At 38.6% G+C, this 72,089-nt stretch overlaps 5 protein-coding genes and 1 pseudogene across 5 annotated transcripts in view; all 6 read right to left on the minus strand.

Moving 5' to 3' along the window:
• Positions 1–265: 265 nt before the first annotated feature.
• Positions 266–22,075, minus strand: LOC116410967 (G-protein coupled receptor family C group 6 member A-like). The gene is made up of 6 exons (XM_031902706.1): positions 21,909–22,075; positions 11,157–11,454; positions 9,378–10,235; positions 8,818–9,030; positions 4,394–4,511; positions 266–1,773 (listed from the first exon to the last, which is right to left on the minus strand). The coding sequence occupies exons 1-6, from the start codon at positions 22,073–22,075 to the stop codon at positions 734–736; spliced, it is 2,694 nt and encodes an 897-aa protein (XP_031758566.1). The 3' UTR covers positions 266–733.
• A 2,737-nt stretch (positions 22,076–24,812) lies between these two features.
• LOC101733742 (G-protein coupled receptor family C group 6 member A) lies at positions 24,813–34,595 on the minus strand. Its single transcript, XM_031902984.1, has 6 exons — positions 34,156–34,595; positions 33,073–33,373; positions 30,250–31,125; positions 28,232–28,444; positions 26,829–26,943; positions 24,813–26,005 (listed from the first exon to the last, which is right to left on the minus strand). Exons 1-6 carry the CDS (start codon positions 34,338–34,340, stop codon positions 25,020–25,022), a joined length of 2,676 nt encoding a protein of 891 aa, XP_031758844.1. The 5' UTR covers positions 34,341–34,595; the 3' UTR covers positions 24,813–25,019.
• Positions 34,596–46,667: 12,072 nt separating this feature from the next.
• Positions 46,668–49,869, minus strand: LOC101733686 (G-protein coupled receptor family C group 6 member A-like). The gene is made up of 2 exons (XM_004914864.4): positions 49,641–49,869; positions 46,668–47,735 (listed from the first exon to the last, which is right to left on the minus strand). The coding sequence occupies exon 2, from the start codon at positions 47,731–47,733 to the stop codon at positions 46,750–46,752; it is 984 nt and encodes a 327-aa protein (XP_004914921.1). The 5' UTR covers positions 47,734–47,735; positions 49,641–49,869; the 3' UTR covers positions 46,668–46,749.
• Positions 49,870–49,983: 114 nt separating this feature from the next.
• On the minus strand, positions 49,984–52,292 carry LOC101733632 (G-protein coupled receptor family C group 6 member A). Its single transcript, XM_031902707.1, has 2 exons — positions 51,213–52,292; positions 49,984–50,220 (listed from the first exon to the last, which is right to left on the minus strand). Exons 1-2 carry the CDS (start codon positions 51,741–51,743, stop codon positions 49,984–49,986), a joined length of 768 nt encoding a protein of 255 aa, XP_031758567.1. The 5' UTR covers positions 51,744–52,292.
• Positions 52,293–60,915: 8,623 nt separating this feature from the next.
• Positions 60,916–62,647, minus strand: LOC116410968 (annotated as a pseudogene).
• Positions 62,648–65,263: 2,616 nt separating this feature from the next.
• The window catches only part of gprc6a (G protein-coupled receptor class C group 6 member A), a 14,093-nt gene continuing 7,267 nt past the window's right edge, over positions 65,264–72,089 (minus strand). The window contains exons 5-7 of the mRNA XM_031902709.1: positions 72,013–72,089; positions 67,939–68,056; positions 65,264–66,603 (exon numbers count right to left, since the gene is read on the minus strand). The exon at positions 72,013–72,089 is cut by the window's right edge and continues 192 nt beyond it. Coding sequence (XP_031758569.1) covers positions 65,594–66,603; positions 67,939–68,056; positions 72,013–72,089 — 1,205 coding nt within the window. The 3' untranslated portion in view covers positions 65,264–65,593. The remainder of the gene's footprint in view (positions 66,604–67,938; positions 68,057–72,012) is intronic.

Raw genomic sequence — 72,089 nt, forward strand, 5'->3', positions numbered from 1 at the left:
TACAGTTATTACATTTTCCTAAACTGTTAAGTTTATCTTTGCTACAAAAGTGTGTGTGATTATTTCCTAGAGGAATTTCCCTGAGGTGTGCTCCACAGTGTTCACTAGGTGGAGGCACTACGTTGTAAATCCCAGTTCCCCAGTATCTTTCATATGCAAAGAGAAATCAGCTTTCTGAAATAAGCACAGCCCAGAGTAAGTGTAATCAAATTTCTGAAGAAAAAATGAGCAAACTGCCAGGTTAAGTAAAGGACCACAGCTTTAATAAAAAACTTTAATAATGATTGTTACCAAAACATAATTATACAAAATGAAGTTACAGAGATTTTTCAGTAACATCAACATTGTAAACAAACCTTTTGTATAAGAGCACCTTTTTTCATTAGAAAGCCTGTCATTCAACATAGATTGGCTTGGTAGAGTCTCTCTACCAAGCCAACTACCTTCTTCAAGCAAATAAAAGGACTGTAAAGTGCACCCATATAATGGATGGGTGATAATGGTAGGTGATAACACTAATGCCTTCTAGCTTACATATGAAAATGCTACTTCTCTTAGCCCAAAACTACCTGATCAACTACAGTTTTCTCCTTCTGTAACCAGTCAAGGCTCCTCACTTTACTTCCTGCTAGTGGGAGCACAAAGCTGTGAGTGCATCAGACTGCCCTTAGGAATCAAGCCACATTTTCAGAATGAAGGCAAAGCTAGCCAAGGGGGGATAGAATAACACCACCTAATAGCTCTTGTGTCTCCTTCTAACTGTTTGCTTTGTGCTTCTGAAATTGATTTTGCTTTGTGGTAAAGAACTGTTATGTCTGGAATACTGTTGAGAAATATCTGGTGAAAATGCCTCATTTTTTATTTGTAGTGACAGCTCAGATATCTTCAATAGATTGCTTGTGTTCCCTGTACTTCTAATCTTTCTTCTTTTAAACAGAATAATATATGATGTTGGTAGAATTTGGCAGGCTATAACTGCATAGATTGATGCTAGCATGGCAATAACTTGCACTGCAGACTGATACACGTCGCTGGTATTTATGTAGATAGGAATAAATATGGTCCATACAAACATGAATATGAGTATATTAAATTTGATACACCAAGCCTCATTGTATCTGCTTTGTAGCTTCTTACCATGAAACACAAGAAAAAAACTTGTTAATGCAAGAATGCCCGTGTAGCCCAACATCATGCCAAATGCCACGTAGGATCCCTCATCACACTGAAGAATAAGTATTTCAGGCTTGGTGTAGATTTCTCTGACAAAAGGAGATTTCAGAATATTCCATAACAAACAAAGACAGAATTGGAAACCAGTTAAACCACTAAGAAGTGCTGCTGGCTGATATATCAAATTAACACTGTTGCCTCCTTTGGTTGAGTGAATGGCAACAAAAATATTTAAAGATTTTATTATAATACAAGATAGACATATGGTGAAGCCAATCCCATAGAGAGGTTGCCTGACCTTGCAAATAATATTGCTTGGCTGGCCAATGAAAAATCCAGTGCTCCCCAAGCTTAGTAATAGGGATGCAAAGAGAAGGTAAATATAATTATGTCCTGCTTCTTTTATTACTGATGTATCCCTGTACTTAATAAACAGAACTCCTATCATTAGCACCAGCAAAAAGCCAAATGCTGCAAAACTCATTAAAGTAATAGCAAGTGGGTTACTTCTTTGGAAATATTCAACTGTTCTGTTTTCACAGTGGGAGCTTCCATTGTTTGACCACTGATGGACCGGACACTTAGTGCATTCACTCATATCTATAGGAAAACAAAATTGAAGTTAGAATATTAAAAAGAACTGTATTTCTAGTTTCTAATTAGCAATGAAAAATATTTTTGTTATGATTTAATGTAATTTGTAATGTTTTTTTTAAATATCTATTTCTGAGAAATTGTAATTAAGCCATATATATTTGTAGACAGGTATTTTTGTAATTATATTTTACAAGCAGTTTCTTATTTCATATCACCGTATACCTTATATATAATTACACATAATTACACACTTTAAAGGAGAAAGAAAGGTAAAAACTAAATAAGCTTTATCAGAAAGGTCTATGTAAATACAGCCATAAGCACAGAAACGCTGCACTGACTTCTCTGTCAAAAGATTTGTTGTGTCTGTTTTCCTCTGCCAGAGACACGCAGCTCTTTCCTCTCTCCCCTCTCCTGCTCCCCCCTCCCTAAAGAATGCTAAGAACTTCCTCCCCCCCTTGGGAATGTGGATCTGAGCCAATCAGCAGGAAGCTTCCTCATAGTCTAACTAACTGAGCATGTTCACTTGGTCTGGGTGTCTGTGCAGGTGTGAGGCATTATGGGAACTTTCTTTACACAGCTCAGCGGTTTGTTCTTCCTGTTTGGCTTCTGATCATCTGAACAGGTGAAATATGGAGCGTTTAGTTCTCCTTTAAAGGGGTTGTTCACTTTCAAATGAACTATTAATATGATGTAGACGTTAATATTCTGAGACAATTTGCAATTGGTCTTACTTTTTTGCAATTGGCATTAATTTTTTTTGGTTTTCAGTTACTAGCTCTGAAGTTTGGTATTTCAGCAGCTATATGGGTGCTAAGGCCTTATTTTACCTAGCAGTCAGGCAATGGTTTGAACAAGAAACAGTAATATGAATATAAAAGGGCCTTCACAGGTCAATAGTTTTTTGCTGCCGGGGTCAGCAACCCCCATTTGAAGTCTGAAAAGAGTCAGAAGAGGATGGCAAATAATAAAAAAGTGTTTTTTTTTTTTAGCAAACTACAATTTAACCTAGCTCCCAGGCAGTAGTTTGAATGAAAGCCTAGAATATGAGAGAACCTGAATAAAAATATAAGTAATAACAATAAATTGTAGCCTCACAGAACACTAAGCTGTAATCAGGAGAATTAAATGACAATTCAAAAACAATTAAAAATACAGATTCATTTAAAAGTTAATATTCCGTAAAACACTAATGGGATTATGTGATAGAAGACACTACATTTATCAACATTCGGATTTTTGTGGTTTTAGAGATTTTTAACACCACATTTAAACTAATTTCCATGAATGTCAGTCATTTATCAAACAAATCGAATTGAAAAAGCACAAATAAAAAAAGGCATGGAAAAACACCCCTTTTTTGTATCGTTGCACAAAAAAATTGACTTTTTTTGTATTCTAGTAAAAAAACTATGAAGCAAAGAAAGATTTTCCAGTTGTAAAAGGGACATCTACCATTGACTTCTACATGATTTTTGACAGGTTTTACATGGCATTTTACAGTTTTGTCACATAATAAATCACCACAAATTGTTGAGCATAAGTAATGCCCCTCTTATTCTTGTCAGCCTTATGTGCCCATATGTTTCAATATTTCTTGATATGACTGGATAAGGCAATATGGCCTCACCTACATGGAGGACTACATGGTTCAGCCCAAAGGTAGAGCTGGTAAACTGCCCTCAAAATAACCAGGCAGCATAGAAACAAAATATTAAAATGTAAATTTTGTTTAGAAATGTTGACATTGTGCATACTAAGGCAAACACAAAAGCACTTTTGGACAAAATTCTGTCACCAGGGCAAAAAACCCAAACAGGCACACATGCTAAAAGTCATGTTGTGAAGTGAATTTTTGCCCACATTTCACGAAAACAATCTGGCAATGGTGAAACATGGACAAAAAATTCGCTCATCACTAATGCCACCAGCTTCTATACAAAATGCCTAATATTGTGCCCTGGTGACTGAAATAGTTATCCAAGCTTTATAAGATTTTGATCTAAATGTTTATTAACTGCCCTAAATATTACTGGAACTAAGCAGACTAACTATTAAATTAATCTTTCTACACATCTGTAACCTGAAAGGGCACCACATGAAAGAATACACACAGAACTAATGTAGGCTGACAACAACCTTTCTCTATATTTGTAACCTAGTGGGGCTCTTGCTGTCACCCAAGTCAGTTTGGGAGCCTTTGGGGAAGATTTTTTTTATTCACTGCTCTAAATATGCCTGGAATTGTAGCAGGGCAACTTACAGCAATATTTCTATATATCTGTAACTGAGAGGTAAGGCAATGCAATATGAAGGGGAGACTTGGATTGGATACTACAACAGTAAAACTATTATTTGATGACTGTTCTGTGGTTCAGGAATGACATGTATAAAAGAAATGCAGCCTAAGATTTCAATCCTGGGTACTGATGGTGGCCTGATAAAGGATTTAAGAAAGAAGTCAAAGTGTATTACAATGACACTGACTTATAAGTAAGTTAATATTACTGTGACGCTCCAGATCATTGAGGTAGGAGAATTTTATGAGAGTGAGCATTTGCTCGGTCAGTCATTATTTCTCTGTATTTCACATGCCTGGTACCGTTTTAATACAACTATTTACCTGTTTCTGAAGAGAATTGGTCTTCTGGACAAGGAATACATTGGTAACAACAACTAATCAGGGAGTGTCTTTTAAAATATCCTGGGGGACAAGGCTTGGCACAGTCAGAAAAAGGAATCTGCAAAGAAAAAATCAAAATGTAAATCTCTTTTACTAAAATAGTACTGGTATTCATTTAAAGCAACCAACCAGAAAGTAGCTTTTGAACAGTCTACTGCAAGTTGGAAAATTATAGTTAATTAATTCCAGTGTTAGAAAACAATTGAACTCTTTACTAAAATACCCTTTTACTGGTTACTCTGTTGGGAACAAGGAAATAGCAGTCGTACTACATGTAGTGTAACTCATAGGGGCACATTTACTAATCCACAAACGTCCGAAAGCGTTCAAATGCGTTTTTTTTAGTAATGATCGGTATTTTTGCGGGTTTTTTTTCGTCGCCATCGCAATTGTTTCTTATTTTGCTCGAATTTTTTAAATCACCTACTAGTTTGGGAATATCCTATACTGGCACAGGAAGTCCCAGAATTATTAACCCATGCCCAAGAGAGAAATGCTTTCCCTATTGGCCTAGGCATGTAATGACCATTTCCTCTCCTAATAAAATGGGTTCTTCCTTTTTGGATTCTACCTACTGTGCAAGGTGGATGCCACTGGAGAGGCTGGAACACAAGGTCCCAGTGAAACGGGTATATATGCAGTGGTAGAAATAGCACCTGCAACTAGTGATGAGCATAACTGAACAAATTCTTTTGTTTAATAGTTAAAAGTCACTGGTGTCCAATTCCAAATTTTCAGCATCTTTGGTGCAGGTAAGCAACACCATCCCTTCCTTCACACAACATTGTGAGAGCCCAGCTAAGAAAGAAGGCCATAGTGCAACTGTGCTCTGCTTTATAGAAGCTAAAACCCTTAGTTTTGGGTCAAGAAAGGGTTACATAAATGTTTGACCCAGACCTTTATTTCTATTTGTTAAAATAAGGACTATTAGATTAACTGCCCATAGGACTGTACACTTATAATACACTCTTTATTTACTGTTTTCCTGACTTGTATATCTTACAACCTAAGTTTTTTGGTGGGAAAAAAAAATCTAAGTATTACAATTCACACGAGCAAAAAAACGCCTTTTTTTTTTTACCCAAAATGGGAATAGAAATGGGCTCCCTACAGTATATCTAAGTGTTACCTGTATCTTTCATAGAAGGAAATTATTAATTTATGTTAATCTAAGGCCCATCTAAGTATTAGATCTTTGTGTGTGTATTCTGTTTGTATTTATAATATGAGTCTAAAATATGCCTAATGAATGCAGCAAAATGTTGAGTGAGAAAGTGAACTTTTGCTTTCCCCCAGTTTTATTACTGTGTGTATTTAATGAAAAGAACATAAAGAAAGTTACTCCTCCAAAATCTTTACCCTGTTCCAAAAATAAATGGGAGCCCACCCTGAATAACCTGTAGTGAATCTGCTTAATTGTGACTTTCAATATCCTTTTATGTACAATCTGTGTGGATAAAATTGGATAAACCTGTGCCAGTACTCAGACCTGCTACCCAATCTGACCAGCATCTTCATACACAACCTGTCCACAGCTACACACAGGCCTCCATGTACTGGAAGTAGCGTCACCCAAAATCTCAGTAGGTAAAAAAGTTAAAAGCAAATAGTAAAAATTATTTTGAGACCCATAGGACAGTGAACCTGCACTCATGCCTACATTTCTAACCCATCTAGTATCTGTATTTTGCAGGTACCCATAGGCAGACAACCCACTGCTTGACTCTAACGCCATGTCCATTTGCTCATCTAGTCTGTGGAAATTGCTGTCTGGTTTTAGGCTTCCATATAACATATGTTATAAATGGGGATGCAATTTTTCTATTACATAACCCTAAGGGGCACATTTACTTACTCGAACGGGCCGAATGCGTCCGATTGCGTTTTTTTCGTAATGATCGGTATTTGGCGATTTTTCGGAAAATTATCGCGACTTTTTCATTGCCATTCCGAATGTTGCGCAAAATCTGGCGATTTTTTCGTAGCGTTAAAACTTGCGTGAAAAGTTGCGCCTTTTTCGTAGCCATTCCGAAAGTTGCGCAAAATGTTGCGATTTTTTCGTAGCGTTCGGATTCATTCAAGCTTCAGTATGGTGACTTTTCTTGGGCCAGGTTGGAGCTGCAGGGTGCCATTGAGTCCTATGGGAGGCTTCCAAAATCATTCTAAGTCTGAAAGTTTCGCCTGCCGATTACGAGCGCGCAATACGAAAAAGTTGTGACAAGATACGAGCGAATCGTAATGGCTACGAAAAACTCGTGTTTTTTCGCGCAAATCGTATTGGTAATGAAAAAGTCGCAACAATTTCCAAAAAGTCGTAAAGGCGCCGAAAAAATCACAAAAAATACGAAAAAGTCGCAAAATGTTCGTTTTCCAATCGGAATTTTTCCAATTCGGATTCGAATTCGTGTCTTAGTAAATCAGCCCCTAAGTCTTGTTTTAAATACTTGTTAAGGTGTAGGGTGTGGTTGCCTTGAGAAAGGTCCCAGGGAGGACCTTTTTTTTTGATTTGCACAGAAATCCCAGTGTTGCTGGTCTTTTTTGTATGATGTGTTATATTTTTACAGTGAACCTGGGTATATAATTAAAGCGGTGTGCCACCCTTCTGGTAATATATATATATATATATATATGTACACATATTTTTTTCTGATTTCATTTTAAAAGTGTCAAATTCACAACACACACAAGAATGTTAACCTTTCCATAATGTTCTTGGTAAATGCTAATTTTGATGCATTCTATGATATTCTGTAGCAGTACATTTCTGAAGGGTTATAATGAACCTAATATATTTATATAATGCCAAACAATTTAAGTGATATGAATAACCAAATGATTTCCTATGTCTGTTCTTAATATTAGTGTCATAACTTAATTTTAGTGTTATAAGACCAGTGTAGGGGGGTAAATCAAGGGTTCCCTGTCACCTCCCTCCACACCAAAAATTGCAGAAGAGCAGTGGGAGCCCAGACCTTTTGTTCCACAGGGTAGGGCTGGGCCCAATGTTACAACTTAATATTTAAAGGAGAAGGAAAGGTACAATCACTGGGGGGTACCAAAATGTTAGGCAACCCCCCAGTAAATGTAATAACTTACCTTATACCCCGGCCTGGTGCTCCCTTCTTATATCTTTATGCCGCTTGCATATGTGTAGTGGATAAAAAGCCAAACCTTATAAAAAAAAAGATGGCCTTTTTACTCTGCTGCGCATTCGCCAGCCCCCAGGATTCCAAAGATAGATGAGAGAAGGAAGAGGATCACTTGTTCGCAGCTACTGTCGGCTGGTGCGGTTTCCTCTAACAGGAGCACCAAACTGGTGTATAAGATAAGCAATAACAATCACTGGGGGTGCCTAACATTTTGGCACCCCCCCAGCGATTTTACCTTTCCTTCTCGTTTAAGTCAAAAACTACCTAATAACACTATGATAACCTTAATAACACTAGCTATTCAGTGAGAAAGATGGATGATGTTAGCCTAAAAAAAAAAGAAAAAGACAAGTATGACTCCAACTGCATGGTGTTTGTTCTATCTATACATCACATTTTATAAGAAAACTGGGTACTAAAGTGGCATATTGGTATGATTGTATAGGAAATAATATATTCCCATTGAAACATATTGGGAGTCACAAACATGTTCCAAAACCATATGGATTACAGGTCCACTGATTTTATGCATGGAGATTCAAATAGATAGCTTATATATTTATATCATTCCTGTAAGGGCCCCAGGTCAAAATCAATCATTGAATCACAATCTCCTGATAACATTCCAGGCTTGTGAGGCTGGTTCTGCTTCAGTGTGGGTAAAAAAACCTTAAAGATGTACAAAACCCTGAGTGACTCCAACCACACCACTGGGGGCTTGCAAAACAGCAGTAATTGTTTTTCCTTGCTAAAATATGTAGGTTTGCACTGTGGTGTAGGCAAACACCAGCCACTTTGGATTCTTTTTACTGAAATATTGTCACTGGAACATGCACAATCAAGGTTGCCACCTTTCCTATAAAAAAATAAATTCTGCTACTGAGTTCCCACTTCAGAAGTTTTACACTGTGTACAGGAATTATTTTTTCTGCTTTTGCTGATTTAATGGTGGAATTTTCTATCAATAGCAATACTGTAGCATATAAGAATGGAGATTTATTTAGGAAAGTAATATTCTACAAAGCATCTTTCAGACCCAACAACCCCCAATAGCACCCAGTTAGTGAGTCATGTGAAAAAAGTGATTAACTAAGTGACTAACTAAGCACTATTTATAACACCATTTACACAGTTATTAATTAAAGCACAGCTTGTAATAATAATATTTATATTCATGAGTTATTCTTGTCTTCTGTGCATTATGCAAATACTTACGACATTGCCTTTAGTGTTCCAAAAGAGTAGGGTTTCATCTATCCTTATTTCAGATGTTACCATGTTATACAGTCCAACAGCTCTGTATACTGGTGGTTGTAAGGATGTGTGCCAGTTGATTATGTCATATCCACTAAAGAAATCTCCATTTTCATCAAAGGTATATGGGTCAGAATTATAGAAAAACTGGACTTTTCGGATTTCCTTCAGTATCTGCAAAGCATCATTTTTAATGAACAATTAAGTATTTTTCAAAAAATATCTATTTTGTAAGGGGGGTGGGGAATGCTTGATAGGTGTGCAAGTTCTGAAAGGGTAAAACATATATTTTAAAATATGTGAATTTATGTTTTTTTTACCCCACAATCTTCAGGGTGAGGGTTCTATGGCAACAGAAAGGTTCAGCTACAATCTAAAAAAAGTTAAATAACTAATTCTAAATTAGTTTTTCAGTTCACTGGCTCCTAATTTGGGTTCCCTGAGAATAACATTATGAAACCCTGCTTAAATAAATAAAAATGTATCTTTAATGATCTTTAACCTAACATCCTGTTTCTTACCTCAGCTGGTGACAAATCCATATTCTTTATGCATGTTCCATTTCTGCACAGAATATTGTGTAAAGACTGCCCTATGGCTGCAACTGCTAATGATACTCTGTATGGTGTACTCCATTCTATATTTTCCACCAGATAGTCATCATTTGCAAGAGATACATTCTCTACTTTGCATGCCAGGGGAGATTTCATCTTTACAGAATCAGATACAGAACAGTTTTTTGATAATGAATTGATGCATTCTAAGTGCTTTCTATATTCCTTGGTACAGCCAAAACGAATATTTTTATATTCTTCCAAAAAATTGTTTGTAGCTCCATTCGGTGGAGGCTTGAGATTCTGCAGATATGCTGTAAATCCTTCAACAAGTTTAGCCTGGAACATCAATCCAAATACAGCACCAACTTTATCAATATCTTTCATGTTCAGTACTTCTCTCGAAGTTGACCAGATATCAGTTGCGATCCATGTTCTAGATATGTTCAGTCTTATAGCTTCCTGAAATAATTTGATGACAATGGTTCCCTTTGCAATTACTATAACTGCGTTTGCAGTGCTAATATTAAGTTCGGAGATTACATTATCAATGTATTCTTGCATAGAAGGATGGTCTACATACGAGGGAACAGTCTTGGAAAATGCAGTGCATATCATTTCTTTTTCAAAGTAAGATTTCAGCAATTCAGCAGCAGAACGTCCATAATCATCATCACTTGCAATTATTCCAACCCAGTTCCATCCAAAAGTGCTAATGAGCTTGGTAATGGCCTGTGTTTGGTGTTTGTCACTTGGAATGGTTCTAAGGAAGGAAGGGAACCTTAATTTGTCACTAAGGCTTGGAGCAGATGATGCAGTACTTATCTGTAGGAAGCAAATTGTCCAAAAGCATAATATTAATGATCTTAAGAAGTCAATATATTCTTAAACAATGTTATTAATCAGTACATAATTCATTTTAGTTGCTAGCTTCTTGCTTTATATTTGCAGTTTTTGTAAAATTGCTAAAGCTTTAAAGTTGCTCAGAATTATGTATTCTTTTATTAGGCAAAAAAAATAATTTTTGGGTTGGCATGCCTTTAAAAATGTTTTCAGTAAAGTAAAATAATTGTCATGTGGATGTAATTTTTATGTAGTAGAATGTTACTAAAATCCTATTATTAAAGAAGCATTTTAACATTATGGATGGGTTGGTAAAATATTCATGGCTTCATATATGATTCTATAATTTTAAGATTTCACTAGGTCTGACTGGTGCACAAATTTTGTTTACATCTGACTTGAAAATATGCCAAACACAAAAATTAAAAAAAATGAAAAATCATATTGTATACAAAAATCTTTACTAAAAGCATACAAGCCCCTCAAAATGCCACATATTGGTTTGGTTGAACTTTCTATCCAAATCCTCTGATGATATTTAACCAGCTTTTGCAGAATGAATATGTTATGTAGAAGAGACTGTGGAAGCACACTGCTTTAGATGAGTTGGAAGAGTAAATTTCAGACTGGCATGCCCCCCTGAAAAAAATTTGGAGCCAGGGGTAAAAATACTAGGAAGCCACAGCACCCCTTGGCTCCAGTGTTAATGCCTTGTAGTGCAATCACCTTCAGTTGTAACTTGCAAAACTGTAGCATGTAGTTTATCTCTTGTTTTTATATCTTGGCCTATTTTTTTGTTTGTGTGGCTATTTCGTGTTCTAACTTTAGTGCAGCATGTAGAGTCTACCTTTATTACAAGCCAAATACAGCATGTAGATTTTTTTAAGAGCATAGGCTATTTACCTGGGGAATAGAATAAAGGCTTAGAATCCTGGAAATGGCCACTGACAGTTCTGAAAATGATTCTCCTATAACAACTTTTACCGTAGGAGTTAATTGTGTGTTATTGCAGAATGGGAGGCTGATCCATGAATCAAGCTCAGGAAAGAGTTTAATTGTTGATTGCACAGCTTTGGAAACATCAGCACACGAATCATATATTTCATAGCCCAGTTTTATTCCTGGTAATAGGGTCGAATTGTTAATTCTTTCTATTGCATATATCATTGATAGAGCTTTAACAATGTATCTTAGCTGCAACCTGGGGGAAAAAAAATAATTGTTACAAGGATAAAAAGTTATGACAAAGACATTATTGAAGATATCCTAAAAGCTCCAATACCCAAAACCAATACATTATTCTTATGCATATTAAGGATGTTATCAAAGCAGTAAAAGATGATTAAGATGTTTAACAGCTTAACAAAAAGGTCTCCAAAACCTCCAAATCCCTACAAAAAATTGTGGAATGACTTCATTAAATATAAATATAAATTGTTTGTTAAACAGCTTGCTGTGTCTACTCAGTAAGCTTAAATAACATAGTATCCTTGATACTGTCTTTCTTCTTACTTTTCCATTCCATATCCTTACTTTATTATATATGTTACTGTATCAACCTTTATTGTTAAAATCAGAAAAATATAAACAAAAAAATAATAATCAGATTCTAATGACTTTTAAAAACAATAAATGAATACTTAGAAATACATCTGTCATTGTTACGCTGGCTGTTTCTAGTACAGAAGTTTTATTATGTCATGTTAGTGCTGTCAGTGGAAACCAAACCATGCTAATTACATGGAATTTCAATATACAGATTTGCAGGAATCCTCAAAGGATGTATCAGAAGACATTTTTGATACAAATTGTGATTTCATGAACTGGATAGAAAGTTTGACAATATGAACACAACTGGTTTGTTTTCAGTAATGAAAAATGCCTGCTCTCTGGGGACACAGTGGAGCAATAGTCAGCACAGTTGCTGACCTTGCTACCACAAAGCCCAAGTGATCCCAACTGTACAACCCTCCTGAATGGCACTTGAGTGTCAAATATATACCAGGGTGGCTACAGAACCCATGTGAAAACCAGACTGTCCAGTTCAAAGCTGGACAAATGATAATTGTAGGCAGTGGCTAGCCTATGCTTCAAGGAGCTCAAGGCAAGGGCTTACCCCCCTACGACACCCCCATGCATGCATGCTTGCACATTGGAACGGCACATTCAGATGGCCTGAAACCAGAGATGATAGGCAGAAAAGGTACGTGCTCATTGTCCCTCAACAATTGCACCCTACACGCATGGCCCTGAGTGTAGGTGGCAAAATAGCAAAGCTCTGCCACTATGATACTTGAATTGGGCCAAAATCCACCAGCCATATAACTTCCCGGCCTATGAATGTCATCACCCATCCCTAAACATTATTACCCCCACCCCCTGACATCATCTGCCCAGCCCAAGAAAAAGTGATTAACTGTATACTGACTGGTTTTATTGGTCTTGGTGACCATAGGAAATACATGCATACTAAAGTTCTGGGATTGTAGACACGGTTAGTGAAATAGATATACTTGGCCATATCTGCTTGTTTAGCACATGCAGTTTTTTTACCAGTTAGTGTAGCATATGCAGTTTTGTTACCAGTTATGTTACCAGTTTTGTTACCAGCAGGTCATTAAAACATAAGAAAATACACCATTTGGGAGTGCACCACAACATGAAAACTAAAAGAGCTAGGTGAAGTTATTGTCTGGGGGAGGACAATAGTGGATGCCTTTCCATTAAAAAACATAGTTATATTTAGTTATTTTGACACATTGTGGGGCACATTTATCAAAATACGATTGAGTCCAAATACAAAAAATTTGTATTTTTTCTGATTTATAGAACTGTGCATATTTTCTATGATTTTCTCGTTAATTTGCATGACTTTTTGTACTTTGCGAAAATTTGCGCAACAAAATCGTATTTGTGGCAACGAGTACGAAAGTTTCGGATTCATTCAAGCTTCAGTATCGTGACTTTCCTTGGGCCAGGTTGGAGCTGCAGAGTGCCCTTGAGCCCTATGGGAGACTTTCCTTGGGCCAGGTTGGAGCTGCAGAGTGCCATTGAGCCCTATGGGAGACTTTCCTTGGGCCGGGTAGGAGCTGCAGAGCGCCATTGAGTCCTATGGGAGGCTTCCAAAATCATGCACTGAAGGTTCAACGTCAGAAATGTTTTCCCGCTGTTTACGATCGTTCGGATACAAAAAATTTGTGACTATCGGATGGTACCATGATATTTTCGTAAAACCACAATACGAAATTTTCGTACTATAAGCACACATCAGAAAAAATAGGATTTAATACGAATTTTTTGTATCGTGCTTTTTAAGGTTCGAAAATCATAATTTGATAAATCTGCCCGTGTGTGATGGAAACAACTTGGTGCTTGGACAATGATGATGGAATTCTGGAAAATAGATACATTTTAGGAAAAAAAACCATTGTAATCTGTGTATTAAAATTGTACATTGAATACTGCACTTCTTCATAAATGAGGATTATAATCTATTGTTTCATTAATACGTCAATTGTCATTAAGTAAGAACTGTCAGACTTACCCGGTACAAATAAAATCATCAGTCGGGGTGCGCTGCAATAAATTAGAAACTCCTGCATGAATAGGAAAGATCCCTCCAATCATAATATCCCCGGGCTGCCACGCTGCTGCATACTTGTGAAGGTCACATGACGATGTCAATCCCCAGAAGGAACATGAACACAGAATATAAAATAACACCTTAAGTAACATGATTACCCTAAAATCTTCAGATAAAATACAGTGTGAGCATTTGGCAGGAAATTACTAGTTCTGAAACACAGCGTAGGAGAGTCTTGAGCTGCATGGCATGTCTCTGATCTAGAATTTACATAGGTCATGTAGGATAATAATTCATGGAAACTCCCAGTAATAATTATCATCATAATAAAGGCCGGAATATCGGGACACAGACAATGTGTATTGCTTCCAATCTAAACAAGGATTAAAGGGTAACTTACCTCTGTTAAAATGCCACTTCAATTTAGTATGCATAGGGCATGAGCTTGTGGTGGCACTTTATATGGCTAACAGAATTGTACAACTTAAAAGTGTCAATAAAATGCCACTATCCATGCCACATGGCCACCATCCTGTCACTGTCTTTCTTTTGAAGTTCTTTCTGCGCAGTGGAGGAAGCAGACTCCGAGGGCGCTGTGGGTCCTGGACTGCAGGGTCTGCTAACTATATAATATAGAAATCCCCCCTGCCCAGCTGCTCTCCTACCTAAGAACAGATGGGGACATGGGGACAGAAACGGACAGGAGGGTGGGGGCTGGCCTAGTGAGTCTGGTTAGGGTTGGCTTTGTGTGCCAGGAGACTCCATAGATTTTTTTGATTGAGGGGTCCTTTGCCACATAATTATGCTGCTGCTTCTACTCACCCCTGCTGACCCCTGCACATACTACAACCCAAGCCCATGCCCAAATCCTAAAAAGTTAGAATAGGATGATAGAATAATCTTTGGAACAAGATGCTTTATCTTTATCTTGAGCTACGAAGAAAAGTTTTGAATGGAAAAAGGTATTTAGCTGTTTTAAAGTGCCCATTAGGTTGGAAAATTCAATTGAGGACTTTCATTTACGTAGGTCATGTAGGATAATAATTCATGGAAACTCCCAGTAATAATGATCATAATAATAAAGGCCAGAGGACTTTCATTGTTAAAAAACTCATTGGCTGAGTAACAAAAAGCATAAAGATAATATATATGGAACATAGGCTAATTCAGTTTTTATTTATATAATTTTAGATGGTCTATATATTAAAGTGCCCATATACTTACCCTAGCAACTAATCAACAATTCCTTTTAACTTTTTAACTACTGTGCAGGAGAATAAAAAAAAGCAAAGCTCTAGTTTGTTGGAATAGGTAACTGCACTGATGCCTTTTAGAAGGAATTTCCCAAAAATTCCAGTGTCATAGCAGTTGACTGCTTTAGTATGTGTATAATTAGATGCAGTCATAGGTGCAGATCACAAAGAAAACCCTGGAAGCAACATGATCTCAGGGCAGGTGTTAATGCAGGTATTGGGTCATGTACTTTTTTCCTTGTGTGCAGTCCACAAAACCAGGCTGATTGGTACATCAGTGTACATTGCAATAGGCATGTAAAAGTATAAGTACCTTTGTCATTCACGTTTAACATACATTCTACATGTTGTATTAGCGTTTGCTTCTATAAATATGTGTTCTGTTGGTTTCATACCTTGCAAGGAACTTAATGTGTCACAGAAACAGATAACAAAAGAGAAAAGGCTTGGTTTGGTTTTTATGAGAATTACTTCCTATATTTAAATGCAATCATTTTGTAATATGCAAAGTATGTTACACCTTGTAATATCCAGGAAGCCTGGGAGTATCCCTGAAATCATCTGACTCATAACATGATGAATATTTGAGTGGGTGCCACAAAACTCATCGTACATTAAGGTCTTTTCACAGTTTCACTGGTGAATCAGCTTTCCAGATGATATTGTATAATCCATGGTAATCCCTGGTAACAGGGCACCATTACTTATCCTTTCAGATATATTTATAGCACAGAATAGACTCAAACTATGCACTTTTTTTTCCGACAGGGGGTAGGTAAGTATCAACACATGAAATGTGGTTTAAAGGATAGTTTGAAAAATAAAAACAAAAGATTATGTGTGCATTTTTAAACTGAGGGAGTTGTGGGGTCAAACCTTTTACCATCTCCGTTCTTCTTCTCTTTGCAGGGTAATGTTGGAGTAATTCAAAATAAATGTTGCTGCGGTCTGTGGAGATTGATCACCCCAATATTGCATTAGGGCATGTCATGGTAAATGATTTTGGGATCATCTGTAAAGCAAAATCATATATGGTGGTACATACAACATCAGTGATCCCCAACCAGTGGCTTGTGAACATGTTGCTCACCAACTCCTTTAATGTTGCTCCCAGTGGCCTCAAAGCATGTGCCTATTTTTGAATTTCTGACTTGGAGGCAAGTTTTGGAGGCATAAAGACCGTGTATACTAACAGATGTAAGGACTGAAATACAGATGTATACATTGATTTAAAAGCAGATACATATACAGTATACGTGGAGGGGGAATTTGCAGTAGACAGTTCCAAATTGCAGGATGACCATCACCCTTAGACTCCATTTTAATCAAATAATTCAAATTTGTATGTAGGCAAACATCCTCCTTCCCCAGCCCTTTGTCTTTTGTCCTGGATCATTGGAAGACCAATCTCCCACCCATGCTTTTCCTCATGCTATTTTTTTTTTTAAACATATTAACAAAACAAATCCGCTAATGCCCTCCTAACCCCATCATGCCCTGCTTCCCTACACTACGCTCTGGGTCATTGGGCCCCTTGGCTATACCAATCCCCAGAAGGAACACAAAATATAAAATAACATGATTACCTGGGGATTTGCATTGGGGATATATAGAAAGAATATAGAATAACACTCTTGGTAACAGGATTAGCCCAAAATCTACAAAAAAGAAATAAGCATTTTGTAGTTAAATATTAATTCTGAAATAGTTAAATATGTGCAGACATAATCAACAAGGTATTGATCTGAGTCATGGATTTAGGTCAAGTAAGATAATAATACAATTAATATTACCATAACAACTGCAGAAATTTTATATAACAGACACCTAATATTGAAGGTAATTCAAGTCACTTAAAGGAGAAGGAAAGACTAAGTCACTTGGGGATGCGAAAATGTTAGGCACCCCCAAGTGACTTTAATCGCCTACCTTGTACCCCGGGCTGGTGCCACTGTTAGGAGAGAACCACACCAGCCCTGGGTACCTGCAGTGAGCTCTTCCTGCTTTGCGCTTGCGCATGCACAGTAGAGTGAAAAGCCCCGGGCTGGTGCAGTTTTGTCCTAACAGGGGCACCAGCCCAGGGTACAAGGTAAGTGATTAAAGTCACTTGGGGGCGCCTAACATTTTCGCATCCCCAAGCGACTTAGTCTTTCCTTCTCCTTTAAAGGATAATAAAAGTCCTCATATTAAATTTCTTCATTCTGGATTTAAACAAATAAATACCTTATTACCCAGCATCTCTGACTTTAAAACCTTCCCTGCAACTGCACCAGGCAATATTACTTATGCTTCATTTAAAGGGGAATCTAAACCCAAAAAATGAAGTGATGTAAACTTGCTAAGAGTTCTTCCATGAGCAATTTTGCAGTTTACATTCATTGTATTTTTAGCTCTTGTAACTGAGATATTTGCATTTTTAGGCTGCTAGCACCAGGCTTTTGTCTCAACTGAGAGTCAGCAACCAGAGGGTTCACTGACACTCTGGGCCTTCAAAGAGCGCTGTTGAGCTGAAAGCCTGCTTAGCAGTATAAAGCTGCTAATATCACAGAAACCACTAAAAATAGAAAAGTAATGTAAGTTGCAGGGCAGCTGAGAGGTTTTGATACATTTTAACTTCTCCTTGACAAGAAGCAGAGTTTCTCTTTAGTGATAATGGAGTTGCATCATAACTGATACTTCCCACTACCCACTCTCCCCACAGCAAATAGGAGCAAAATAGCAGGGATGCACCGAATGCAGGATTCAGTTCAGGATTCAGCCAAGATTCTGCCTTTTACGGCAGGATTTGGATTTGGCTGAATGCACGCTCTTGGTCGAACCAAATCCAAATCCTGAAAATCATGTGACTTTTTGTCACGTAAACAAGGAGGTTGACAATTTTTCGGCCTGCACTGCCCACATGGCATCATTTCACCCTACTGAAACCTAATTAGCATTTACAAATTAGGATTCAGTTCAGTATTCGCCGAATTCTTTACAAAGAATTCGGGGTTCAGGCAAATCTGAAAAAGTGGATTCGGTGCCTCCCTACAAAATAGTCTCCATTTCCTCAGTGATGGCCACAGTATACAGAAACGCTGTCTGATCCACTGCTTTTTCTTTAGGCTGTGACGTATACAGGTCAGCATCTGGAGCTATAGGCATACACACAGATGGCACTGACATCCGATATTGCTGGATCCAGGATGGCAGCCACCTCTTATGCAGTAAGGAGGACGTTTTAAAAGCTAATAAAGCTTTAAATAAAAATATAACCTTTTGGAATGGGCATCGGGCACTATTGTTTAGTGAATTATGGGTTAGGAGACGTTATTTGTCCTATAAAGGAACACTATACTTCTGAACATTGCAGATCCCTATAAATATATATTGCATACAAGAGCCCATTTGTAAAACACTGCTTCATCTAAATAAGCCATTTCCATAAAAATATACTTTTTAGTAGTTTGTGCCATTGGGTAATCCCAAATAGAAAATTGGCATTTTAAGTAGAATCATACAACTCACAGTGCACACAAACAAGTCAAGGGCACAGAGACATGTTAGGTTGCATTAGGTAATTAAGGTATTAAACTCTCTCTTCTACCACCACACTACTTCTTGTTACAGTTAGAGCTGCATTATTTCCTGTCAGATGATCTCTGAGGGAGCACCCAGCCCATCACAAACTGGTGGCTCAAGGTAAAAGATGCAAAAGGGCAATATTTACTGATAGATAGATAGATAGATAGATAGATAGATAGATATTTCAGTTTTGTAGAATGATTTAATAGGTTACTTATTATAATATATCTTTATCTGCTAGTTAAGTTTTTATTATGAACATTATGAAGGTATAATTTTCCTTTAAAGAAGAATGCAAGTTAAAATTTAAAAAGCATACTGCCCAATAGTCCTCCTATTGTTTAGTAAAAACGCCACACTTTTGGCTCACCTAATCAAATATTTACTCAGTCACACTTACTTCCCATTTTCTAGAATAGGCAGCCATCTCTAAAAAGGTATTCTCCCTTCCTTTCCCTCCTTGCTTCATACTGCACATGTGTTTCATTCCTTCCCCCCCCTCCTCTGGCAGATCCGCTTCTGATTGGCTGGTGGGCATGTGTAGCTCAGAACAGGAGACAGGATCAAGTTACACACATGCTCAGAGAATAGGAAGGCTGCCGCTGGCACCTACAGGAAGGGAAGAGAGATTTCAGTGATGTCACTGTAGTCTTCACACTGCTGTAGGCTGCCAGCACCATATCTCAGAGAGGCAAGCAGGGATCTGGGAATTTAGATATGCAGTAAGTACTTAAAAAGAATGCCTTTAGACTTACTTTTAATTTATATTATCCTTTCATTGTCCTTTTTAAGGCAAAATAGGTTTGCCAATATGCTTTTATTATGACTCGAAACATTGTAAAACTTTGTTGGTTTTGTCTTTAATTAAAATAAACTTGTACTAGATTCTGTATTCTTGTATACAGACAAAGTTTCCTTCAGTTTGACTAACCCATAATAGCATCATATAGTAGAATATTTCTGTGCAGAGGTTTGCATGCCCCCACTTCTTGCACTTTAAGTAGTATGTTCCAGGATTCCCATGTTGTAATTGTCGGAAAATGTGTCCATGGTCCAGAATTTCACTGTATTCTGGTGGATCACAGTGACTCACCCTAAAAAACATGGGGGCCCATCTATAAATCTTGACCCATAGATAACAAATCCTGGCTTGCACCTACTGAACTGCATGTTAATGCAATAAGTGACACTAGAAGTGACATAATTCACACACATTGGCTAAGAAATGCTGGTGCTGTTGGTGCTGTGCATGCTGCATAGGTGGATTGTCAATAAGGGTAGGGGAGGCAAAGCCTCACCAAACCTGCTTGGCACCTTAAACGAAACAGAAAAAAACCTCACTCCGTTTCTGCACTGTTCTGGAAATCTTCTCCTGTTCCTGCAAGCCGGTTCTGCTGTAATCAGCTGTGCTTTGATTGAATCTTTCTTCTTGTGGATTCTCCAATCAGAGCAGAGCTTTCTTGATCAATCAAGGCACAGATGCAGACTGTGTACTATACACAGGTACTATACACAGGTACTATACAGTTCGAAAGGCTGAATCACTAGCTGAAATTAAATTGTTTTTTGTCACCTGACATCTATAATATCCCTATCACTTATCCTAACAGATGGATGGTAAGTTAACACCCCCTGAAAAAGCTCATTGTGCTTTTATATGTTTGTTTTTGTTGTTTTTTGCACTTACAATTTTTTTTTTAACTTTTGTCATTGTTTTGTTCATGACTAGTTAGTTACAGTGGGGCGAATGTTGTGTATCAGTGAGAGTGTTATATTGTCAGGGCCTGAATATCTGCCATTAGTACCTACTGCCTCTCACTGCATATAATGTGCTGGTTTTGTAAATACAGGCTGCATCTCACTGTATATAATGTGCCTGGGATGTCAGTACCCACTGCCTCTCTCTCTATAAAACTAACCAAAACACAACTAAAGGGGTGGTTCACTTTTAAGTTAACTTTTAGTATGTTACAGAATGGCCTATTCCTAGCAACTTTGCAATTGGTCTTCCTAATTAATTTTTTAATAGATCTTGAATAATTTGCCTTTGTCTTCTGCCTCTTTCCAGTTTTCAAATGGGGGTCAAATGGGGGTCACTGACCCCAGCAGGCAAAAAGTATTGCTCTGTGAGGCTACAATTTTATTATTGTAAATTACAAACACAAATGTATGGAGAACCCCTCACAGAAGTGCACGAATGAATACTTTTACATCCTAAGCATTTTAGGGTAAAAAAAACACTCCCATCCGCACTTTTGCGCAGTATCCTTGGAAGTCAGTGGGAACCGCAAGAGGTAGTTGGGAGGTTCATTTTTTACACTAGCATTGAATCCACTAAGTCTCACATTAGCTTTAGGTCAGTCTATGTATGGCCTATCTTTATCCTCCCCAAACAAAAAAAAGTCACCCTCTGACTCAACCTTCAAAGTCAACCTTCAAAGACACATATTTGTACCTGCTTCAATAATTTGTATGCACGTTGGGCCACACTGTTTTGTGTAGGCCTGCAATTAATCTTAAAAATGCTGCATTGTGGTGATTTCTACTGCTTTAATAAATGTTTATTAGTTTTACAAATATTTCATAGTTGGCAATCCAGTTTATCCTGTTAACCACAACACAGGGAGGAGACACTGATAGACATCGCAATGATATTGGAGGTGAGGGATAATCCTGCTACAAGTAGTTGATAGGGATAACTGTGGCACTCTGTGGGGTTAAGAATGTTGCAAAGGACTAATAGAAACAAGTGTGGCACTTGTAAGAGGGCTGAGGGCTGAAGAGGGTAAACTGCAATTTTTAATGGTTTGTCCCAGAGCAATATTATGAAAAAAGCACAAAAGCCACAATAGTATAAAGCAGGGGTCGGGAACCTTTTAAGCTGAGAGAGCCATAAACACCACATATTTTAAAATGTAATTCCGTGGATAAAAGATGTGTTCTAAAGCTTAGAACGTCTTCTATCCACCAAGCGCAGGCCATGCCCCCCATTATTTTCTTTATTAAAGATTTGGCAGTGAGCAAGATGCAGCCATCAAAAGAGCCACATCTGGCTCGCAAGCCATAGGTTCCCTACCCCTGGTATAAAGGAACCTATTATTCCAGTAACCAGGGAATGACACAATATTTTTGTTCAATCTAACATTGTGAATAGCAGGAGGAGTTCTTGATTAGTTGCCAGCAAGCCCCACAGCACTTGCCTAGCATGCTCCGTTGAATACTGCGATCATTAACTTAAGGAAACCCTGGAATTACCGCCAGCCTTGATGTGGTGTTGTTCCAGGTTTCCACAACTGTGTTGCATCAGTAGGTGCTGGGCACTTGCCAAACAAATCGCTAATGGCTTTAGTAACACCGCCATTGGAAAGGTCACCATTATAACTTAAATCAAGTGGAAATTGCATTTGTTGCAACTTGTGCATGTTTTACCAAAATTAAACTTTTTTTGCATCCATAATTGTGCATTGCCCACAATTGCACAGTTTACCTTTTTTCAGTGTATTTTTCAGGGCAAAAATACATGCTAGGCTAGCAATTGTTGTTTGTACAATAGACCAGAACTTGGAATTGCTCTAAAAGACCTATGCATTATGACAGGGATCCCCAACCTTTTTTTTACCACATTTAAATGTTAAAAGAGTTGGAGAGCAACACAAGCATGAAAAATGTTCATGGGAGTACCAAACAAGGGCTGTGATTTGCTATTTGGTAGCCCTTATGTGGACTGGCAGCCTACAGAAAGTTCTTTTTGGAAGTACAACTGGTATGGGGCTATAGAGAAATGCTCAATGTATGGTTCTTGAAAAGTCGAATTAGAAGTGCACTGATAGTGCCTCCGCATAATGGACTCCAGTCACAACAAACGACAAAGGAAGGAGGTTGTATACTGGTAATCTAATTATCTGCCACACAATGACCAACCACGAAGAAGCTTCAGGTTTTCTGTTCTGTTTAACTAAAGTAATTAAAAAAGTAGATTTTTCATTATAAAAACAATAGGCAAAAAGTATCAAAAAGTAGCTCAACCCAAGCCATTTTCATTAAACTCATGTTGATTAAGGTAGCATATTGCACCATTAAGCAAATTTTTAGGACAGGTTGACATATTAAAAATTGTCTTCAAATACTTCTCCCTTCATCATATTTTATGTTATTTTCCAGGCAAACTGTTGCCATAGGAAACAGTAATACAAATTTTATTATTTTTATGCTCTGTTATCAAAATTCCTTCTTCTCTTGTTTTACTGTTTTCTCTCCCTGTGTTGTGCAATGCTCAAAGGAAAGTTTCAATCACTGGTGGATGCCAAAATGTTAGGCACATCCCATGACTTACATGAAACCCCCAGCTGGTGCTCCTGTTAGAAAACTGCACCAACCAGGATGCATACAACAAACTGATCCTCTTCCATCTTCTGTCTTTCCGTATGTACAGTGGAGTAGAACCCGCCCCAGGATCTCGTCAAAAGGAGAAGGAAGAGGATCGCTCACCTGCATTAAACCCGGGCTGGTGTAGTCTTCTCCTAACAGGAGCACCGGCCAGGGGTTTCAGGTAAGTGATTACACTCATTGGTGGTGCTTAACATTTTGCACCAACAGTGACTTAGCCTTTACTTCTCCTTTAATATGTGCCTCATGCCATTATTAGAAAGAGGAGTCAAAACCTGAGTCATAGAAAGTCACATTTCCCTTCATCCATCAATACTAATCTTTTGTTTTTGCATCATTTGAAGCACTGTAATAAGTAAGAACCTGGAATAATGGCTTCACAGACCAAAGGACCTTTTTTTTTAGTCCTCTATCCAGATTTCAAAACAAGAACATTTTTTATTTAAAAATAAGTAGTCTTATGATTATTAATAAAATTACATTTATGGGTTAGAAGACAAAGGTAGTATTTAGCAACCAGAAACTGGGCTAATTGTGAAATGAGATTTTATTATTATAATTTTTTGCTGCAAATACATAGGCAGACATTAGCCGATGGATTAAACAAGCGAGCAGTAAATATTGGCCTACATATGGACCCAAAACAATCAGGGCTCTATTTCGTTCCAGTGCCGCCCTAGGCAACAGACCTCAGCCTTCCCCCCAAGCTCTCAATCAATGCATGTGCAGAAGGAACTGCTGTACTACACATGCACCCGATTACAGAGGTTCAGGTACCACCTCCTACAATAACCCCTCTACTGCCCTCTATTAGCTTTACTGACAGATATTGATGACTAAATTCAGCAGAGCTGAGGGGTGAATGAAGTTCCTGAACCTCTAGCAAGGCCATCTTTTTGCACATTTTTAATTACCATAAAGGCAATTGAGGGCCACCCTAGAAAAGGGCCCTTGAGTGCCTATATGGTAAATATGGCCCTGAAAACAATTCCCTCCCCAACTGATATCTAACTGAGGCCTGGTCTGAACAAGCAGTCTCTTCAGGCCTCTCATGTTATTTAACCAATGGCACAAACATACAAAAAGATTAACAAAAAGATCAGTTCACTTTGTGATCTTGTCGTTAAAGAAGCTATGGTCAGTGAGCCTAACAAAAGTTTTGAATGGCCAATGGGACAGTCCATTTTAGTGCATGTGATATAAGTGTACCAGGCACAAATATGTGCATGTCTGCAATAATGCTGGAATTGTAGGAAATAATGCTACATTAGGGCTCTGGCACATGGGGAGATTAGTCGTCCGCGACAAATCTCCCTGTTCGCGGGCGACTAATCTCCCCAAGTTGCCATCACCTGCCATCCCACCGGCGAAAGTGTAAGTCGCCGGTGGGATGACACACGCGGCAGCGCGATCTTGGCAAATCGCCGAAGTTGCCTCGCGTGTGCCATCCCACCGGCGACTTACACTTTCGCCGGTGGGATGGCAGGTGATGGCAACTCGGGGAGATTAGTCGCCCGCGAATAGGGAGTTTTGTCGCGGGCGACTAATCTCCCCGTGTGCCAGAGCCCTTAAGGGTGAGTTAGCAACACAGATTTTATAATTTACTACTTGAAAAAAAAAACAAAAATAAGCAAACAAATTGATTGCATATCATTTTACAATACTATTGCCTACATAAGACTTAACTTAATTGCAAATGGTAAGTAAACCCCCTTGGCTTTTAACTTTTTGATACGTAGTAAAAGAGAAATAGAATAAGCACCAGCACTCAAGGCAGGTCAAGCAGGGCAAGCCCTTGCAAGTTTATTGCGAATGTGCACATTTTGCAATTTTTGAGTCATGATCCAAGGATCCTTTTCCAACAAATTCCCTTCCCCCAAACTGTTTGAAGGTTTGAAGAATTAAGTGAGATGCAATTAGCAAACAGAGCCAATGGCCCAAATGGTCCACTGCACTGAGCCATATCATTAATTTGAATCTTTAAAAACTCCTGCAGCGTTTCCTTAGTATAGAATTAGAATGTGTAGTATAAAACACTTTATTTTGGGGAAGTGAGATTTCTGGTTTCTTAATCCAAAATGCACGGATGCTGTTCATGTACCTTTCTGTGTTGTTGGTGTTTCCTTTGAAAAGTACAATATATGATACAGGCAAAAGGTGGCAGAAGATAACACCATAAACAGAAGCCAAAATAGCAAAAACCTGTACTGCAGACACATACATGTCACTGGTATTCATATATATAGGGATAAAGGCAATCCATACAAACATGTATGTGAGCATGCTGAAGGTGATACATCGGGCCTCGTTGTATTTCTTAGGCAACTTCCTTCCTTTGTAGGCTAATATGAAGCATATAAAAGCAAGCAATCCAATATATCCCAGCATGACACTAAAAGCCACATAGGAACCTTCATTGCATTGCAAAATATGGAGCTTAGGCACTGAGTAGCTTTCACTCAAGAAAGGACATTTTACAGCCTGCCATATTGCACAAATGCAAATCTGAAGAAAAGTCGATGTGGAAATAATAATTATTGGTTGAAAAAACACTACTTTGTGTCCTCTTTTACCTGACTCAAAGGCTAAAAGAATCCGTAAAGATTTTATTAGGATGCCAGAAACACACAGGGTAAAACTGATACCATAAAAAGGTTGTCTGATTTGGCAGGAAATATTACTTGGCTGACCAATGAAAAAGATAGTACTCATCAAGCTAAGTAATAAGGATGAAACCAACAGATATGTATAATTACCCCCGGCTGCTTTAACTGCTGGAGTGTCTCTGTGCTTTATAAACAGAATGACTATTAATAACACAGCAACAATGCCAATGGCTACAAAAATCATAAGTGATACAGCATATGGGTTTTTCCATTCTAAATACTGAGTTGTCCTGTTTGTACAGTAAGAACTTCCGTTATCTGACCACTGGTAGATAGGACACTTTGAACATTCAGTCATGTCTGAAAAAAAAGAATGCAACATATTACTTTTGTGTAGTAGGGTAGTTTCATGGATGCTTTACATTTCCTAAAGTGATATTAATATAAATAAAGCCCTGGATGTCTCATCTTGGGGATATACCTTTAAGGAGAAGGAAAGGTAAAAACTAAGTAAGCTTTATCAGAAAGGTCTATGTAAATACAGCCATAAGCACTCACAGAAAATCTGCTGAATCTCCTGAAACACAGGATTTATTTTCTTCTTTTTTTGTACACATGTTCTTCAGTATCAGACTTCCTCTCTCAAAAAAATACTTCAAGGCACCTGCACAAGTTTGCTCAGACTGCTCAAACCTAGACTGGCAATCTGTGGATTCTGGCAAATACCAGAAAATGCTGTAAAATGCCATAATCACTATTTAGTGGGCTAATAGGGGGCTGTTTGGGCCTTTATGTACTTAAAATGTCAGGGCCTATTTTGAATCCCAATCCAGACCTGCTGTGCCACCATGCTTTCTCTGACTACATGTAATTGTATTTATATTACTTTGAAGAACTTTATGGAGGACCCTAAACAATTGTTGACTAATGAACGGAAGCCTGAACCCAAAAATATTTCATAGAATAAAATAGTAGTATGATGTTATTGAATATCCTCACAAAGGGTACTAGAGGTTCTGTTGCCTTTTCTTAAGATGTTGTACATACACAAAGGACAGTGTTGATGGGTAAACAAATGAAGTGCCTGTCAGCATAAAACTGTGGTGGCTGCTTGTTTATAACATAGTGTGTAAGATGTTATGGTAGTTTTCAATTTTAGTGTTTTAGTCTTTTAAATGCTTACCAGCTTCAGGAGTGTAGTATCCTTCAGTACACTCTATACACTTATAACAGCAGGCGATATCAGAATGTTTTTTGGAAAAACCAGGCTTGCATTTTGAGCAATTCGAAAATGGCACCTGTACAAACAAAAGTATATATCAGTCTGAAGTCAAACCTTCCAGAAAACACATTTATTTTCTTAGTGCTGGATTATACAAACCTTGTCTTTGAATTACTCCATATGTAAAGTTTATGGTGTAGATTTTAAACCAGATCTCTCTAAAACTGTTTCTCACCTACTGGAAGGAGCAGTTTCCAGAAAAAAGAATAGGATAAGGCAGCCATTTAAGTAATCATCCAGACCCGGAGCCTGACTTGGCACCTTAACAGACTATGATAAACATTTTCAATCTGGCTGGTATGGGTAATTACATCCATAACATACTTTGCACCTATTATTTCATTGCCCTTTGAGAAAGAGAGATAGAGAGAGAGAGGAAGCAAGAGCAAAACTTTTGAGTGAGGAGAGAAAACAGAAGGCTGGGAGTTCCTGACAAGTTCTAAAAGCTGTAAGAAGAGGCAGAATTTTAGCTAGCAGTATATTATTTTGCTTGAGTGCACTACATTACTATACAGGAATAAAACTAACTATATAGTGTTTATATAGAAACCTTTGTATGATTCAGAGACAAGGATTTGGAAATATGTACCAGCTAGGCCCACCTAACCAACCAAATTTAAAAGAAATAAAAAACAGGAATTTTATGCGACCATGACTATTTTGATGCAACCACACCCAATTTTACATGAGCACAACTTTTTTTGACATGCAAAAAATTTTTCCATGCCAAACCAAATTTTCTCAGGAGTTTTGCGAAACAATTCGCCAATGCCGAAATGCGGAAATTCACTGCCAATCCATGCCTGGCGAAAAAAAAAATTCACTCATTGCTACTCATTGTATATTATTACTGTATGAACCAGAAATGTGATCAGAACTTAATAAATATGTTAACTACATAGAACAGCATAGTGATCTTCCTTACTCAGTACCGGAGGTAACTCTACACCACCAACGTGATATCAGGGGTTGTGCAACACCAATGAGGGTAAAAGGCAGCTACTATAAACGTCTACCACCATGATAAATATGGTAAATAGTACGGTAATAGTATTGCATACTAATCTGCTGAACCTTAAATTGATTTATTATTACATATTCTCTATAGTTTTATATTGAGAAATCCAGTAAACACATAGTAAAACATTTTACCTAAAAAATTTAATTCAATATAATCCACAAAAAGCTGTATCCCTTGGGGACAGGAGCTTATTTCTGCATGCATTTCCATGTAAACCATGTATGGTAACTTGCATAACATATAGTAAAGACAAAAACATTCAAAGGCATATCTTACACTGTACCTGGTTGTCTTTTGTATGCCATGTAATATTATTTCTCTCTATGTTCACTTTGCCTGCAGTAGTATTATATGCCCCGATGGTCAGGAATTCAATGGTGTTGTCAGTAGGTTTCCAGTAAATGATATCATAGTCTATTAGCACATCACCATAGCTATCAAAGTTGAACTTCTCCTCATTAAAATGATAATGCCCTGTTTTTAGCTCATTGAGTAGCTGTAAAATAAAAATATATATATATAATAGTGCATTCAAAAAAGTATAGCAAAGTTCAAAAAACAGATTTAAAAAAAACAAAAACATTTTGGCATGTAGCACCAAGAGTTAAATCTCATTTTGGGTGCAGGGTTGCATACAGAAGAGGCCAGAGTTAGGCACACAGGAGTCAGCTTGGACACTCCCAGTTTGGACATCATTAGGGGAGCACTAGAGAGCCCTGTTCTTAGTGTCTTCCTATAGCAGGCAGTAAAACAGGGCTCCATGACTCCATTGAGACATGTGTGTTATGCAGATAATCTAACCTGCCAGTTAAGTTGCTGCAATTGATGTTCCTTCTTAAAGCAACTCACAGAAAAACATTGTCCCACCATGATGAATAATATGGGGTTTCAGTAATTTAAATAATTCTTCCTCAGAATCAATGCAATGAAGCCATTTTTTAAAGTAGTGGTCTGTTATACAGTATCTTCTATTTTATCAACAAGCAGATCAGAATAATTGTAATTAAGATTATAGTTTAATGGAGCATCTCAACTTTCTCATCAGTTCTGGCTGCATGCCTATTTTATTTTTTCAAAAGATAGCAGAATAGTGCCAGTTACATATAGGTTCTTCAGATAAGATACTGATGTTTGAAATGAGTAACTTTTGAATAAGAAATCAACCAGAATTAGCACAGCCTTCCTTTAATTTAGATGGAAGAGCTATACAACATATCCTTTGGCACGAAAATGTTATGCAACTCTTTTTAACCTTTTCCATCAGGAAACATAAAATCAATGTAAGGCTTATGACAGCTAGCAATGTATATTTCATAATCCACGGTAGGTAAGGTGTTAATAATATGAGAAGATTTGCATGGTGAGGAATATTAGGGACGTTATCTGTTTCTCACGTGTCTAAAATATTGGCCATGAATGAATTTCACTGTGAAACCAATGAAACCTCTAGGCATCTAGGTGATTGGTATGAAGTCATATACAGGTATGGGACCCGTTATCCAGAATGCTCGGTACCAAGGGTATTCTGGATAAGGGGTCTTTCCGTAATTTGGATCTCCATACCTTAAAGAATAAGTAAACCTTTTTTTTTCTATTAATAAAATTACTCTAAACAGCTTTTCATAATTGCCTACCTTGGTCCCTCTGTTCTTTCTGACCTGGTTCCTCAGTTACGAGATGATTGATTCTTCTCCTTCCTTGTTCAGAGTGAAGCTCATCAAGAAAAAATACCCTGCTAATGCACAGACTGGCTCCTGCTGCCTCCAGGCATGCGCAGAAGGCTCTCCAATTTGACTACAGGTAGTCGATGTAATGAGAGACCTGAACAGGAAGTGGGGGCGGAGCTTCACTCTGAACAAGGAAGGAGAAGAATCAATCATCTTGTAACTGGGGAACCAGGTCAGAAAGAACAGAGGGACAAAGGTAGGCAAATCTGGGAAGCTGTTTAGAGTAATTTTATTAATAGAAAAAAAAAGGTTTACTTATTCTTTAAGTCTAATAAACAATCAATAAAACATTAATTAAACCCAATAGGATTGTTTTGCATCCAATAAGGATTATTTATATCTTAGTTGGGATCAAGTACAAGGTACTGTTTTATTATTACAGTGGAAAAGGAAATCAGTTTTAAAATTCTGAATTATTTCATTAAAATGGAGTCTATGGGAGACAAGCTTTTCGTAATTCGGAGATTTCTGGATAAGGGATCCCATACCTGTACAATAAACTGGTTTTAGTAAACAAAGACCAGCATTCTTAAACCAAACAATCATGCTAAAATATGTGCTTGCTTTTCGTTACCTGATTTGGTGGCAGATTCCAGTCAATGTCACATTTGCCTTTTTTGCACAAAATGTTTTTGAGAGCTTGAGCTATGGCATTTACGGCAAGAGCTGTACTGTATTCTGCTCGCCATTCAACAATCTGTAGTAAATAATCATCATTTGCCCCCAAAACATCCTTCACTTTACATGCCAAGGGAGATTTTTTTTCTATTGAATCAGTAAGCACACAGTATTTTGATGATGAATTTACACATTCCAGATATTTTATGTAATCCTCTGTGCACCCAAATCGTAAGTTCTTGTACTCTCTAATGAACTTGTTAATTTCTCCATTTTTTGATACTTTGAGATCTTTCAGATAGTCTGCAAACCCTGGGACGTTGCCTCCTTTGAAATTAAGTCCAAGTATAGTTCCAACTTTTTTAATTTCTTCAGCACTTGACACTTCATTTGATGTTGCCCAGATGTCACTTGCGATCCACGTTTTAGTTATATTCATTTTGATGCATTCATCAAAAAGCTTAGAAACAATCTGAGTTTTAGCCATAACAATTACAACGTCTGTAGAGGCTGTAGAGCCTGTAGAGGAGTTGGTGAGCTCATTTATGATATTGTTTAATGAATCTGGCAAATCTGGATGATCAATATATGTAGGTATTATTTTGGTGAAAGCAATACATACTCCTTCTTGTTTAAAGAAAATGTTCAACTGTTCAACAGCAGAGCGCCCGTAATCATCATCTGTTGAAATGATCCCAACCCAGTTCCATCCAAATGTACCAACTAGCTTGGCTAAAGCCAGGGTTTGGTGATTATCATTAGGGATGGTGCGTAGAAAAGAAGGGAATTTGACTTTATCACTGAGAACAACGGCAGACGATGAAGGACTTATCTACAGTATGTGGATAAAACAAATATGTTAAAGTGTTACTGAGCAGACAAATATTTCATATTATTTCAGTATTGCATAGTCTTTATTTGAAAAATAATAGATCTGTCATTGGGGCACACATCTTGCCGAGTAGGAATATATCCAAGAATATCCAATATGCAACCCTATTTTGTTAACCTAATAACAGCCAAATTCAGCTAGAGAGCTTTATACTAGGAACCAGAGAAACATGGGTAGCAGAGCAGAGAATGAGGAATGTCCTTTTGCTGCTGCACCAAGGAACACACCAAATCCCAGTCTGACCTACAGTACTCTGTGAATGCTTCTGAGTGCATGCTTTTTATATAGTACAGATAAACTATGATATTAGCTTTAAAATTATCATGTGGCTACCAGACAGCCCATAGATTTGCACTATATCTACACTAAAATTTGACTGTGGAAAAGAGGAAACATTTTCCTGGGAAAAACTGTATGAAATAATTAAAGGGGTGGTTCACCTTATAGTATGTAAAATGGCCAGTTCTAAGCAAATTTCCAGTATGTCTTCATTATTTATTTTTTATAGTTTTTGAACTATTTGCCTACTTTTTCAAATTCTTTGTAGCTTTCAAATGGGGGTCACTGACCCAAGCAGCTAAACAAACATTTCCTCTGTGAGGCTACAGTTTTATTGTTACTTTTTATAGCTTATTTTTCTGTTTAAGTTACCTCTTATTCATATACAGGTATGGGATCCATTATCCGGAAACCCATTATCCAGAAAGCTCTGAATTAAAGAAAGCCCATATTCCATAGACTACTTCATTTTAATTACTGTATATACTCGAGTATAAGCCTAGTTTTTCAGCACCCAAAATGTGCTGAAAAAGTCACCCTCGGCTTATACTCGAGTCGGGTGCCATGGGTCCCTCTAGACTAGCGCCCTCTCTCCTTTGTGTGCAAATTAGGCCCCCCGCAACCAGACCCTCCAGTGCCCTGGCCTAGGCTCCCACTAGCAATACTTATTCCCCTTACGTGTCCTCCGGGACTAGGTCTGCTGCCAGTTTGCCAATGCGCAATGAGCGTGGGGTAGTACTCATATTGTTTTTGTTGACCATCTTCTCCGCTTATAGAGCTGGTTTACTGTTTTTCTTTGAAATAAATATTGAAAAACATATACCCCACTGATGCCTCAATTAATGTCAAAACTTAGCAGTAGCGGCTGCATTTCCCACCCTAGGCTTATACTCGAGTCAATAAGTTTTTCCAGTTTTCTTAGGTAAAATTAGGTACCTCGGCTTATATTCGGATCGGCTTATACTCGAGTATATACGGTAAATAATGTAGAATTTATAAATTGATTTCCTATTTCTCTGTAATACTAAAACAGTTCCTTATATTTGATCACAACTGAGATATAATTAATCCTTATTGGTGGCAAAACAATCCTACTGCGTTTAATGAATGTTTTAGTGATAGTTTTCTTTGACTTAAGGTATGAAGATCCAAATTTCAGAAAAAAAACCTTACCCGGAATACCCTTGGTCCCGAGCATTCTGGATAAAGGGTCCTATACCTGTACCAGATTCTCATTCAAATTGCTCCCTGGTTGCTAAGGTAATTTAGACCCTAGCGACCAGATAGATAGTGAAACTCAAGCTGCAGAGCTTCTGAGCAAAAATAGAAATAATTAAAAACTAAAAAACTACATGATAAAACCTAACTACTATGATAAAAAATCAAGACCAATAAATAGTAAGAAACCTGCCTCATCTGTCAGATAACAGTGAAATGACTGGCTTAGCTCTAGTATGGTTTATTTTCATTGGGGAACCCTCCATATATTAGAAAGCTGTGGGCACAACTGAGAGACATAGTGAAGATTTATAACTTGTTGCAGGTCAAATTTATTTTCGCTTAGTTTTTTTTTTCTGATAGATGGCAATACCTGAAGTGATATTTTACCTGTGGAATTAAATGGATGTTGAGAATCCTGGAAATTGCAATGGACATTTCTGAGTACTCTTCTCCAATTACAGCTTTGATGGTAGGTATAATGTCTGTGTGGCTGTTGCAGTTGGTAGAGTTGTTCACAGCAACAGTCTCGGGTATAAGGTACGTTATGGCTTGCACTGCTTTCAGTGCACTGGAACAGGAATCATAAATTTCATAGCCCAGGGTAATCCCTGGTAATAACGTGGAATTGTTTATTTTTTCTATTGAATATATCATGGACATGGCATCAATTATATGTCGCAATCGCAACCTACAAATGAAACATAAACAGGGTCAAGAATTTTGTTACTTATAGTCACTCATACCAACCAATCCACAGCTGTAGCATTTAGCTATCTTTAAGCTCAACCTCACTTTGAGGGTTATTAGGGTAACCCCAGGCTGCTATCCTGCCAGCCTATCAGGCAAAACATTGGCCAGGGCTCTTCTGACAAATTTACTAGCTATGTACTTGTCTTTTAACCTCCAGCCTGTACAGCTTAACCCTTTGTCTCCACTTCTAATTCAGCAGATTGCTTCCCCCAATCTAGACATTATTGCCCAATTATACAAGAGAAGGTGGCAACCTTATGGAATATGGTTCCCCAAAAAAGAAAAAAATCAAGGTGTCTGTCACCTACAAATTAAACAGCATGGTTTACATACCCCAATTCTCAGACAAACTGCAGTTGGTCTTCAATTTTTATTCTTTTGGGTTTTTTATTATTTACTATTTTTGTTTTATAGCTGCCATCCTTGGGATTTAAACTGTTATTTATTTTACAAGATGTAAATATCCTATGGACCAGGGAACAAAAAGAAAGGAAAGCAATACAAATATGATAATATAATAGCAAAAGGGAAGCTGCACCGTCAGTCTGAAGGCAACCAGATGGTATTTTCATAAGCAGTCTGAAAAGGGGCAGGAAACTAAGAATAATACATAACTAGGACTAAAAGAAAAATTAAATAAATAAAAATATGAAATAGTGAATATTATTGTAAAGGCGACCTTCCCCTTTAATTAACAATTTTATAAGTTAAGTAACTCACCCGGTACATTGGAAATCCTCTGAAAAAATATTCTCAAATTGCTTGAAAATGCCATCCTCATGAATAGGAAAGATCCCTCCAATCATAATGTCCCCTTGTTGCCGAGCTACTGCATGTTTTTTGTCACAGGGGAAGGAGAAACTCCAGAGGGAAGAGAATACTAGGAATGCCAGATTCCAAAGCATTACTGTATATGTTAAGAATATTGAATCTTTACCGTGCAAGAGCTTCACATCTAGGTCAACTGGGAATGTCTAACCATAGGTCTGAAAGGCACATGCCTGGCTAATTACAGGCTTTGTGTGATTCTCCTCATGAATAATGTATTGGGACTTTTTTAAAACAGGTGCAAGAGGAAATGATTTAAAGGGAAAGTACCATCATCATAACTAGAATTAAATGCCACATCCAATCCTCTGTGCCCTGCTCCGTGTTCAGTAAACACTGGCAGGCATGTCAAAGGGGGCACAGGGGTGGGGGTAAGATTCCAGAAAATACACATTTGCACTTTTTAGGCTGAAGTCAACTTCACGTCTGTCAGTAGAGTTGCCACCTTTTTTGTAATAAAATTAGGGTGGGGGAATATGAGGTGATGTCACAAAGGGACAGGGAAATGGGCAGAACATAGGCGGGACAATCCTTATAAGGGGGAATCCAGCAGCAGAGAGGGTCAGGGAAGGGAGGGATTTATATGGTATTACAATTTACAATGTTGGTAAATTTGTAATCCAGGAAAGCCCTTGAGCTATAAACGCAGGGGCTGCATGACAAGGGGTCCGAATGACCAGCAGCCAGAATACAAAGGTTTATGTTTAAAGATTGGCAGAATCAGATGTAGCTGTCATTGGGTGAGAAGCAATGAGTCAAGGCGGGGAAAGCGGGACTGGGGGGCCACAACCCCTGGTCCTCGGAAAAATTATCTTGCTTGAAACCGGCCCATGGTGCAAAAAAGGTTAGAGACCACTGCTCTACATCATACTAAAAGTTACTATTATTAGTATTATAACACCCTAATTTTTTACCATTTTTTTACCAGAACATGCATTACACTTACCATAAGATTCTGAATAGTAGCCCTCGGCACAGTCACTACAGTTATAGCAGCAGTGTACATCTGAGTTGATTTTATACTGCCCGGGAATGCATGGCTTTGTACACAAGGAACTAGGTGCCTGAGCAATAACAAATGAGAGAGAAATACGGTATGATGAAGATAGTCTATTAATAAGTTCTACTGATACAATGCATGTCACTGGATATCTATCACAGTCAGTTAAAAAATCCCCCAAGGAATGTGTATATGGTGCGGTATATACAATACCCAATCCTCAGCGCTCTTGATGCAATAGTGTTCCGTGAAATATAGAATCAGTAATTTAGGACGTGAAATTGTAGTCTTGCAGCTCCTCCTCAGATCAACCCCTTTGACTAGGTCCCAAACGCTTATAGAGAAATATAGCAGGAGCGCATGTGCAGCCGTATCCTCGATATGGGCACAAAAGGAGAAAAAACGGCAAATAGTGCAAGATTGTTTATTACAAAGATCTGCTAAAATCAATGCTTTCATACTTTCGGTACACCTCTTCAGGAGCTTAATAACATTAATTTATTAAGCTCCTGAAGAGGCGTACCGAAAGTACGTGAAACGCGTTGAGTTTTTTGAGAGCCATTTTATCTTCTACATCTTGTAAGTAGCATTGATTTTAGCAGATCTTTGTAATAAACAATCTTGCACTATTTGCCGTTTTTTCTCCTTTTGTGCCCATATTGAGGATACGGCTGCAACTTGACATTGGATATTTCTTATACATTTGGCCTGTTTCTATCGCCATCTGGTGAGCATTTTGCATTACAGCATATGGTGGTCTTGCACAGTAATTAAGCCTTTTACACATCTATTTGGTGGTTGTATTTCACTTATGAATATTTATTTTTATTGTTAAACAGTTTTGCACTATTAGTTGTTTTTGTTTCCATACACATGCGCTCCTGCTATATTTCTCTATAAAAAATCCCCCAATTGCTGTATTAAATCCAAAGGAATTAGGAATTTTATGGATTTTAAGGAATCGAGATTTTTACATGCACACATAAGACTGTTCATCTATTTTTTTTTACAATGTCCACAGGTGCTCTTGGTCAATTTGTTGGCCAAGTTAACTGACAGTGCAGCATCTGGCAGGCTTCCTTTCTCATCTCCTCCCCGTCCCCCCCCAAGATACTTCAGAAACAATAATGATGTCCAGGATGGGGGTATAAACAGGCAACATCTTTTATTAAAAAGGCAATATGATAATGTCTATGAAGATTTTCATTCATCCAGGTCATGGTATATCTAGTATAAATAAATCTAAAGCAACTGGACTTGTTAGGTAGAGATGTAGCAAACCTCACAAAAAAAAAACCCGTTCGCGAACCTCTGCCAAAAAGTGCGAACTTTTGCGAACTTTGCAAACCCCATAGACTTCAATGAGAAGGCGAACTTTAAAACCTAGAAAAGCCATTTCTGGCCAGAAAACTGATTTTAAAGTTGTTTAAAGGGTGCCACGACCTGGACAGTGGCATGCAGGAGGGGGATCAAGGGCAAAAATTTCTCTGAAAAATACGTTGTTGACACAGCACTGCGTTTTGTGCTGTAAAGGGCAGAAATCACACTACATTTCTAAACTTGTGTAATAATCTGCTTTAAAACGTCCGGCGTCTACATGCCAATCAAGTCGTGTAAAGGTTACAGCCGGTTCACACGCAAAGACAAAACGCCGCAGTAGTGGATACGGAATATATTATTGCTGGTGGAAAAACATTGCTCAGTTGATTTTATTGCAATGCAATGTCGTTACTATGTGTAACGTGTTTGGTGCACTACTATGAACAACAGCAAACAGCACTGGACACGTTAAAGAACAGTAAGTTAAATTAAAAAAAATAAATAAAAAAAATAAAACAAAAGTGATCTCTGGTTGGTGCTGGTGGTGAACTACTAGGAGCAGCACACCAGTCCCCAACACAGCTAGACTAATAGCACTGGGCTCTATAAATTACAGTAGCAAAGTAAAAAAACACAAATAAAAAAAAATTATGTGAATGTGTGGTTGGTGCTTAGTGCACTACCCGGAGCAGCACACCTGTCTCCAACACACACAGACGGAGCTGCAGTACACAATGAAAAGAAGAGTAACAGTAATCAGAAAATAAAAGCAGTCCTTACAAGGACTATTGGGTTACAGCAGATGAGATCAGCACAGGACAGCTGCCCACAGCAGCTACATACAGAGCAGTAAAAAGTAGATTACTAGTCAGCAAAGCTACCTAAACTGTCCCTCAAATCCCTGCACAGCTCTCTCCCTATGTGCTAATACAGAGCAGTAGAAAGTAGATTACTAGTCAGCAAAGCTACCTAAACTGTCCCTCAAATCCCTGTACAGCTCTCTCCCTATGCTAACTCATCAAGCACACACAGGCAGAATGTAAAATGGCTGCTGGGCTTCGGTTTATATATGGAAGGGAGTGGTCCAGGAGGGAGAGCTGCCTGATTGGCTGCCATGTATCTGCTGGCTCTGGGGTGAGAGGTCAAAATTTGGCTCCAGCTAAGGCGAACCCAAAATTGCGAACATCGCTAAAAGTTCGCGAACTTGCGAACACCCAATGTTTTTAGTTCGCCAGCGAACAGTTCACTACATCTCTATTGTTAGGTAATCATTGAAGACGTTTCACTACTCATCTGAGAAGCTTCTTCAGTTCAACTGGCTGGTATGGGAAGTCCTCAGCATATATACTCTTCCACTAATCCAATCACAATGGCACTTTGTAACTCTTCAGAGAAGTGACATCTGAAACTCACAGAGGTGTGAATGTTGTGGAGTTACTTTGAAAGGATTACCAAAGTATCATGCAACTCTTCAAAACAGGTGTTACTTGTTAGAGTTGCATGAATGGATGTGTGAAGAGTTCTGAAACTGCCGGGGTACAGATGTTAGAACAGCATTGTATGTAGCAGACAGATGGTGTCGAAGTCCCCCGCCTCTGCTTAGGGATGATTTCTCCACTTTAACATGAATGGCCTCTTTTACACCTCTTTCAAACCAGTGGTCTTCTTTGTCCAAAATTTGGACGTTGCTATTTTCAAAGGAGTGTCCCTTGTCTTTTAGGTGTAGAAATACAGCACAGTCCTGGCCTGTAGTGTTCGCCCTCCTATGCTGAGCCATTCGCTTGGAGAGCAGTTGCTTTGTCTCACCAATGTAAAGGTCTGTGCTGTTCTAACATCTGTACCTCGGCAGTTTCAGAACTCTTCACACATCCATTCATGCAACTCTAACAAGTAACACCTGTTTTGAAGAGTTGCATGATACTTTGGTAATCCTTTCAAAGTAACTCCACAGCATTCACACTCTCTGAAGAGTTACAAAGTGCCATTGTGATTGGATTAGTGGAAGAGTATATATGCTGAGGACTTCAGTTGAACTGAAGAAGCTTCTAGGATGAGTAGTGAAACGTCTTCAATGATTACCTAACAAGTCCAGTTGCAATATGATAATAGATAAATACACACAAACAGTAAGTTAAAGAGCAACATTTTACCAATAACATTGAATATACATGTTATAACCCCCATTGGAATGCTTGCCAGCTAAGAAACTACCAACCATCAGTTCCTGCCATGCCGGCCAGCTTCCCCAGCAGCATAAGATGGCCAAATGAGAACAGGCAAACTATAATCCGCCACCATCCTGTGACCCTTGTCCAAAAAGGTTACCATCCACCTTTTGACAGCCATATGGGTACCAAAACTGGGGCCTAGCCCCAAACCCCTAGCAAACATTCCTCCACAAGCTGTGACAGCATAAACACCCCCCATACCTCGCACCCCCTCCCTATTCAACCACTGGTTGTACTCAAAGGGCGGTGAGTAGGACAATGCTTTTCAGCTTCCCACAGGTAACTTTCTCCTTTCCCTACTACTAACTTTCCCTATCCTAACCCCACATTCTGAATGGCGTTTCCCCCTCCCACCGGTCCTAAACTGCTCCTATTAACGCCTTCTACAAACTAAGTGCTAATTTACACACCACACATGATCTAAATTCATTACATAATGTGTGTATGCAATGGAACCACCACTAGGTGTCACCACTTCCCATTATTTAATATGTCTTATAGTTCCATTGTGATATAGTCCTTTGTGTTAATATTAGCAAACCATGAATAATATAAAGAACATTAACCCTTCAAGAAAACCAAAAACATATAATGATGCATTTATGGATTATAAGCTTTTACAAAGGTATTTAACATATTACAACAGTATGTCGCTACAACATTAGTCTTATGTGATTATAGTGTAAATAAACATTTCTCTTTTTACTATTTTACATATTTGGTGATTAACACATGTAGATCTGTCCCCCACAACACATCTATGCTATCGTGGTCAGCTAGCCACTCTGAAAAGCCTTTCCACTAACAACAATAGTCACAGGTGGAAAGCCTTTTCTGAGTTGCTTGTCGGCCGCAATAGCAGAGATTTGTCATGGGGGGACTCACCGGCTCCAAGGGACATAAGCCTTAGTGGAGAAGATCCAGTTATGTTTGGATATACAACTATTTTCAAGTTAGCTGTTGCAATTTGAATTACTTCATTATTAGCCCCAATAAGCAGTTAGTGAACCATAGTTACTGTGAATGCAGAAATGTTGCATATTGCCAGTCTGCTGAGCTCAATAAAATACATAAGTATTTTTTAAAAGTTTGCAACTATTTTCACTGCAAATAAAAAGAGTATTGTTTCAGATGTTTTGTGTTTCTTTTTTATTCTAGTAAAGATTGTTGGTACTTACACACAAAAGTCATTGTTTACGATTTCTCCCCGTACTCGATTGCCTCTGTCATCTGCACTTTGTACACAATGTATGGGATGAATTGGGTCATCTAGGTCATCAGCCACAAACCCAGGCAATCCATGACAGTTGGCAATATTGTGCAGTACAGCACATGCTACAACAATTTGGGCCACTTTACTGGGGCTGTACATAAGACTTCCTCCTGACTTGTCCGGGCATCTGAAGTGGCTTTTCAGAACCCCAAAAGTTCGCTCAATCACAGACCACGCTCTCACATGTGCTTGATTAAAAATAGATTCAGCCCTTGTATGTGGTCTGGTTATTGGAGTCATTAGCCACCGATAACATGGGTATTTAGCATCTCCTGAAATAAAATAAGATGAAATAGTTGATAAAATCAAATAAGCTGCTTTCAGTCTCCCACTGTAAAAAGAGGGCCTGCTTGCAATGCTTATGGCAGGCAGGTCCTGGTTTCATAGTGGGAGTCAGAAAGCAAATATAGGAAACTTCTGATAGACATGACACAAATACTTACCTAAAAGCCATCCATGAGGCATTTTTCCACTTTGAAAATCAGCATATAATCTGGACTGCTTTAAGATGTAAGAATCATGTGAGAAGCCTGAAAATGACACAATACTCCTGATATTCATCTTAGTGTTACACACGATTTGGATATTCAGAGAATGGTAACTTTAAAATATGCTCTTTGTCTACTGGGGGATTAAATGCCACATGCGTGCAATCTATGGCACCTAAGCCATTTGGGATCCCACTGACACAATAGAAACCTCTTTTTACAGTGTTCCAGTCATTTCTATTGATGGGAAACTTTATATAATTCCCAGACACTGAACGTATTGCATCCAGGACCTGGCCAAGGCAACGTGAAAATGTGGGCAGTCATAAATTTTAGTTATGAAAGAAAAAAAATCAAAAACTTACCCAGTACAAATAAAATGTTCATCATGGGTGCAGTGCAATAAATTAAAACCTCCTGAATGAATAGGAAAGATCCCTCCAATCACAATATCCCCGGGCTGCCACGCTGCTGCATATTTTGTGAGTCACATGACAATGCCAATCCCCAGAAGGAACATGAACACAGAATATAAAATAACATGATTTGGATTGGAGATATGAAGAAAGAATATAGAATAACACGCTTGGTAACAGGATTATCCTAAAATCTAAAAAAAAATAAGAAATAAGCATTTTGTAGTTAATTATTAATTCTGAAATAGTTATATATGTGCAGATATAATCAACAAGGTACTGATCTGAGTCATGATTTAGGTCAAGTAAGATAATAATACAATTAATATTACCATAACAATTTCAGGAATTTTATATAACAGACACCTAATATTGAAGGTAATTCAGTTCACTTAATGGACAATGAAAGTCCTCATATTAAATTTCTTCATTCTAAAATCTGGATTTAAACAAATAAATACCTTATTACCCAGCATCTCTGATTTTAAAAAGTTCCCTGCAACAGCACCAGGCAATATTACTAATGCTTAATTTAAAGGGGAAAAAAACAAAAAATGAAGTGATGTAAACTTGCTAAGAGTTCTTCCATGAGCAATTTAGCAGTTTACATTCATTTTATTTTTAGCTCTTGTAACTGAGATATTTGCATTTTTAGTCTGCTAGCACCAGGCTTTTGTCTCAACTGAGTCAGCAACCAGAGGGTTCACTGACACTCTGGGCCTTCAAAGAGAGCTGTTGAGCTGAAATCCTGCTTAGCAGTATAAAGCTGCTAATATCGCAGAAACCACTAAAAATAGAAAAGTAATGTAAGTTGCAGGGCAGCTGAGAGGTTTTGATACATTTTAACTTCTCCTTGACAAGAAGCATAGTTTCTTTTAGTGATAATGGAGTTGCATCATAACTGATACTTCCCACTACCCACTCTCCCCACAGCAAATAGGAGCAAAATAGCAGGGATGCACAGAATGCAGGATTCAGTTCAGGATTCAGCCAAGATTCTGCCTTTTATGGCAGGATTTGCATTCGGCTGAATGCACGCTCTTGATTGAACCAAATACAAATACTTGACATTTTTTCAGCCCGCACTGCCCACACGGCATTATTTAACCCTTTCCCAGACTTAATCAGCATATGCAAATTAGGATTCAGTTCGGTATTCGCCAAATCTTTACGAAGAATTCAGGGGTTCGGCCAAATCTGAAAAAGTGGATTCGGTGCCTCCCTAACTTGCACCTACTGAACTGCATGTTAATGTCATAATGACACTAGAAGTGACATAATTCAAACAGATTGGCTAAGAAATGCTGGTGCTGTTGGTGCTGTGCATGCTTTACCTTCAAAGACACATATTTGTACTTGCTTAAATAATTTGTATGCACGTTGGGCCACACTGTTTTGTGTAGGCCTGCAATTAAACTTAAAAATGCTGCATTGTGGTGGATTCTACTGCTTTAGTTAATGTTTATTAGCTTTACAAATATTTCAGAGTTGGCAATCCAGTTTATCCTGTTGCTGAACAGCGACAGGGGTTAATCACAACACAGGGAGGAGACACTGACAGACATCGCAATGATATTGGAGGTAATGGGATAATCCTGCTACAAGTAGTTGATAGGGATAACTGTGGCACTTTGTGGGGTTAAGAATGTTGCAAAGGAGTAATAGAAAAAAATGTGGCACTTGTAAGAGGGCTGAGGGCTGAAGAGGGTAAACTGCAATTTTTGATGGTTTGTGCCCAGAGCAATATTATGAAACACAGGATGCAAAAGCCACCATAGTATAAAGGAGTCTATTATTCCAGTAACCAGGGAATGACACAATATTTTTGTTTAATCTAACATTGTGAATAGCAGGAGGAGTTCTTGATTAGTTGCCAGCAAGCCCCACAGCACTTGCCTAGCATGCTCCGTTGAATACTGCGATCATTAACTTAAGGAAACCCTGGAATTACCGCCAGCCTTGATGTGGTGTTGTTCCAGGTTTCCACAATTGTGTTGCATTAGTAAGTGCTGGGCACTTGCCAAACAAATCGCTAATGGCTTTAGTAACACCTCCACTGGAAGTGTCACCATTATAACTTAAATCAAGTGCAAATTGCATTTATTGCAACTTGTGCAGGTTTTACCAAAATTGAACTTTTTTGCATCCATAATTGTGCATTGCACACAATTGCACAGTTTAACTTTTTTCACTGTATTTTACAGGGCAAATATACATAGGTTAGCATAGACCAGAACTTGGAATTGCTCTAAAAGACCTATGCATTATGGCAGGGATCCCCAACTTTTTTTTACCACATTCAAATGTTAAAAGAGTTGGGGAGCAACACAAGCATGATAAATGTTCCTGGGGGTGCCAAATAAGGGCTGTGATTGGCTCTTTGGTAGCCCCTATGTGGACTGGCAGTCTACAGAAAGTTCTTTTTGGCAGTACAACTGGCATGGGGCACAGTGCCTCCGCATAATGGACTCCAGTCACAACAAACGACAAAGGAAGGAGGCTGTATACTGGTAATCTAATTATCTGCCACACAATGACCAACCATGAAGAAGCTTCAGGTTTTCTGTTCTGTTTAGCTCAAGTTTATTAAAAAAGTAGATTTTTCATTATAAAAACAATAGGCAAAAAGTAGCTCAACCCAAGCCATTTTCATGAAACTCATGTTGAATAAGGTAGCATATTGCACCATTAAGCAAATTTTTAGGACAGGTTGATATATTAAAAATTGTCTTCAAATACTTTCCCTTCATCATATTTTATGTTATTTTCCAGGCAAACTGTCGCTATAAGAAACAGTAATACAAATGTTATTATTTTTATGCTCTGTTATCAAAATTCCTTCTACTCTTGTTTTACTGTTTTCTCTCCCTGTGTTGTGCAATGCCATCTTAAAGGAAAGTTGCTCCGATTAGAAAACTGCACCAACCAGGATGCATGCAAAAAACTGATCCTCTTCCATCTTCTGTCTTTCTGCATGTGCAGTGGAGTATAAAGCTGAACTTTAACAAAAAAGCTGTCTTTTTGCTCAACTGCTTATGTACCCGCCCCAGGACCTCAGGAGTTTCAGGTAAGCGATTACAATCATTGGTGGTGCCTAACATTTTGCACCCATTAGAGACTTAGCCTTTTCTCCTCCTTTAATCTATACCTCATGACATTATTAGAAAGAGGAGTCAAAACCTGAATCATAGAAAGTCACAATTCCCTTCATCCAATAATACTAATCTTTTGTTTTTGCATCATTTGAAGCACTGTAATAAGTAAGAACCTGGAATAATGGCTTCACAGACCAAAGGACCTTTTTTTTAGCCCTCTATTCAGATTTCAAAACAAGACTTATGTAAGGATCTGTAAACACATTTTTTATTTAAAAATAAGTAGTTGTAACCCCTTTTTGGCTGTAACCACGCCAACAGCACGGCTAGTATATGTTTAGAGCATGGGGTACATGCGACTCAATCCTTCAGGATGGGCCTTCACTTCATGGAAGTGACCAAACTGAGCTTTGGTGTTGTGCAACTACGACTCACTGTAGCTGTGTGCAATGCAAGGTAACAAATGGGCGTCAGAAGGTTCTTGCAGTTGAACAATAGAATCGGTTTATTGTTAGAGGCAATCAATATGCAGGGTTATTGCAATATACTCACATAGAGCAGTTTTAGAATAGTAATACTATGAGGACAGCACAGAGAGGGTGCACACCGGTTCATCCCAACTACTCTTGAGTCTGGGCAGGGCCAGTGCACCTGGTCAGCTTGGCCACCCTCAGGTTGGATACCACACTACTCAGGTTGAATACCTCTAGCCTTCAGGGTCCCAAAGACAACTATGGATCAAGGTTCAGATACTGCCTGTCTCCTATGTCTTAACCGTGGCCCTACGTTAAGGCAACAGTGCCTGTATGGAAGGGTATTTCCAGCTACCATGGTGGAGCCAAAACTGCTCTTGCTTCCCTCTCTCTCTATCTCACTTCCCTAGAAAGTGCTTGACAAGAATTACTATCTAACTGGTCCTCATTCACGGGGTCTCTGTCCCCGACTTCACTAGAGTACAAGATGATAACTCTAGGGCAAGGTATGGCTTTACTGGGCCCTGTTGATCCCAGGCTCAGTGGAACTCCCACCTGGGTCAGCAGATGCAGCCAAAGAGGAAACCCATCCCTTTGCCAAACACTATATTGGAGTGCAAAGGGTGGGGTCAACCTGTAAACCAATAAGGCATCTCTAACCTGATACATGGGACTTTGTAGTAGTATCAGTAACAGCACAGACTAAGGAAGTTGTAGGGCTTAAAGCCATTGGGGCATGTTAACCTTATGGGTCCCTACATAGTTTTATGATTATTAATAAAATAATAAAATTACATTTATGAGTTAGAAGACAAAACCTGTTGTACTGCACATGCACCCGATTACAGAGGTTCAGGTACCGCATCCTACAATAACCCCTCTACTGCCCTCTACTAGCTTTACTGACAGATATAGCTGACTAAATTCAGCAGAACTGAGGGGTGAATGAAATCCGGAACCTCCAACAAGGCCATCTTTTTGCACATTTTTAATTACCATAAAGGCAATTGAGTGCCTATATGGTAAATATGGCCCTGAAAACTATTCCCTCTCCAACTAATATCTAACTGAGGCCTGGTCTGTGCAAGCAGTCTCTTCAGGCCTCTCATGTAATTTAACCAATGGCACAAACATACAAAAAGATTAACAAAAAGATCAGTTCACTTTGTGATCTTGTTGCTAAAGATGCTATGGTCAGTGAGCCTAACAAAAGTTTGGAATAGCCAATGGGACAGGTGTGAAAAAAATAGCTAAAACAAAACAGACAAGCAACACTTTTTGTGCAGAAATTGTGCCATCAATTACACGTAACATGAAGTCCATTTTAGTGCATCGGATATAAGTGCACCAGGCACAAATATGTGCATGTCTGTAATAATGCTGGAATTGTAGGAAATAATGCTACATTAAGGGTGTGTCAGCAACTCAAATTTTATAATCTACTACATGAAAAAAACAAAAATAAGCAAACAAATTGATTGCATATCATTTTACAATACTATTGTCTACATAAGACTTAATTGCAAAGGGTAAGTAAACCCCCTTGGCTTTTAACTTTTTGATACTTAGTAAATAAACACTACTGGAGAGATCGTCACCCTCCCAAAAATCCAAACAAAAAATAAGCACCGGTGCTTATTTTTTGTTTGGATTTTTGGGAGGGTGACATTGTAAAAATCTGCCTTGAGTGTCGGTGCTTATTTTTTTCTTTTAACTTTTTGAGTCATAACCCAAGGACCCCTTTCCAACAAATTCCTTTCCCCCAAACTGTTTGAAAGTTTGAAGAATTAAGTGAGATTCAATTAGCAAATGGAGCCAAGGGTCCACTGCACTGAGCCAAATTATTATTATTATTAACATTTATTTATAAAGCGCCAACATATTCCGCAGCGCTGTACAATAAGTGGGTTTCATACATTGGACATACAGTATAACATATAAAGCAATCAATAATCGATACAAGAGGTGAAGAGACCCCTGCCCAAAAGAGCTTACAATCTACAAGGAGAAAGGGTTGAGACACAAGGTGTGGGAATGGGCATGACCAGAGTTGTGAGAGGTGTGGCACAGGGTATTGCTTTTAGCAGCAAATTCCAGATAAGGGGGGCAGCTCTTGCAAAGTCTTGAATGCGAATGTGTGGGGAGGGAATGAGAGAGGAGTTGAGGAGCAGGTCAGTAGAGGATTTTGAATCTTTAAAAACTCTTGCGCCGTTTCCTTAGTATAGAATTAGAATGTGTAGTATAAAACACTTTATTTTGGGGAAGTGAAATTTCTGGTTTCTTAATCCAAAATGCACGGATGCTGTTCATGTACCTTTCTGTGTTGTTGGTGTTTCCTTTGAAAAGTACAATATATGATACAGGCAAAAGGTGGCAGAAGATAACACCATAAACAGAAGCCAAAATAGCAAAAACCTGTACTGCAGACACATACATGTCACTGGTATTCATATATATAGGGATAAAGGCAATCCATACAAACATGTATGTGAGCATGCTGAAGGTGATACATCGGGCCTCGTTGTATTTCTTAGGCAACTTCCTTCCTTTGTAGGCTAATATGAAGCATATAAAAGCAAGCAATCCAATATATCCCAGCATGACACTAAAAGCCACATAGGAACCTTCATTGCATTGCAAAATATGGAGCTTAGGCACTGAGTTGCTTTCACTCAAGAAAGGACTTTTTACAGCCTGCCATATTGCACAAATGCAAATCTGAAGAAAAGTCGATGTGCAAATAATAATTATTGGTTGGTAAACCACTACTTTGTGTCCTCTTTTACCTGACTCAAAGGCTAAAAGGATCCGTAAAGATTTTATTAGGATGCCAGAAACACACAGGGTAAAACTGATACCATAGAAAGGTTGTCTGATTTGGCAGAAAATATTACTTGGCTGACCAATGAAAAAGATAGTACTCATCAAACTAAGTAATAAGGATGAAACCAACAGATATGTATAATTACCCCCGGCTGCTTTAACTGCTGGAGTGTCTCTGTGCTTTATAAACAGAATGACTATTAATAACACAGCAACAATGCCAATGGCTACAAAAATCATAAGTGATACAGCATATGGGTTTTTCCATTCTAAATACTGAGTTGTCCTGTTTGTACAGTAAGAACTTCCATTATCTGACCACTGGTAGATAGGACACTTTGAACATTCAGTCATGTCTGAAAAAAGAGAATGAAACATGTTACTTTTGTGTAGTAGGGTAGTTTCATGGATGATTTACATTTCTTAAAGTGATATTGATATCTATAAAGCCCTGGATGTCTTGGGGATATACCTTAAAGGAGAAGGAAAGGTAAAACTAAGTAAGCTTTATCAGAAAAGTCCATTTAAATACAGCCATAAGCACTCACAGAAAATCTGAAACACAGGATTTTTTTTTCTTCTTTTTTGTACAGATGTTCTTCAGTATCAGACTTCAGGGCACCTGCACAAGTCTGCTCGGTTGGCTCCCTTCTCATCCTCCCCTCCCCCTCCCCTCCCATCAGAATATTCTCCCGAAGGTACTGAAACCAGGCTAAAATGCTATATTAAACAAACAGGGGGAGTTTCTGTTTATACTCTGCCTGCCCTATGCTGCCAGTGGGAGGTGAACCAGGCAGGGGGCTTCCATTAGCAGCCCTCCACAATGTAGGACAGAAAAATTCCGGCCCTTAGTACCACAGAAGTTGAACAAATTCCTTCCATAGCACTGTTGGTTCACTCAAATGTACTAGATGACAGCAGTCAACTTTAGCCAATATGCTGCCAAGTGTAAATGCATATTGTGAGTTGAAATACAGCAATTGTGGAAATGTATTTTTAAAGAGATACTGCACAATAAAGCTTTTTCCTGAGTTCCTTAAAGGAGAAGGAAAAGCTAAGTCACTTGAGGGTGCCAAAATGTTAGGAACCCTCAAGTGACTTGAATCGCTTACCTTCTACCCCGGGCTGGTGCCCCTGTATGGAGAGAACAGCACCAGCCCGGGGTAGCAGCGATCGCTTCCTCCTTCCTTCTTCGCTGCACGCGCATGCGCAGTACAGTGAAAAGCCGAACTTTAACAGAGAAGTCGGCTTTTCACTCTACTGCGCATGCGCCGGACTCGGAGTCGCAGCGAAACGAAGGCGGAAGGAGGAAGCGCATCGCCCCAGGTGCCCCGGGCTGGTGCTGTTTTCTCCTAACAGGGGCATCAGCCCGGGGTACGAGGTAAGCGATTCAAGTCACTTGGGGGTGCCTAACATTTTAGCACCCCCAAGTGACTTAGCCTTTCCTTCCCCTTTAAGGCTAGATCTCCAACTCAAGCAAGTTTGTTTCCCAGTAAGTCCCTATTGCATTTGCACAGTTGAATGAAATTTATGAGAAGCCACATAACCTGTATGTTTTTTGAAGTATGATAGGTAACTGAATTACCTGGAGGAAACTAATGCAGGCATTATGAGAATATACAACTCCTTACAGTGTCCTGGCTAATATTGAAATTAGGACCCTAGCACCCTAAGATAGAAATGATAATTACTGTGCCACAAACCTAGACTGGCAATCTGTGGATTCTGGCAAATGCCAGAAAATGCTGTAAAATGTACTTAAAATGTCAGGGCCTATTTTGAATCTCAGTCCAGGCCTGCTGTGGCACCATGTTTCTCTGACCTTAACTCCATGTCATTGTATTTATATTACTAATAATAAAAAAACAACAAAACACAAATACAAGAGAAATGATACATATATTGGCTAACAATAAAAATACATCGCAAGCTTTCGGGGCTCTAAGGCCCCTTCATCAGGCAAAATGCTATTTATATTACTGTGAAGAACAATTGTTGACTGAAGAAGGGAAGTCTGAACCCAAAAATATTTCATAGGATAAAATAGTAGTATGATGTTATTGAATATCCTCACAAAAGGTACTAGAGGTTTCATTGCCTTTTCTTAAGATGTTGTACATACACAAAGGAAAGTGTTGATGGTTAAACAAATGAAGTGCCTGTCAGCATGAAACTGTGGTGGTTGCTTGATTATAACATAGTGTGTAAGATCATGTTATGGTAGATTTCAATTTTAGTGTTTTAATCTTTTAAATGCTTACCAGCTTCAGAAGTGTAGTATCCTTCAGCACACTCTATACACTTATAACAGCAGGCGATATCAGAATGTTTTTTGGAAAAACCAGGCTTGCATGTTTTTGAGCAATTTGAAAATGGCACCTGTACAAACAAACGTATACATCACTCTGTAGTCAAACCTTCCAGAAAACACATCAATTTATTTTCTTAGTGCTGGATTATACAAACCTTGTCTTTGAATTACTCTATATGTAAAGTCTATGGTGTAGATTTTAAACTGGATCGCTGCATTCCTTCATTATTTTTTCTATTTATATGTAAACCATGTATGGTAACTTGCATAACATATAGTAAAGACAAAAACATTCAAAGGCATATCTTACACTGTACCTGGTTGTCCTTTGTATGCCATGTAATATTATTTCTCTCTATGTTTACTTTGCCTGCAGTAGTATTATATGCCCCGATGGTCAGGAATTCAATGGTGTCGTCAGTAGGTTTCCAGTAAATGATATCATAGTCTATTAGCACATCACCATAGCTATCAAAGTTGAACTTCTCCTCATTAAAATGATAATGCCCTGTTTTTAGCTCATTGAGTAGCTGTAAAATAAATATATATATATAATAGTGCATTCAAAAAAGTATAGCAAAGTTCAAAAAACAGATTAAAAAAAACATTGTGGCATGTAGCATCAAGAGTTAAATCTCATTTTGGGTGCAGGGTTGCATACAGAAGAGGCCAGGGTTAGGCACACAGGAGTCAGCTTGGACACTCCCAGTTTGGACATCATTAGGGGAGCACTAGAGAGCCCTGTTCTTAGTGTCTTCCTATAGCAGGCAGTAAAACAGGGCTCCATGACTCCATTGAGACATGTGTGTTATGCAGATAATTTAACCTGCCAGTTAAGTTTCTGCAATTGATGTTCCTTCTTAAAGCAACTCACAGAAAAACATTGTCCCACCATGATGAATAATATGGGGTTTCAGTAATTTAAATGTAATTCTTCCTCAGATTCAATGCAATGAAGCCTTTTTTAAAGTAGTGGTCTGTTATACAGTATTTGCTAGACATTTTATCAACAAGCAGACAGATATGTTTTGCAGATAAGATACCGATGTTTGATATGAGTAATTTTTGAATAAGAAATCAACCAGAATTAGCACAGCCTTCCTTTTATTTAGATGGAAGAGCTATACAACATATCCTTTGGCACAAAAATGTTATGCAACTCTTTTTAACCTTTTTTCCATCAGGAAACATAAAATCTATGTCAGGTTTATGACAGCTAGCAATGTATATTTTATAATCCACAGCAGGTAAGGTGTTAATATGAGAAGATTTGCATGGTGAGGAATATAAGGGACTTGGGAGAATATGAAAAACGTTATCTGTTTCTCACATACAGTTAACCAAATCTATTGCACGTGTCTAAAATGTTGGCCATGAATGAATTGCACTGTGAAACCAATGAAACCTCTAGGCATCTCGGTGATTGGTATAAAGTTAATACAATCAACTGGTTTTAGTAAACAAAGAAAAGCATTCTTAAACCAAACAATCATACTTAAAATATGTTTTTGCTTTTCATTACCTGATTTGGTGGCAGATTCCAGTCAATGTCACATTTGCCCTTTTTGCACAAAATGTTTTTGAGAGCTTGAGCTATGGCATTTACGGCAAGAGCTGTACTGTATTCTGCTCGCCATTCAGCAATCTGTAGTAAATAATCATCATTTGCCCCCAAAACGTCCTTCACTTTACATGCCAAGGGAGATTTCTTTTCTATCGAATCAGTAAGCACACAATATTCTGATGATGAATTTACACATTCCAGATACTTTATGTAATCCTCTGTGCACCCAAAACGTAAGTTCTTGTACTCTCTAATGAACTTGTTAATTTCTCCATTTTTTGATGCTTTGAGATCTTTCAGATAGTCTGCAAACCCTGGGACGTTGCCTCCTTTGAAATTAAGTCCAAGTACGGTTCCAACTTTTTTAATTTCTTCAGCACTTGACACTTCATTTGATGTTGCCCAGATGTCACTTGCGATCCACGTTTTAGTTATATTCATTTTGATGCATTCATTGAAAAGCTTAGAAACAATTGGAGCTTTTGCCATAACAATTACAACCTCTGTAGAGCAGTTGGTGAACTCATTTATGATATTGTTTAATGAATTGGGCAAATCAACACTTGTAGGTATTATTTTGGTGAAAGCAATACATACTCCTTCTTGTTTAAGTAAAATGTTCAACTGTTCAACAGCAGAGTGCCCGTAATCATCATCTGCTGAAATGATCCCAACCCAGTTCCATCCAAATGTACCAACTAGCTTGGCTAAAGCCAGGGTTTGGTGATTATCATTAGGGATAGTGCGTAGAAAAGAAGGGAACTTGACTTTATCACTGAGAACAACAGCAGATGATGAAGGACTTATCTACAGTATGTGGATAAAACAAATATGTTAAAGTGTTACTGAGCAGACAAATATGTCATTATTTCAATATTGCATGGTCTGTATTTGAAAGATGTTGACTGCATAGATTTTACAAGTCATTTGTACAGTTTGTCAAGGGCTACAGATGTGATCATGCCAACATTGTACTACAGAAAGCAATAACAATTCCTGTACAGGCTGTACATATATCTAACACAGCAGAGATATTCAAAAGGATATGAATAAATGTAAGTTATCTACTAAATGATAGTGTGTTGGGGGTATCCTTAATTCAGAAGGATCTGGGGATTTTTGTAGATAACAAGTTGTCTTATCCAGGCAGTGCCCTTCTGTGGCTACTAAAGCAAATAAAGTGCTGTCTTGTATAAAAAAAAAGGGCATTGACTCAAGGAATGAAAACAAAATTTTGCCTCTTTATAGGTCTCTGGTAAGGCCTCACCTTGAGTATGCAGTGCAGTTTTGGGCTCCAGTCCTTAAGAAGGATATTAATGAGCTGGAGAGAGTGCAGAGACGTGCAACTAAACTGGTTAAGGGGATGGAAGATTTAAACTATGAGCTTAGACTGTCAAGGTTGGGATTGTTTTCTCTGGAAAAAAGGCGCTTGTGAGGGGACATGATTACTCTGTACAAGTACATTAGAGGGGATTATAGACAGATAGGGGGTGTTCTTTTTTCCCATAAAAACGATCAACGATCAGAGGTCACCCCTTTAGAATAGAGGAACAAAGCTTCCATTTGAAGCAACGTACAGTAGGTGTTTTTTTATGGTGAGGGCAGTGAGGTTGTGGAATGCCCTTCCTAGAGATGTGGTAATGGCAGATTCTGTTAATGCCTTAAAGAGGGGCCTGGATGAGTTCTTGAACAAACACAGTGTCCAAGGCTATTGTGATACTAAAATCTCAAGTTAGTATTGATGTTGGTATATATAGTTTATGTGTGTGAGTGTATAAATTTGATGGACTCTTGTCTTTTCTCAACCCAAAAAAGTATTCCTCTTTGAGGCTACAGTTTTATTGTTACTTTTTACAGCTTATTTTTCTTTAAGTCCTCTTATTTTTCATATACCAGATTTTAATTCAAATTGCCCCTGGTTGCTAAGGTAATTTAGACCCTAGCGACCAGATAGCTACTGAAATTCGAGCTGCTGAGCAAAAATAGAAGTAATTAAAAAACTACAAATGATGAAAAATCAAGACCAATTGCAAATTGTCCCAGAACATTACCCTCAATGTCATACTAAAAGTTAACTCAAATTTGAACAACCCCTTTAATGCATGTGAAAAAGAAAAGACTTAGGGGCTTATTCACAAAAGGTCGTTATTACTTAACGCATAGTTTTATACATTAAAAAATTATCTTTAATTAAGTGACGATTCATCAAGGTCATTTTGCATGTGTTACTAGTCATGTCGCATGCGCAAAAATCTCAATTATTGCAAAGCGCTATGTCCATCGCATTGCGATAATTATCAAATAGAAATAGTCCTAGCGCATAATTCACAGACACATTTTAAATGTTAAAAGCATGAAATATTGCTATAATTATTGTGAATATTAACACCTCCTAGGCGTGGGCATTACCAAACGACATTGCTGTTCGTGAGCGTTTGTGAAGACAAGATGGAGTTTGCAGTCTGATTTTTTCCTGAATATGAACAAGAGAATCAAGTATGTGGTTGTCCTAGGGGCACATTTACTAAGCCACGAACGGGCCGAATGCGTCCGATTGCGTTTTTTTCGTAATGATCGGTATTTTGCGATTTTTTCGGAAAAATGTCGCAACTTTTTCGTTACTAATACGATTTGTGCGAAAAAACGCGAGTTTTTCGTAGCCATACCGAAAGTTGCGCAAAATCTGGCGATTTTTCGTAGCGTTAAAACTTGCGCAAGAAGTTGCGCTTTTTTCGTAGCGTTAAAACTTGCGCGAAACGTCGCACCTTTTAAGTTTTAACGCTACGAAAAAGGCGCAACTTTTCGCGCAAGTTTTAACGCTACGAAAAAATTGGGCGATTTTGCGCAACTTTCGGAATGGCTACGAAAAACTCGCGTTTTTTCGCGCAAATCGTATTGGTAACGGAAAAGTCGCGACAATTTCCGAAAAGTCGTAAAGATGCCGAAAAAATCGCAAAAAATACGAAAAAGTCGCAAAATGTTCATTTTCAAGTCGGAATTTTTCGGATTCGAATTCGTGTCTTAGTAAATCAGCCCCCTAGAGTGATGCATCCTCAAGTTTTCAAGGAAAGATCAACTCTAGAGGAATTATCAAAGGAGGAAGTAGTGAGGCGTTATAGGTTAAATACATAAAGCAGTAATCTTCGGAAGTTCTGAAAGTTGGAGGGATATATGGCGGAGTGCCACAGCCTGTGCTGCTATTTTTTGAATAAACACACAGGGGCTAAGCCCCGCTTGCATTACACTCGTTGTGCCGGTCAACTATTTTTGCTGGAGTGTCACAGCCCACATTTTCACATTGCCTTGGGCAGGTCTTAGATGCAATACGTTCAATGACTGGCAATCATATAAAGTTTCCCATCAATTGAAATGACTGGAAGACTGTAAAAAGAGAGTTCTATTGTGTTAGTGAAATCCCAAATGTCTTAGGTGCTATGAAATAATGCATAAACATAAATCACTTCTTAATTCAGACAAGCGTCCTTTTTGTGAATTGATCGTTAATTCTAAAAATATAAGAAGTGATTTTTTTTTAACGCATGCTAAAAATATCATTTGTTTTTTCGGCCTTTTGTGAATCAGCCACTTATAGAGATATATTAGTGTATTTAGGAATATATACACATAACTAGAGGTGATTACTGTGAAAACCAATGCGCATAACCTTGATGTTGCTGTAGTGCTACAACATTTAAGTAATGTATGGTTAAGCAGTAAGAATCCTGTCTCATCTGTCAGAAAACCGTGAAATGACTTAGCTCTAGTATGGTTTATTCTCATTGGAGAACCCTCTTCCATATATTAGAAAGCTGGAGGCACAACTGGAAGAGATATAGGGCCTGATTCACTAAAGTTTATCGCACGCTTTTTTGCGGTAAAAAAGACGCGACAATTAGCGCGCAATTCACTACAGCATTACCGCATGCGATAAGTCGCCATTTTCGCATGCGGTATTTCTCGCGCTAGTTTTACCGCATGCGTTAATTTCCGCACTGAAAAGAATACGATCGCATGATTCACTATAACTTTGGCGCGCTAAATATCGCATTCGGCTATGCGAAAATTAACACCTACTACAGGCAGGCGAAAAATTATAGAAAAGTACAGTAAATGAGTTTTTGGCAATAAAATATGGACTTACAGTGTTATTTATTCAAGTATGTGTCTTTTTTACTCAATTTTACTAAAGTCTTGGCATGTATGGAATTTCGCTACTAATATACAGTACTATAGCGGTGAATATGTTGTCGCCAAAATATACTGTACTGTAGCGGTGAATATTTTGTTGCGCAAAATACATTACTATGTATATTTTGGCGATTTTTTTTTATCGCGATTTTGTAATCTCGTGACTTGTGCGACTTGGGGCCATTTTGTGTCATTGAGCCTGCAGCCACCAAACTGGGAGGACATGCCTGGGGTTTCTGACTTGCTACCAGGGGAGAGGCGCTACATTATCAGCATGCTCCTGCGTGCAGGATATGACCACCCACCGCTGGGGGATTTAGGGGTCCACGAGAGGAAGAGGGCAATCCTGGGCGAGCTAAGAGAAGGTTTGCTCGCCAGGTTTGCCCTTGATGTGGGCCCCCGCCAGCTCCAGCGTCTGTGGTCCGACCTGAAGCGCAGGAGCCCAGAACTGGTCGCTGAAATTGCGGAAGGTAATTATTGTACTTTATTATGCTTTTACAGTATACGTTCAGTAAAAGATTTAGCAAGTAATTTGAACTAAAGGTAGAAATGTAAGAAATGTCAGGGATGATGAAAGTAACATAGTAACATAGTAAGTTGGGTTGAAAAAAGACATACGTCCATCACGTTCAACCATAATGCCAGTGAGGAACTGAAACGTTGGTCACAATAAACCTCTGAATATTATTTCACATCTTTGTGACTCCTTGTGAAAATCCTGTGTGTGCTGTCACCCCATGCCTGTCTAGATTTTGTTTTGCCACAGGCACCCAGGTATTATTGTTCCTTATGGTGTGCAGCTTCCCAGCACTTTGTATATATATATATATATATATATATATACACATCTATTTTCAAATACATATGCATAAATGAGTTTAAAGCAGGGGGGAAGCAGCTGGGAGCGGCCCATAGTGTGAGTCATTTGGGGAAGGGCCACGAATGTTTTAGGGGGCCCTGGCTAACAATGTCTGTGTGTCCTTTGTATTGATGTGAGGGTTCACAGGGGGAGGGGCCATTGGGGGCGTGGGAGGAGGGGGGCCCAAAAAATGTTGTTGTGAGGGGCCCCGTTATTTATGATGGTGTCTGAATGTATATATATATATATATATATAATATATTACACAAAATAACATCTTGCAATACTATTTCACAGAACTTCAGCTGGCGCCTCCTCCCCAGGCCCAACCCCAGGCCCTCCAGGCTCTACCGGCCCCCGCGGCCCGACCAGCGGCCCCAGCAGACCGACTACCGGCCCAACGGCCCGACCTGCGGCCCCAGAGGCCCAAGAACTGGCCCCCGAGGCCCCAGGACCATCGGCCCAAGAGCCAGAAGAGGCCCCCGAGGCTGAATATGCCCCCGAGGCCCCAGACACCCCCCCCTTCTTTCCTGCCCCAGTTTCCCCTCAGTTTCCCCCCAGGCCCCGGACTCCCCCCAGGCCAAGCGCTGGGCGCCAGGTTCTCCTGCGGGACCATCAGTGCAGGAGGACCTGGCCAACATGAAGGCTGAGCTGGCCCAGCTCCGGGGGGAGGTGGATGAGTTAAAGAGGGACATGGAAGAACTCAAGGGCAGCAAGCCCTAAGTTTTTTTCCCCACCCTTTTTTCCAACCTTTTTTCTTTATTTTATTATTATAGTAAAATTTGATATTTTTCTACTTTTGAACTGAGTAATGTCTACTTATTTTGCCTTACTTGATATGGTATTCTATACTTCCATGTAGTTTCCACTACACTCTTACATTTATCAGTAACAGCATCAATATGCTATATGGTTTAAATGTTTGCAAATATTCTGCCAACAATTTTGTCTTTAGCCCATTTTGCTGAATAGTAAAACTTGCGTTAATTAGTACATAGCGTATTTTCTGGCGAGTGTGATAACTGCCAATCCAATGTTTTGTTGCCAGAATAATTGCAATATTATATTTGTCCCCGTTTAATAAAGTGCCCATAACATACTGTATTTGCCATTTATTCTGTGTCTAAAATCTCTAACTTAATTTAAGCCACTTTAGCTAATGGACCCCTAAGTATTTGGCTAAATATTCTTAAATGCCCCCCCCCCCCATTTTATTATCTCTAGCACTTCTTTTTTTTTTCTTACTTATATTTTTATTGTTTTTTGGGGTTTTTTTTTGCAAATAAACATTTATACAACAACTCTCTAGCACTCTGTGCTCTCCCAGGGCAAAATGTCGCCATTTTTACGCTGCCGATTGTTGCATGCGTAATGTCGCGACAATTAGCGCATGCGCTAAATAGCGTGCATGCGGAAAATACCGCGCACGCTATTTATCGCGACAAGGATATCACATGAAATACCGCATAAAATAGCGTGAGTGTACTATTAGTGTACTATTAGTGAATCAAAGTCGCCAAAATTAAGAAGCGGTAAAATTTTTAGCGCACGCTAAAAATAGCGCATGTTAAATCGCACTTTAGTGAATCAGGCCCATAGTGTAGGTTTATAACCCGTTGCAGGTCAAATGTTTCATTTTATTTTATTTTCTGATAGATGGCAATACCTGAAGTGATTTTTTACCTGTGGAATTAAATGAATGTTGAGAATCCTGGAAATTGCAATGGACATTTCTGAGTACTCTTCTCCAATTACAGCTTTGATGGTAGGTATAATGTCTGTGTGGCTGTTGCAGTTGGTAGAGTTGTTCACAGCAACAGTCTCGGGTATAAGGTACGTTACGGCTTGCACTGCTTTCAGTGCACTGGAACAGGAATCATAAATTTCATAGCCCAGGGTAATCCCTGGTAATAACGTGGAATTGTTTATTTTTTCTATTGAATATATCATGGACATGGCATCAATCATATGTCGCAATCGCAACCTACAAATGAAACATAAACAGTTTTTTTGTAAATGACTTACTCATACAAGCTGTAGCTTTTAGCTATCTTAAAGCACAACCTCACTTTGAGGGTTACTTTGGGTAACCCCAGGCTGCTATTCTGCCAGCCTATCAGGCAAAACATTGGCCAGGGCTCTTCTGACAAATTTACTAGCTATGTACTTGTCTTTCAACCTCCAGCCAGTACAGCTAAACTCTTTTTCTCCCCTTCTAATTTAGCAGATTGCTTCCCCCAATCTAGTTAATCCTTACCTGCTTCCCCCAACCTGGCCAATTCCTTACAATGCCTCCACCACACCTAGCCACCCTTGACATCATTGCCCAATAAATACCAGAAAAGTGGCAACCAAATGAAATATTCTGCTTCTTAATTTTTAGCATGGTTTACATAGCAGAATTATCGGACAACTTGCAGTTGGTCTTCATTTTTTATTCTTTTAACTGGCATTCTTGGGATTTAAACTGTTATTTAGTTTACAAGGAGTAAATATCCTATGAACCAGGGAACAGAAGCAAAGGAAAGCAATACAAATATGAACCTTAATTAACCATTTTATAAGTTAAGCAACTCACCCGGTACATTGGAAATCCTCTGAAAAAGTATTCTCAAATTGCTTGAAAATGCCATCATGAATAGGAAAGATCCCTCCAATCATAATGTCTCCACGTTGCCAAGCTACTGCATGTTTTATTTTGTCAGAAGGGAAGGAGAAACTCCAGAGGGAAGAGAATCCTAGGAATGCCAGATTCCAAAGCATTATATGTTAAGAATAATGAATCTTTTTACCAAACAGAAATGTGTAAATATGCTTAGAAGTAGTTACTGTGCAAGAGCTTCACATCTAGGTGAACTGGGAATGTCTAACCATAGGTCTGAAAGGCACATGCCTGGCTAATTACAGGCTTTGTGTGATTCTCCTCATAAATAATGTATTGGGGCTTTTTTAAGACTACAGGTGCAAGAGGACATGTTTTGAAGGGGGGAAAGTACCATCATCATAACTAGAGTTAAATGCCACATCCAATCCTATGTGACCTGCTCCATGTTTAGTAAACACTGGCAGGCATGTCAAAAGGAACACAGGGGTGGAGGGAAAGATTCCAGAAAATCCAGACATTTGCACATTTGTAGGCTGAAATCAACTTCATGTCTGTTAGTAGGGTTGCTACCTTTTTTGTAATAAAATTTAGGGGAGGGAATAGGTGGTTAAGTCACACAGGGACAGGGAAATGGGCTGAGTGGGCAGGGAAATGGGCGGAACATAGGCGGGACAATCCTTATAAGGGGGAATCCAGAAGCAGAGAGGGTCAGGGAAGGGAGGGATTTATAGGGTATTACATTGCTAGTAAATTTGTAATCATGACCGTAGTTGGTTATTTACCAGCTAGGCTGGTCAGATAACAGCAGGGTGGCAACCCTATCTGTTACCTAAACTGGGCCAGATCTAAGCTGACAGGCTTAATTGACTGCCTGTTTTGAATAAATAGCTATTGAAAACAAGTCTGGGATTTTGTAGCCAGGAATTTTTACAATTTGTACAAAGGATTATTAGGGTAACATTACACAAATCACATGCAGAGCTGTCTAGATTATACCTTTTTAGCCCCTTTTTCACAATAGCCTTGCATGATGATTATCATTTCTAGAACTAAGGAATCACATGTTTGAAACACTGTGACCTAATTTAAAGGAATGTTACAGGCAAATTCAATTCTTACTCTCTTACAGGAGAAAAGAAAAATACAGTCACTGGGTGGCGCCAAGTTATTATGCACCCCACCCAGTGATTCTGATATTTACTTGTTACCCTAGACTGGTGCCCCTCTTAAAAAAATGCATTAGCCCCAAGGTTTGGTAAGTGCCGCTCCACCACCTTCTTTTATTTTTCCAGTTATCCACTATGCCAGTTCAACAAAAAAAAGATTTTCAAATGCACTCACTAAGCAACTAGAATTACTGCCGGTGTGGGGGACTAAAAGATATAGCACCTTCCAGTTATATTAACTTTCCTTCTCTGCTAACAATTTTTGCAATGTACCAAATGCAAATTTCTATACAAATTTTGGCATGCACCTAAATGTGAATGGCATTGCTTCCACCATGGAAATAATTGTACATGGGCATGCCATCAGATGCCTCTTACCAACACGACATTGACAAGATACTCTTTTGGAAATGTAAGGAACATCTGCAATCCCATATTAAATGCCTGTATGAGGCAGGTGTTAAGTGCAGGCTTCCCTTAGGCACAGTGTGCTGCATATTGCTACAGAGACACTATCAAAGGTGCGACCAAGGCAGGTGCTGTAAAAATGACATATGTTAGATGTATTGTACCCTGATAGAAGCCATCTGGTACCATCAGCAGTCATACCACTTGTAGTAAATAAAAATTTAAATAGTTTAGGTTTTGCTTGAAAGAAAAGTTGGGCACAATGTCTGGAATTACAGGAAAAGCCTCAATGTGGGTAAAAATCATGGCAATTGTGTCCAAAATTGCACTTTTCCCCTGCTGTAAATAAATGACCTATGAAGTCTGCCAAGAAATGAATACAATTAAAAGTTAGTTATAACACTTTGTCACTTTCTGAAGTCAGCAGTCCATTTAATCCAATTAAATCAGACAGGTAAACCTTATAATCCCTTTAATAGTTCAGATAATGTTTTTATTTTTAAGTGAATAAATTTGACAAAACTTGTTGGGTTCATAGTGGCGTTGTGCAGGACTCAATGGTAATGCTTTAACAACCTATTTATTAGAGCTCCAACATGGCAAACTATATACAGACATTTGCAAGTAGGAAGTGTATCTAACCATAGAGAACAAGCAGAAAGTCAAGCTAGATAATGCATTGTAGCTGAGTTAACATTTAGGCACGGTGCTCCCTCTACTGGTACACAACACTCCTCCCCCCTAGCTAACGTAATCGTCCATCCACTTTGGAGGCACCCTGTTGCGTTGTGGCTGTTCATAACTGGAAGTCTGACCACAAGAGACATCTTAGGAGGAGTTATCACAGTTCTCTATAGGAGCAGAGTCATTTTCTGGTGGAAAACTGGTTTCATTGGTCCCTTGGCTGCATGGGGTAGCCACTTCATCTGGCAGAGAGTCACTAGGAACCACCTTGGGACAACCCATGCTCTCCATTAAGGTACTGTTACTTGGCTGAACACGCTTCCGCAACTGATCAACATGACGGTGCCACTCTTGCCCGTCATCACAATGTAGCTTGTATGACACAGGTCCAGTAACTTCAGTTATTACTGCAGGGGCCCACTTTGGACCAGCCCCATATTTCCTGGCATACACTGGATCATTTGAAGTGAATGTACGTAGAGTATTAGAGGATAGGGCTGAATCCAGGCTCTGTTGCTGTTTACTTTCTACATCATCAGTTAAATCTGGATTAAGGTTATCAAGACATGTTTTAAGGCACCTCCCCATCAGAAGCTCAGCAGGGCTGACACCTGTGTTAGGACATCGGGTAACATGCTGAGCTGTAAGGAATCGTGCAAGTCTTTTTGACCAGTCCCCATTAGTAATCCTTCTGAGTGCATCCTTCGCAGTTTGAAGCATTCTTTCAGCCTGTCCATTTCCTTGAGGTAGACATGCCCTTATTAAGTTGTTATTGGTAAAGGTCTTTAACTCCTCATAAGTAAAAGCTGTCCCGTTGTCTGATACAATACCATCTGGTATTCCGTGTGTTGCAAACAGCTGATGTAGGGTTGAAATTGTCACAGCTGATGTCTGAGATGACACTGGAATGACCTCTAACCATTTTGAGAAAAGTCTACCACTACAAGAAACTTCTTCCCCTGGAATGGTCCAGCAAAATCAATATGAAGTCTAGACCAAGACTTTTTTTTGTAATCTCCCAAGGAAACACTGGAGCTGCAGGGAGGCTGTGACGAGAGTTCTGGCAAGTGACAGCCTCTTCTATGTCTGTGTCAATTCTGGGCCACCAGGCATAACTCCTTGCAAGAGCTTTCATGCACAAAATTTCTGGGTGGGCTGCATGTAGCATATCTAGGACAATTTTGCGTCCACTTTGATGAATGACTACTCTGATTCCCCATAATAAACACCCTTAATGTGCAGATAATTCATGTTGACAGCTTGAATATGGTCTGAATTCTTCAGACAACTTTTCATTTGGCCATCCCCTCCACACCCAGTTGAGAACACGAGAAAAGATTGGAACCTTTGCAGTCATATGAGCAATCTCATTAGTTTCCAGTGGAGAATCAGGGAGGTATTCCAGCATAAGTACTTCAAGTAAAGGGGGTAGTGAGCAGTCTGAAATCTGTAAAAGCAAGTGACTGAAAGCATAAGGAATGGTTTATGATCAATGTGGATTTTAAATGTATTTCCATAGGGGTAATTATGAAACTTCTTAACAGCAGCTAATGCTTCTTTATCAATCTGTTCATAGTTCCTCTCTGCTGATGTCATTGTCCTAGAGTAATAGGCAACAGGTGCCTCTTTACCATTTGGGAGAATGTGGCTAAGAACAGCGCCAACACCATAAGGAGATGCATCTGTAGTAAGTATTAATGGACGATCTTCATCATAATGGACAAGAAGAAAATCAGATGTCAGCAACTGTTTAACTTTGCAGAAGGCCTCTGAATGTTTAGGAGTCCAATTCCATGGGACCCCTTTGTCAAGCAAGTGATGAAGAGGCTCTGGTAGCACCAATTTCACACTTTTTTTTTTTTTTTTAAACTAATGCCTGATGAATCAAAATGAGATAGCACTCTAAGGCAGTCAGCCAATATACTTTCAGATGACCCCATTAGTAGAACAACATCATAAAAACACCAGGAATGCTGGATAGCAAGGTTTCCATAAAGTGCTGGAATATTCCTGGTGCAGTTGAAATCCCAAACTGGAGGCTCTTTACCCAGAATGCACCCCGATGGGTAATAATAGTCTGGGCATCTGCAGAAGCTTTATTCACCAACAACTGTTGGTATGCCTGGGCAAGATCAAGTTTTGCAAAAACCTTGCCACCAGCTAGTGTGCATAACAGTTGATTTACAGCAGGCACAGGATATGGATGCTGTTTAAGAGCTTTATTTAATGTCCACAGAGTCTCACATCACCATTAGGCTTAAGAACTGGCACAATCGTTGTTACCCCTTGTGCTGTGAGATGTTTAAGTTCAGCTTCAATTTTTGAATGTAAAGCATATGGCACAGATCTGGCATTCATGTGTATGGGTGAAATTGCAGGGTCTAATCTAAGTGACACAGGTGGACCCTTGTAAGTGCTTAGTTCATCTGCAAAAACCTGTGGAAATTCCTCAATGACCTTCTTTACTTAACCCCCAGTGACAACATGGATGCCTTGGATGCTGATTTTTAATGAAGAGAACCAGTTCCTTCCCAAAAGGCTTTTTTGAGTACCTTTGGCAACAATCAGGGGTAACATTCTGCTGAATGTGTTGTACTGAACACTCACATCACAACTTCCAAGAAGCTCAACAGACTGCCCATTATAGTCACGGAATGTGCACCCTGGCTTTGATAATGTGGGAGGATTGTGAGTTTATCAAATAATTTGTCACTTATGGTAAATGCGGCTCCTGAGTCAATCTCCATTTCACACTGATGGCCATGTATAAAAACATTTGCAGTAATTTCAGAGTTTACAGGGCCCTTCCTGTTGACATGTTGGATACAATAGAGCTGGTTGACTTCTGTTCCAGTGGCTGCCCTTTTATTTGTTGGTAAATTTTTTTGTTAAAACTTTGCATAATCCCTTTGGTTTCCTGATTAACCCTTGCTTTGCAAACACGTATTACATGGCTTTTCTTTTTGCAGTAATGACAGATAGCATTCTTAAAAGGGCATGCAGAGCGTCTATGCTGACCACCACATCCAATACATGGTGTAAATGGTGATGCAATTGTTGCAAAATAGTCTTTTGGTTTGTTGTTTAGAAAATTAATGTCATCTCCCTGTTTGGAGGTTATGGTGTGCACACTGGTTGCTGTATAATGAATTTCCTTAGTGTGTAAAAGTGCAGTTTCTGTAGCCAAGGCCTTCTCCTGTGCAGCTGCAAGTGTCAGGTTAGGCTCAGCAAGAAGCCGGCGCAGCAAGGCCTCATTCTGAATACCACAGACGAATTGATCTCTCAGCATATCATTTAGGAACTCTCCAAACTGGCAATGCTCTGCTATGTGCCGTAATTCTGCAATATAGGTAGAAATTATTTCAGCTGATCTTTGGTTTCTTTTGTGGAAGTGATCTCTGTAAAATGACAGATGGTGTCAGGGTTATCCATAGTGTTTGCTTCTAGGAGGTAGGAAAGTCTCTCTGCATATGAGTCCCAAGAAGCAGGGTCACTTACATCAAATTCCTCCATGTGTCCCAGGACAGCCATGTCTGCAGTGGATCTGAAGTTTGTCCTGTGAGTTCTCTATTCTGCACTTTTCCTATTTTGCTGCTTTGTCCAGACAGCAGTGTTCTAATCCTTGTTGCCACAAAAAAAGTGTTGGGTTCAGAGTGGCGTTGTGCAGGACTCAATGGTAATGCTTTAACAACTTATTTATTAGAGCTCCAACATGGCCAACTACATACAGACATTTGCAAGTAGGAAGTGTCTCTAACCATAGAGAACAAGAAGAAAGTCAAGCTAGATAACACATTGTAGCTGAGTTAATATTTATGCATACAGCTCCCTCTAGTGGTACACAACAAAATTTTACATGAGGTTAGATATAAAAACCATTTATAAGTTTATATTAGGTTGCTTTTGCTTTTAGCTTGGGACCCGGATAATGAAATTTGGATTTCCATGCTTTCAGTCTACAAAAAAAATGATTTAAACATTAAAAACCCAATAGGATTGTTTTGCCCCTAATAAAGATAAATTCCATCATAGTTAAGATCAATTACAGTGTAATATTCTATAATTACAGTGAAATTATTTGATTAAAATAGAGTCTATGGGAGATGGCCTTCACGTAATTTAAAGCTTTCCGGATAATGGGTTTCCAGAAAACAGATCCCATACCTGTACCTATAGTGCAGAACTAAAGCTTTCTAAATTCTAAGTGTATATAAAGGGATGCGTAAAAGGCCAAATTTATGTGGCAAAAAGTCACATGATTTTCAGGATTCATATTCGGTTCGGCCAGGACCATGGATTCGACCAAATCCAAATCCTGCTGAAAAAGGCTGAATCTTGGCCGAATCCCGAACCAAATCCTGGATTATGATATAATAAATTAAAGAGTTGCTGTAAGATAACACATTACATTTATTGATAATCCTTTTATTTAGACACTTTTACATCTTTTTCGCATTCGGTGAACAAAACAAAGCTGTTTTGCCTGATACTGAGATCTGGAGATTTCAGGAACATGATAATCAACTGCACATTTAACTTTGGAAAAGGACTGTATACTTTCCAGGTATTTTTCTCTTTTGTTGTTGTCTTTTTTAAAAAATATAATGTAGCATGTGGGTATCAGATGACTGCCCAATACACCATAGTTGGATGCCAATATGGCCACCATTTCCACTGCAGGAAGATACATGCCATTGGTGGTCACATAAACTGGTATAAATGCAAACCATACAAAGAGGTAAATGAGCATGCTGAATGTAATACAACGACTTTCATTGTATTTATCAGGCAAATTCCGACCTCTGTAAGCTAAGACAAAACAAACAAAAGCAAGGAAGCCAATATACCCCAACATTATTGCATATCCAATGGTGGATCCCTCATCACACTGAACTATGAGTGTCTGGGGAATGAGGACAATATTCTTGATACAGGGACCTCGCAGTAAAAGCCACAAAGTGCAAATACAAACTTGAAAAGCGGTCAATACAATAACCACTATGGCTGGTTGATAGGTTATCCTTATACTGTGCTGAAATTTGTTCCCCATCTCAAAGGCCAGCACAATGCGAAAAGATTTTATTAGGATGCAGGATACACAAAGAGTAAAACTAACACCAAAAAGTGGCTGTCTGATCTTGCAAGATACATTTCTTGGCTCGCCAATAAATAATATAGAGTTAGCAAAGCTGATTAGTAGGGAGAAATTCATAACACAGATGTAAATACCACCTGCTGCTTTAACTGCTGGACTTGCAACATGTTGTAAAAATCCTATTCCCACAATTACCACTATTACAAAACCAATTAATGCAAAACCACAAAGAACAACTGCAAAGGGGTTTGTCCACTCCAAATATTCAATTGTCCTATTTTCACAATATGCACTTCCTTTATTAGACCACTGATCATAAGGACACTTCTTGCACTCCGTCATATCTATAAAAAAACATACATTGTGAAATTATTGTTTGTAAAGTGTAGTGCAACCAATCAGAAGTGTGATGTTTGCACTTAAAAAAGAACACATGGGATATTTTATTAAGAGGAAACTGTTTTGCATGCTCCAATCCAGAATTATTTCAACACAAAGATATTTTGTGCCCAAGAAATTAATGTGTTTATTCCCCAAAAAGAGATGCTGCTTATTTTGTAAGCTAAGAATGATGGCAGACATGGAGCTTAGTCCATAAATTTCCTCTACCATCGAAAACTAATCTCCTGAAAATGCTTTCCAACCAGCAATAATGTGAATTAATGGTGGGAAAACATACACGTCGCTTCGGTTTTCTCAAGTAGTTTCCTCAAGTAGTTTCCTCGCGAGGCAACTGGGGTAAATCTGAAGTTGAAGTGTCATGTAGGTTTTTACTTTTTTTTTATAGCCTGTGGGAAAGCATTTTAGGAGATTAGTTGCCCATGGTAGGGCAGATTCTTCGCAGGTGACTAATCTTCATATTTGCCATAGCCCTTAAAGACTAAACCCAAAAATCAATGGTACATGTATATTTGTCAGAAACCCCCTGTCCTGTTGCTAACCTCCTTCCCTGGGCTGGTACCTGTCTCCAGTACTTTGGGAAAGTGAATAGAGTCACTAAAGGGTGCCTAACAGTTTAGCACCCCCAGGGATTTTGCATTTGGCACTCCTAAAATTTATTGTAAAGGTGAATAACCATTTTAGGCTGATAATGGTAGGCTCAGAATCAGCAATCAACAGGCCTCTGCTTAGGTGTATGTCTGCATCTGCCCCAACGCAGTGGACAGACAGTGTAATTTTTTCATTGATTTTGAATTCTTGCCTATAACATAATATGACTGAGGGACAGGGTCAGACTGGGTCCACAGGGAAAAATCCCAGTGGGCCCCACTTCCCCAGGACCACTACCTGCCTTAAGAAGTAGATTGTGAGGAGGCGAGGGGTGAAGGCCTCCGCAGCTGAGGTGGACGCTAATCTTTTAGCCCAGGCTGGAGTGACCCTATTATAAAAAAAACACAATGCAGCCCAGTTTCCTCAGATAGTGGCAAGAGAGTTGCATTAGCATATTTCCTGAAGTCCCTTGTGGTGCCCTGAGTTTGGTCCATGCTCAATACAGTACAGCCTGAACCCGTACTGCCAGGAGCTACAGAAAAGATAGCATTGCCACACTGTAAAGGAAATTACCCTGGGACAGAAATGCTAGTGTTGCGAATGTACTCCCACAGCACTGAGAATAATGCCCTAAATCCCAAAAGCTAAAATTAAAAAATGTTTTACCAGAACATGCAGATTACACTTACCATAAGATTCTGAATAGTAGCCCTCGGCACAATCACTACAGTTATAGCAGCAGTGTACATCTGAGTGGATTTTATACTGCCCGGGAATGCATGGCTTTGTACACAAGGAACTAGGTGCCTGAGCAATAACAAATGAGAGAGATGTATGATGAAGATAGCCTGTTAATCAGTTCTATAAGTTTTACTGAAACAGTAACGAAACAGGCAACAGCTTTTATTAAACAGACAATATGATAATAGATAAATACACACAAACAGCAAGTTAAAAAGCAACAATTTACCAATAACATGAATATACATGTTATAACCCCCACTGGAATGCTTGCCAAGAGACTACCAACCATCAGTTCCTGCCATGCCGGCCAACTTCCCCAGCAGCATCAGGTGGGCAAATGAGAGCAGGCAAACCATAATCCGCCATCCTCGTGTGACCCTTGTCTGTCTATGTAATAGTTACACCCCTGCTTCACAGTAAATTATTTGTGAGTTTGTATAATAGAAGTTATACAAAATACCTTCATCAGGCTTAACTTTTTGTCCTAGCAAAATCTACCTACCTGCTAGTCAATCTATTGTGTAGCACATACCAGGAATGTGGCCAAAAAATTTTGTACTATTTGCTTATGTTCATGGGTGACCCCAGAAAACTAATTTTTGGGGGGCACCAAGATTTCTTATGGTGGCCCATCATGTGGGACCTATTTTCCAGAATGCTCTAAACCTGGAGTTTTCCCCATGTTCAAAATGGAAAAATGGAGTCAATGGGAAATGGCCTTCCCGTAATTCTGAGCTTTCTGGTTAATGGGATTCTAGGTAACGGATCCCATAAATGGACTTGTCTTTCAAGTACACAATAAAAATCTGTAAAGGTATGGGATCTGTTATCCAGAATGCTTTTCCACATAAGTCTTTTTCTATAATTTGAATCAAAATTACTGGTCTACTAAAAAACATGTAAACATTAAATAAGTCCCAATAGCTTTGTTTTGCTATCAATATAAATTTATGCAGCTTAGATAAAAGGTACTGTTTTATTAAAGAAAAGGAAATCATTCTTTTAACCCTTTCACTGCCAGCCATTTTGGACAAAGCGGAAGTTCTACTGCCAGACAGTTTTTGAACATTTTGCACTGTTTCACTTTAGGTGCCTTTCCTTTGGGGGACTTTTAGTTTACCCAGGAAAACAATATATAGTTTTTTTCAAGACAACCTAAGCTTTCAAAATATGGTAGAGTAATTCCAATTCTATAACAAGATATAGGCTTCTAGATGTCTAAAAAATGAAAAAAAAAATATATATTTTCCATAAAATAAACACATATACCAGAAACAAAAATTATTTTATGAATGAAAATACAACTGATTTGGAAAGTCACATGTCTCCTGAATGTGCAAATACCAAATATATATAGTTTTATGGAGATTTCTCACTTGTATAGGTCAAAAACTCCCAGCAGTACATTACCAAATTTCCAAAGCACTGCTCCAGAAAGCTACATACTTTAGATTTTAAGGCCAAAACTTCCACTAACAGAAGGTTTATCCCAGAAAATTATACATTTTTAGAAAGAACAGATTCTGGGGAATCCAGAATAGGAAGAACTGTCTGTCTACTCCAAAGTACCAAGTTGCAATGTTTTCCTAAAGTTAATGGTTATTATCAAAATTTGTGAATTTTTTTTTAAAAATTGCTTTAAAGCTTAGTCTATAGTATCTTATCTCCTACAGGTCATAAAGTAATCAGATAAAACACCCTAAATATGAACAGTTTGATGCCCAATATGTATAGGTTTAGCTAAGTATGTTGCATGTAGGGGCCCCAATGTGAACATACCCCCATATGATCTATCATTTCTGTAATTTCAGCCTTTCACCCTTACCTAATTCATAAACACATGGCAGTTTTATGTTGGATAGAAGCTGCAGAATGTAGTGTGACCCCTGAAAACCATATATTTTTTGGAAAGTACACATTCTGAAAAATCCAACATGGGTAAAGAGTCCTTTCTACACCAAAGTACCAATCTGCAAAGCTTTCCTAAAGTTAGTGGTTTCTATGACATTTCAGAAAATTGCCTACAAATGTTGCAATTTGCCGCATTTATCTTACAGAATATCTTGTATACAAAGGCAAATCACCCCAAGTACGAACACCAGAGGTCTACTGAACAGTTTGATGCCCAATATGCGAAGATATACCAAAGTCTGTGGTGTGAACTAAGCCTGCTTTTGCACACAGAGCCCCCTGACAGCGTATTATGTGCTGTAACACCCCCTAACTACACATTCTGACAAATCCTTTCAACACCAAAGTACCAATCAGCAAACCTTTCCTAAAGTTAGTGGTTTCTATGACATTTCAGAAAATCGCCTAAAAATGTTGAAATTTGCCGCTTTTATCTCACACAATTTCTTGCATATGTAAGCTTATGGTAAGTTAGCCCTTCTATTACCACAAACCACATCGTTTTCTACCCAGGATGAGACTGAATCCTTCAGGGGTGGACCCTCGCTTGATATGGAAGCCAGGTAGATATGTGTTGTATTTCTCAATAAATGGGCGCCAGTGGTTCTTAACCTTGAAACCATGAACTGTTACTTACACAGTCACTTAGGAGTAATTACAGCATAGAATAGGTAGGAAGTAGCATCTCACAGCATAGGCAGTACTTAGAAGGAATAGTCACAATAACCCTTTAGCTGCAGGGCACAATGGGTTAACTCCCAGCTTTCAGGTATATGCTTCCAGTGGAACCTGGGTGTCTACTGAACAGTTTGATGTCCTATATGCCTAGATTTACCAAACTATGTGGTGTACAGGGGCACCCAAATAAAAATAGTGCATATGAATTTCACATTCATATGAATGTCACAATGGACGAGGGATGCACGGAAATCAGGATTCGGCCAAGATTTTACCTTTTTCAGCAGGATTCAGATTCGGCTTTTGGTCAAATTATGATGCGGTTTAGTATTCAGCCAAATCTTTTACAAAAGGACTCAGGGTTCGGCCAAAAAATTAAATAATGGGAAAGTAAACACCCAGTTGGTTGTGCCATTACATATAGAGGTAATTAATATGAATCATGTGTGATATGTAGTGCTAAGTTAAATTTTTCACCCATAGACCCCAATATATTTAGCATGAAAAAAAAATAATCGGAGAAAAGGTTGCTGCGAAAAACTGCCTATTGGGGGTCATTTATAAACACTGACAAATTTGCCTGTGGGCAGTAACCCGTAGCAACCAATCAAATTGTTGCATTCATTGTTTCACCTGCAGCTGGCAGAAAATAGCCAATCACTGATTGGTTGCTATGGGTTAAATCCCATTGACTTTACTGTATTTAGTGAATTAGCCATTTTGCAAATTTTCCTTCAGTTTTGCTAATTTTCCAGCAAACCAAAGTGGGACAGATTTGCTCATCACTAGTGACATGTAATTGTGATGGCATTTTTGTATGATATTTAATTATTCACTTTTTCCTACGCAGCTCCCCCTCTATCCATTTTTAATCTTGTGTGGCATAATGCAGGCTGCACTAGATCCAAACAGCTGTATGCAGGTCTCTGCGCTCCAAAATGACACATGGAGGTGTGTGGCTATTTGCACAATGCCCTACACAATGGGCAAAGTGCAAAAAATGCAGATTATAGCCTTTTTTTGCACTTTTCACACTGTGTGGGGCATTGTAAATGACCCCTTATAGTTTTTCCCTATGTTTCTCTCCAAAATGACTTTAAAATTGATGTTGTTATTTCTTAGAAATGTGTGCTGGGTAATCTCTGGGCTTCTATTTAAATAAAGATTTGCCCTCCCTCCTGTGAACAAGGCAGTGTGAAAATGGAATATTTTTAAATAGCCTGCAAATTTAAAAACATTTAAATTTTAGGGCTAGGAGGGAATACGTTTTTACCAACAGAACAAAGAGGATAAAAATGAAAGAATAGTAGCCCTTTAATTTATTATGTAATTTATTATTTAACAATTTCTAATTAAACAATCTATCTCCCAGTTTATATCATTATAACCAAATTAATAAAGTGATTTATTTAAACATTTTTAATCTTTACCTTTTTATCTTCTGTATTCCAGATGATAAGGGATTTATTCAAATAAATAGAGCCATTACTTAGCTCATAATTTCCAA

The sequence above is a fragment of the Xenopus tropicalis genome, chromosome 5 (genome assembly GCF_000004195.4).
Source record: "Xenopus tropicalis strain Nigerian chromosome 5, UCB_Xtro_10.0, whole genome shotgun sequence".
Taxonomy (NCBI): domain Eukaryota; kingdom Metazoa; phylum Chordata; class Amphibia; order Anura; family Pipidae; genus Xenopus; species Xenopus tropicalis.

Excerpts from the sequence above, each read along its gene's own strand:
- LOC116410967 (XM_031902706.1), bottom strand. The coding sequence starts at position 22,075 with ATGCACAAGTTGCAACAAATGCAATTTCCACTTGATTTAAGTTATAAT. Across the intron at positions 9,031-9,377 it reads TGGATTTGTCACCAGCTGAG|ATACTGAAGGAAATCCGAAA; the intron begins GTAAGAAACAGG and ends GATGCTTTGCAG. Across the intron at positions 4,512-8,817 it reads GGAACACTAAAGGCAATGTC|ATTCCTTTTTCTGACTGTGC; the intron begins GTAAGTATTTGC and ends TTTTCTTTGCAG.
- LOC101733742 (XM_031902984.1), bottom strand. The coding sequence starts at position 34,340 with ATGCTTTGGAATCTGGCATTCCTAGTATTCTCTTCCCTCTGGAGTTTC. Across the intron at positions 28,445-30,249 it reads GGAATCTGCCACCAAATCAG|CTACTCAATGAGCTAAAAAC; the intron begins GTAACGAAAAGC and ends TTTATTTTACAG. Across the intron at positions 26,944-28,231 it reads GGCATACAAAAGACAACCAG|GTGCCATTTTCGAATTGCTC; the intron begins GTACAGTGTAAG and ends TTGTTTGTACAG.
- LOC101733686 (XM_004914864.4), bottom strand. The coding sequence starts at position 47,733 with ATGACTGAATGTTCAAAGTGTCCTATCTACCAGTGGTCAGATAATGGA.
- LOC101733632 (XM_031902707.1), bottom strand. The coding sequence starts at position 51,743 with ATGGCAAAAGCTCCAATTGTTTCTAAGCTTTTCAATGAATGCATCAAA. Across the intron at positions 50,221-51,212 it reads GGAATCTGCCACCAAATCAG|CTACTCAATGAGCTAAAAAC; the intron begins GTAATGAAAAGC and ends TTTATTTTACAG.